Source organism: Megalops cyprinoides, chromosome 11, assembly GCF_013368585.1.
Source record: "Megalops cyprinoides isolate fMegCyp1 chromosome 11, fMegCyp1.pri, whole genome shotgun sequence".
Taxonomy (NCBI): domain Eukaryota; kingdom Metazoa; phylum Chordata; class Actinopteri; order Elopiformes; family Megalopidae; genus Megalops; species Megalops cyprinoides.
The window spans coordinates 17,519,371-17,591,459 of record NC_050593.1 but is presented as its reverse complement, the minus strand read 5'-3'; the positions used below and the strand labels follow the sequence as shown (position 1 = coordinate 17,591,459).

The 72,089-nt window shown below is 42.6% G+C and overlaps 2 protein-coding genes across 2 annotated transcripts in view; one reads left to right on the top strand and one right to left on the bottom strand.

Annotated features, from left to right (window-relative positions):
• parp4 (poly (ADP-ribose) polymerase family, member 4) overlaps positions 1-3,735 on the bottom strand; it is an 18,364-nt gene extending 14,629 nt beyond the window's left edge. The window contains exons 1-8 of the mRNA XM_036540842.1: positions 3,467-3,735; positions 2,833-2,962; positions 2,348-2,543; positions 1,819-1,954; positions 1,370-1,448; positions 1,071-1,178; positions 439-597; positions 1-48 (exon numbers count right to left, since the gene is read on the bottom strand). The exon at positions 1-48 is cut by the window's left edge and continues 90 nt beyond it. Coding sequence (XP_036396735.1) covers positions 1-48; positions 439-597; positions 1,071-1,178; positions 1,370-1,448; positions 1,819-1,954; positions 2,348-2,543; positions 2,833-2,958 — 852 coding nt within the window. The 5' untranslated portion in view covers positions 2,959-2,962; positions 3,467-3,735. The remainder of the gene's footprint in view (positions 49-438; positions 598-1,070; positions 1,179-1,369; positions 1,449-1,818; positions 1,955-2,347; positions 2,544-2,832; positions 2,963-3,466) is intronic.
• A 41,038-nt stretch (positions 3,736-44,773) lies between these two features.
• Positions 44,774-71,134, top strand: LOC118786114 (rho GTPase-activating protein 20-like). Its single transcript, XM_036541163.1, has 15 exons — positions 44,774-45,131; positions 48,743-48,828; positions 56,603-56,773; positions 57,522-57,671; positions 58,415-58,456; positions 58,828-58,912; positions 59,976-60,053; positions 60,378-60,444; positions 60,563-60,745; positions 61,782-61,960; positions 62,339-62,503; positions 63,160-63,275; positions 64,500-64,689; positions 67,296-67,410; positions 68,357-71,134. The coding sequence occupies exons 1-15, from the start codon at positions 45,033-45,035 to the stop codon at positions 70,081-70,083; spliced, it is 3,453 nt and encodes a 1,150-aa protein (XP_036397056.1). The 5' UTR covers positions 44,774-45,032; the 3' UTR covers positions 70,084-71,134.
• The last annotated feature ends 955 nt before the right edge of the window (positions 71,135-72,089 follow it).

The following is a 72,089-nucleotide window of genomic DNA, read 5'->3' as shown; positions in this document are numbered from 1 at the left end:
CACTTCCTGGGAGATGGCACTGCTGTTCAGCTTCTCCTCCAGCAGTAACTGTCAATCACACAGAACAGAAGCTGCCATCACTCACCGTGAACTACCCAACATATGCTCTGTGCAAAGAGCCCCCAACTGTCACTCATGGCTACCTGATCCATGCAACTTTCCACTGCACCACACTAACAGAGTTTCAGTCCTCTGTGCTAAGGTGACCCTGATCACCCGCATAGGAGACTGATCAATCTCCTATTAAAAAGGTTTACAAAGGGAGAAGAAATTGATGCAAGCTACATCTTAATTACTGCAAAATGCACTATAGCATGGACTGAGCACAATATTAGATCTTGTGTTAATCCCTGTGGACAGAAGCAAATGGCAGGTCAGCGTGTGCTCAGCATGCCAAATGGTAAGAGCTGTCCAGGTCGGGCACGTGTGAATTCTGACCTGACGCAGCTTACTGGAGCCCACGTCCGGGGGCTGTGAAGGCAGTGTGGTGCTCTCCTTCACGTTCATGACGTTGAGTTCCTTCCTCAGAGTCTCATACACCTCGAGGGCTTCCTCTGACGTGGAGCAGTACACAAGCTTGTCACGGGTCACTGAAACCTGGCGGAGGGCATACAGTATGACCACAATCATAATCATCATCATCATCATCATCATTCCAACCATTCCATAAACTTTTTTTGTTGAAATTTTCAACAAGGATTGTGATGGATGATGAAAACAATCGTATACACACAAACATGAAATTTCCTGTGCTAAAAGTTTATCAGCCTTTTCACTAAGTTCATAAGCATAACAATGTGATCTTGTAATGAGTGGGACTGAATGTCTTTCAGTTTGATGAGTTGCATGCAAATCAGCTCAATTAAAGACAGGGATATTTGGAATTTGTCTGATCTAAAATGAGACGAGTTAACTCACTGTCTCTGCTTGGAACATTTTTGTTAATGCTACAGAAGGATGCTAAAACTAGCTATTAGATCTCAATGTCTTTCACTTGTTGCACCAGACAGTTCGGTCCCACTAAAGAGAGTGCTTAGGTGTGAACTGTGACCTGCCACTATAGGCCTCACCCTACAGCCGTGACCCTTGCTCCAGTATCGCACCACACGGTACTGCTGCCCTGCTTGACTCTGGCAGCTCTGCAGCTCCAGTACTGTCCAGCCTTCTCCAGGTTTCATCTAGAATGCAAAGGTTTCACAGCCACTGTAGGGTCGAGTACAACATGCATCTGCATACACTCTCTCTCTCTATGGCTCTCTGTCTCCCTTGCATACACACACCCACCCACAAGACTCATACACATGCGGTATAACCCTGTGCTCACTAGACAGGTGGCGAAAGTCATTTAGGTGAACGGACAGGCTCTTACCCTCCGCAAAATTGAATATTTGGCAACTTTAAAATTAGAGGGGAACTTTGGCAGATCGTTGTCGTATTCACTGTAAACTCTGTAGGCAGAGATAAGAATGGACAAAAGAACAGAGGGATGAAAAATACCGAACAATAAAGGGAGGAGTTACATGACTACAATAAGAGTATCTGCTGCACCTAAGGCAGATATTAGTTTTGCAGCAGTGTCAAAATATGGTGAGAATCATATCAGAGTACAATACGACATAGTCTTGCTCTATAGAATGTACATTTACCATATAATGCACATACTTATATTTACTGATAAAATGGAAAATATTCGATATATACCCCAAAGTAAACAGTTTCGTAGATCATCAAAAGGTATAATTAGCAATATCTGTGTAAAATGGGATTGGTACAGTCATTGCTTCTGCTGTCTCCATGCCTGGTGACACATGTACCCACCTGTGGTGGCCCAGATAGCTTCCACTCTTTGTCTCCGTCTCTTTCTCCACCTTCTCTGTGCGAGGAGCAAGTGCCAGGGGTGTATACTTAACTCTAGGCTTCTCTTCCACAGGCAGCTGGGCAGTCACCTTAAACACTTAACACACCCACACAACCACACAACTCCATGTACACGTTTTCTTCTGCTTGTATCTCGTAACGACTAAAGGAATGGAGGAAACGTCACTGTATGCCTTTGCATGCTCAAAGTGCCACGGCACTGCTCCCACAGCTGTCTGAATAGGACCATTGTTAGACATATGCACTTCAAACTTATGTGAGTGAGACAATGCCGTGCAGCAACAGGAGTGAGTTCAGCAGGCCAACACCGAAAAATCTTCAGGAGCTGTGCCAAGGGGAAGCAAAGAAGTAAACTCTACAGCTGATCACATACCAGCCACGAACTTCAACCCCTCATAAGCAATTCTGACATTATTACAGTCTGCCCTAGTTTCCAGGTAGGAGGGACTGTGGTAGTGCTGCGGCCTACCTGTTTGTGAGAAGGGAGGGGGGTTGGTGGTGGGAGGAAGGGGAAGTGGGCTGCACTCCTCTGTAGATAGTAGAGTCCCTTTCTCCACACAGCGGAACACATACTCCACCCCCACCACCGGGATCTGGAACTTCTTGATACTGTGCTGGCGGTTGGAGCTCACATTGTCCAGGCTGTTTGTGACGACATGAGTGCACTGAGAGGCAGACAGGCGGACGGACGGACAGGCGGGGAGGGAGAAGAGCAGCAGAAGAGACAAACAGAGACAGACAGACACATGATGCTTGGAGTTGCCCAGTGCAAAAAGGCTACTTTCAGCTTGACAGATACTACATTAATTATGTTCATGAATCATGAAAAATGTATTTCATGTCAAGTATGTTTATTTCTGACTGATAAATTCAGCAAATTTGAAAAAGAATGTTAGTTATCTGCGTGGGACACTGAAATAGGACAGCACAGATATGAAACAGTGTAAAGCATACCTGGTTGTTGACCACAAAAGAAATTGTCCCTCCATTGTCTGTTATTGCCAGCTTTAACTTCTTCTTTTCTTTAAAAGGTAAATCCTTCACTTCCAGAACCACGAGGCAGTCGTCAAAGACAGCCATACTCCTGTTCAGTCACACACACACACACACACACACACACGTACGCACGTTAAGATACATCACAGTTACAGCCACCCTTTAAAACTTGTTGACAGTGTGGTGTCTGAAGAATGCGGCATTTTCACTTATGTAATTTAGCTAGCCGTCCATTATCTCACACTATTATAATGAGGTCACGCAGCCTACCTGCTTCGGGTTTTGGCAGCAAGCGTCACGTTAAATGTTTAATCATCCAAAACCAGGACATCAGGAAACCTAGATCTAGATGGCTACGTCGTATCTTTTTTTTAATCAGATATCAGGTAGCGACATATAATACAAAATTATTGTTAAGTGTTTCCCACTTGGCTAAATTGCTACAAGGTATACATGATGACGTCATCTTGGTAACGTCAGCTAGACTAAATAGCAAACGCATACAAAGCTTTTTGATCTAACGTTAAAGTGTCGCGCCGTGTTCTTTGCAAATCATTCACCACACATCGTATTCGGACTAACCCGTACTGACCTCACAGGTTTTTGCAGCTTCGCAGATTACAAAAGTGACTTCCTTGAGAAAGCAGGTACCGTCATTTACGTCCGTCAGTTTAAGGCAACCGTATGCGCATATATATCCGGTAATCTTAAATCTAAATGGACACACAAGTGATTTTATCTATGCTTCCTGACAGCCCGTCCAGTGTGTCTAAAAATGTATGGTTATGCACAGCGCCTGTTCTAAGAAACACTTGTTAAAGTAGCCGGATTGCTAACTTATGTAGACCTGCACAGCGTCACTCTTACCGTAAACAGTTACAGATGCAATACTGGAAAACGCAAATCCACAGATATTCGTAGATTTCTTCTTCGAATAAACTTCCTGGTTGTGTAGCGCAGAATAACGTCACGCTTGAACTGCAACATGACAAAGTAGAGCATTTTACCATCATCTAGTGGATATTATGTGTAACGCAGCATCTTACCTTGCCCGTGATTAAAAAATAAAATTTAGCCGGCGTGTTGTGCACCTCCAAAAGTATCTATGGTATGAAATAATGAAAAAAAAAACACTCAGATTAAATGAGCTAGATGGAGATGGTATCATATACGATACTGTCTCCACCTTGCTTTTCAAACGCATGGTAATATAGCAGGGTACACAAAAGGCATTAATTCATGGCACACTGCTTAGTATCATTCAATAAATATTGAATATTCAGCTTTGATTTATGTCAGCGTTGTTTTTTGACTACAAAACATCGAGGCAACGTTCATTTGTGGTTGGGTTTGTCAATGTCAGGATAGTTTGAAAACAATATCAAATCAATCAATCAATCCATCCATCACTCCATCCATCCACCCATCCATCAATCAATCGATTTAAAAACAAAACTAAAATAAATAAACCCTAGAATATTCAAAGCCATTTAGGAGGCAAAACAGCTGACATTTGGTTGATTTAATAAGTACTCAATGCAGTTGAAAACACAAAACTAGATCAGCAGCAGCTTTTACATTTTATCAGTGTAGTCAAAATGTTTGGATGGGTTTGGTTTGTCTATATTTTGCATCTGTTTTTAATGCCTTGTGTGATTTTGTATTGTACTGTGAATTTATTATACTCCTGAAAGTAAACACTGTTTTGCTTTATAAGATTCACTCCAGATTACCTTCAAACGTGTAACTGATAAAATGTAAAAACTGTGTGTAAAATGACTGTGTGAATCACTCCAGGTCCAACACCTCAGCCTACAACTGCTGGTAGAGCTATAAGTGGGTGCTGGAACAGGAGGCTTCCTGGCCTCCTGAAGAAGCTCATCTGCTGCTTCAAAGCCAGAGGCAGTGCAAGATAAAGAAGGGAAGAAGGGTGGGATTTGCCTTTTATTCTCATAGCACACACAATGGACATCAGTATGTGATACTGACCGTGTGGTGTTAGACTCATGTCATGAGGGCTGTGAGTCTAAATGAAAGGACAGACACCTTCAGCTGTATCTCAGTGGTGTAAAAAAAAATACTTTAATGACAAGGTCTTGTACTTATTCATACTTACAGTGTTCTCGTGTATTAGAGGTACAGTGAAGACTGTAAATTGCCCTGGACAGGGCTGTCGGCTGAGATAAATCATAAAATGTAAATAAGACCAGATGAAACACAATAACCAGTCCCTGGGGTTTATTTCCATGGGCCACGTCGTGTGATGGGTAGAATCTAAGCTGTGACATCTCACAGCCCAAGGTGGTCTGTTGAGCGTTCACCCTAGCGCGCAGAGACAATCCCCTTGATGAGGTGAAAGCACTGTACACTACTACGCTGTGATCGGAGAAGAGACACTGAGGGATTTTGCAAAGGGAACTGGCAACTGCACAAGTGAGGTGTGAGACAGTGCCAGGCTGGCTAGGCCTGTTAACAATGCCCAGGGCCCTTTATGTCCCACAGAGTTCACCTCAACCATATTACCGCAGGCCGGATGAAATAATCACATTCTGGACCCCGACTCCCCATAATACATTCACAGCCTGAGGCCACTAGAGACTCTGCTCATTGTAAACTCCATGGGCTATCGATAAAACATTACCAGGTGATAATGGATGTATTGGTTACATATATATGGTGTAATATGTGGTTAATGTGAGAGTCGGTTTAGCTTGACATCCAACATATCTACTGGTAACCTATATGTAAGTCATGGATAAGGACATCTGCTACATAAGTACATACTGAGAAAATGATAAAAGAAAAAAAAAACCTGCTTTACAAGATGTTAATTTTCATAGCAATGGGATATTAGTGCTGACAGTGTATTTATCGTAACCAAAAACCTCACCAATTCATGCTTCTTAAATGAATAAAATGAATAAATGTAAATGTAAATGTATCTTCAAATGCAACAATCACAAAACTGGCAAAAATAAAATAATGCCGGTAATATGATCTGTACCTGTTCACCCGTACAGGGTCAAAGTACCAATTTAGATTTTATTTTTATTAAAAATAAAAAAGGAATTTATTTTTTTGTTGATGTTGAAAAGAAAGAGAGAACATCTCACTAGCCTTTTAAAGCTGAGCGGAGGCAATTCATTCATATAAATCATATTCTGTCAGTCTTGAATCTCTGTCTGAGCCCAGTCATAAATAGCCACCAGGTGGCGCTAAAATGACAAGTAATCACAAATACGTGGTTCCTGTGGTTACCTGTGCTGTAGGCTTGCTATTTCCGCATTCATATCATGTAAATGGTTTATTTTGAAGTATTGTCACATACTTGTCTGCTGGCTGCATGCAGGGCTTTTGACCTTCTGTTGTGGTCAGACTGCCAAAACACAGCTCGTGATGGCTAATCATTGTGCCTCTTACAAGGGGGTTTTAGGGATACCATTGCACAGAACAAGCAATGAACACAAGTTTAGACAGCTGAACCACTGCCAAAAGGCACTGTGCAGAATTTTCATTATATCTTGGCAATTACCATTATTAATCATGGACAGCATTAATACAAATCATCTGCCACATAGGATCTTATTTTATCTTATTTGACTGAATACAGCAGCCAGTCCACTCAAATTCTTTAATTCGGTGATATTGTTTTAGCAACCTTTCTGTCTGGGAGAGAAATGAATGAATAGTAAACCACTGTGTTATTGAAGCATGTCGCACGTGTGAAGTGTGAAGTGTTCATACACAGAGATCTGCATATCCTTCAGATGCATGCGTTTTCGCACTTGTATAATCTGAGATGTGGTGAAAAAAAACAACCCACAGACAGTTTGTGTTGCACTGATCAAAATTTGATTTAATGCATGCCGTCAGTCCATAATCAGATAGCCCTGAGTCTCCCACGGTCCTGCTTCTGAGGGGAGATGGTGTTCGCGTATAGAGTGGAAGGGGGTTATTAGGGCTGTGTGAGCAGCTGTGGCTGTATTGTGCTTTAGCGGTTGCCTGAAGTCAGAGCGCAGTGCGGTAACGCCGCGGCGGAGCGATCGGGAGCGACGTGCTATCGCGCAGAGAGGTGAGTTGGGGCAGAGCTTACGGAGCGATAGGGGATGTCTGAGGTCAGAGTGAGGAAGGCTGCCCTTCAGCTTGACTCGGTATCCATACAAAAGCCAGACCAAAACAAAGGTGAGATTTTAACATGTCGGACAGGACGTTGCCCTGAGAGGTGTTTGAGGTATACGTATTTTAACAATGTATTTTCACCCTTCGATTTAAGTGTCAAATAAATTTGCCTAGTTGTATGGCGGTGTCCAGTAAATTCACTCCAATGAATGTATTTCCATATCCAAAAAAAAACATGTTTTCTAAAGTACGGTGTGAGGGAAAGAAAAAGTCAGCGAGGCTGTAATCATATAAACATGTTTAACATATTTTTATTTTGACATGTATGACGTTATGTTTTTTAAGGTTTTAAGTATGGAAATGATGGTAATACAGTGCAATAGACCCACACGCACATGCTGTCTTTACATGACTTGATATGACTCCTTGGTACACCACCTCAAGGTTAAAGCCAACCAACTGTTAATAAAAATCTTCACTTCTAGAACAGATTTCCAGAGTGTTCTCATGCATAGAATCATGCTAATGCCACACATGAATTTGACTTTGCCTGCTAGGGCCTGTTGCTTAAGAGTGTATTTTCATATTCTTCTGAAAGGAGTGTGTTTTTTGATACGAAAGTCTGTAAACACATTCAAAACATGCAACATATTTTCTTATCATCCCTTCTGTGTGTTGTATAAAAATGATATAGTGATCATCAGAGGAAAGCCACAGTATGTTATGTATGCAGATAAAATCTATAAAGGAGAAAATGAATTAAAAAATCCGGTAGTGGGTGTGGGCACATTATTTCAGAGCAATATATCCCATGGCACGCTGACCATTTGTACCTAAATATCCTCCCTGATAAAGACATGTGTGACATTGAGGTCATAGACAGTTTATTCACTGCTGGCAGAACAAAAGCAGGTCTGTGTTACGGGGGGGAAGGGGAGGAAGCAAGCATTTTTCGAGACACTGTTGTTAGTGGATGGGACATCTATACCTGAGGTGAGCTGCAAGGATGCATAGCTAGGAATCTGATTCTTTTTTCGTGTCATGTCTCGATTGTTCGGGTGTAGCGTTAAAGTGATCTCGCTTACATTTACTTTAGAGTTCCGGTGCTTCTGCCCTCTATACTGGTCAGGGGCACGTGGAGCTGGTTATGCAACACCTAGCCTCATGCTCACGCCAAGGTCTCCTGACCGCGTCGTCGGCTCCTTGTTAAATAATCGTATAGTGTGTGATGTTTTCAGGGACATGCTTGACAGCCCCAGAGTTTTTTTATACATTTGAACCTGTCAGATTGACTTGTCCTCTCTGTGCACCTGTGGTTATCTAACCACCTCCTTTCAAGTTTACAGGCTCTGAAGCCCCGGCTCTGAATGTGTACGGGTGAGAACATCTCATTAAACCTGCAGTAATGTGGACCGACTGACGTGAGGAGCGGCGACAGTAGGAGTGGCCTTGGTCAGACCAGGGTCATCCGCTGAATGGCTCTTGTGTTTTTTTTTTTTTATCTAAGCTGTGTTGCATTCATTGGACCGTCCACTTTCTATTTTCGCCTCCTCTGCTTTCGCTGTTTTTGATCTCCCTTATATGTGAGGGAAAAAAAAGAAACACCAAGCAGTGAGAGCCACTCAGCCTGCCGTTCAGTACGCGGTGCTGCATGTGTCTCTGATATTATGATGTAAGTGTCATGTCTCTCACTCCATTCATAATTCTTTATTACTCCAACACGACAGCCATGTGGGAAAGGCTGGAAATTAGTATGACCAGGCCATTAGTATGATAATAATATTTTGTGGATAAATGGATGATTTCTTTCCTGGTGTCCTTCTGTCTCGGCAGAAGGTCTTCGAGCCTGAGTTTTAAAGCTGGTGATCAGTGCCATACACCCAATTGCAATGACAGTGGGAACACAGTGAAAGCTACTGACTGGGATGAGAAACCAACTCTGGACTCTCTCCACAGTGGCTTACCGCCACAGTTAGGTGCTTCCAGCTGAAGAATACTTTCCTTCACCACTTTGAGTTCCCTACTTTCTTCTTCAGAACTCACCTCTGAAACTAAAACTCCACTGCAAGCCTCAGCTAGAAAGAGGCATCTATATGTTTTGACTCTTTGACCAGAATCAGGTTCCAGTGATCTGCAAGCCATAATGACATATTGTATGATTACATATCACTCCCAATAAATGTATACTACTGGCATGGGCTAACGCTTACTCTGTCATTCTCTCATATCACAACGTGATCCAAAGGCAGGAACAATTTGGATGTTTAGTGGGGAAACTTTTAGTGAATTAAGAAGGGTTTCCATGTTCATTTTGGATTCAGATTAAACCCCAGGGAAGGACACAAAGAAAGTAGACCAGGATAGACAGAGCCCACTTTATTGGCTGTATTCTATTCTGGCTGCCACAGCAACAGCACAGCACGGATACAGTTTATCCTCTTCAGCTGCAAAAATATTGTGATTGATTAATTTATCTAATGTTTATGATGTTAGTTTTGAATTTTAATTAATTAGATGTTTTCATTCATTCTGAAAGCTGTTTGCACCTTTTTATATATAGTGCTCCAGAAATTGACTGCAGAAGACCTAATCAGATATATCAGTGATATACATATGCATAGCTTATTAGATGGAGAGGGTCTGACTGCAGGCAGACAGAGAGAAGACAGGCAGGCACACTCTGTGTACTGAGACCAGTGGAGCGGAATGTGGGGTCCCAGGGGCAAACCCCCTTCTTCCCATAATGTGGGTCACCTCCCAGCCTCCAGTCATCTCACCGGGTCTCCTCCCAACAATGGCCCTAAAACCCGATGAGCAACATATTTAACAGACCACTAATTGATCCTGACCATCAGATTGTGGGATTTCAGACAATACACAGCTCCTTCCTTACTGTCACCGCCGCAGCTTTTCATGTTGTATGTAGTTTTATTTTATATCAGGACCATGGTCAGTATTATGATTGGCTTGGCCTTTGGTCATTCTCTCCCCCTTAGTTCACTCATCACATCTCTAAACCTGACAGCATCACTCACTGATGAACAGGACTAACTGAAGGAATGGGACATTTGATAATCCAGGAGACTCTTTAGGGGCTGTTATTAAGTGCTGCCTTTTGATCGTATGCACAACAAGAATAGCAAAATGAAGAGCAGCCATTGACCAATTCCAGTACTGTTGTCCTCTATGAAAACATTTTCATCAAACAAAGGAAAGGACAGCAACTGATCATAGATTTCAGTGTATTTTTTAAACACACCAAATGAATATTACATATAATTGGTGGCATGCAGTAGAACTTGTGGCAATAAGGCAGGTTTATCATAATTAATATTTTATTTTTACAAAGCATATGGGTATGCTCTTTAAGCACTCAGGGTGGCTGTTATTTAATTTAAAAATGACAGAAAATCAAATCAAATTAAGGTCAGTTGACAAAGACACCAGTATTTGCTTTAGGAAGCTGTCATTATTAATGAACAACATAGCATAAATATGTTATAGTTACATGAACCCAGTGAACTGCAATAATATTGTTAAACGGGTCTTCATTTTTATAGCCTCTGTGGGTATCATCTTGGTCTATGATGCGAGTCAGTATTCTTTATCTACTTGGCAAATTGCCATCACCACTGACACATATTACTGACATCCTTACATACTACCCATGTATAAAATCATTCATGTAGATTGGTATTATTTTAGTTTGGTATTTCACTTTTGTCCCATGATCAGCACACTCTTTTGTTGGAAGATGAAAATGCATTTGTCTTAACAGCATTTGTGAAGAGGAACAAGATACAAATGCAGGACTCTCTGCCTTCATCAGAGAGCGGAGTCGTTTTTACTGATGCTGTGTACATCAGTCAGCGGCACAGCCAAAGGGTTGCATTGAGAATCTGAGCTTTCTGACTTTCTGGTCATGTGTCCAGAGCCCCTAACCACTGTTTCTCACCAGCGGCCTTTATGAAGTGCCGGTTACAGTTGGAGGTATCAGCCAACTCTGAAGAGTGACACTTAAAACCAGCTGGGGTCTAATAGCCGAGGACATCACACATATTCACATCAGAGGGCATGAAGCTTCATTTGCAGAGGCCTAATTTCATTGTCATTAAGCATTCAAGAAGCTGTCTGTCATAGCTGGTGTGGCTATACTCTCTCAAAAAAGGGACTGCTCACTTTGAAACTGGTCTGTTTTTAATTGCCGGGGTGGAAGACCAAGGCCCTTTCTTGTTAAGAGAAAAGCCCCCCTATTAGTAGTGCACATGGAATGCTACCCACCCATTCACTGAAGGGATGGAAAACCACTGTGACCCACAGTCCCCAAAATTTATCCAGACCCCTGACATTATAAAGTACGGCACTAATGCTCTGGTCTAATTTAACTAAGAAGGGTTCCCATTGCTAGTCTCTATGATTGGAGCTGGTGTAAGTCATTTGAGTATGATACCTTTAATGGCTGCAATTAGTAATATTTGCAAAAGATAATTCAGTTTATTCCCTTCCAAACCTTCTGAAATCAGCACAAGAAGCCCAATTAGATGATTTGGTTACAGCTCTGTGTGGAAATTTACTTAAAATGTTGAATATTCTGTCCCAGTACACTTTCAGTCTGGAACAATCGCAGAATATATGCATGTGATGACACTTCGGTTGTTTGTTTCTTGCTCTACACAAACACATCATTTTCAGAGTAGCAATGTTACAGAAGTGCTAACCAATATTTTAAAAGTAGCTCATTTATAATAACTCTCCATGACAGAAGCATAGTACAAAATATTATATGGAAAAATTTTTTTCATTTTCATTTTTTCATTTTTTAAATGTGGATGTAGTAAGACCTACAGGGTGATTGTCAAATAGACTACATTTGCAGTACTTTTATTTGAAGTTTGCGAACAGCATGTACATTCTCAGGACTGAAGCTGTGAGGATAAAGAAAAATAAGAGGAATAAGGCAAAGTGTGTGGGAAGTGAGAGCTTATTCATGTTATTCTATGATTACTTGTGTTTATTCATGCTATTTATGTTCTTTCGATAGGCTCCATGACATAAATGCTTATGTCAAAGCAAAGTTCAAGAAAAAAGGCATTTTAAAGCTTGGAGCAAAAGTAATATCATTTGGCATGTTAGTAGATGACCTCATAAAGCTATCTTTTTGGTTTCAGTTTTAGGAACCATTGGCTATGAAAGGATAGCTTATCGTAATTTGCTAAAAAAAAAAAAAAAAAAAAACACCAAGAATGAACAAATGCTCCAACAGTTTCATTATTATGCAAATGTAGTGTACCGGGGGAGAAACACAAAACAAAGAGTAACACGCTGATATTTTGTTATGTTTCTGCCCTGTGTCTCTCCTCAGAAGTATCTGAGCCTTCCTGTTTACACTTTAAAACCTGTGAATGAATACGAGAGGCAGCTGCAGAGTTTATACCCCATCTTTTTTATTTGATATGAATGAGTTATGTTTCCTCAAAGCGGCAGCGTGCGCTAGCCAGAGTATACTCGAGTATAAACCGAGGGGGCTGGGAGCTTATAAATTTTACAGGTATATGTTATGATTCTCAATAGTCAGGTTTATTTGACTCATAATTCAGAGGTTCACATGGAGTACAGCTTTATGTGGAAAATGGCTGCGCCAGTGTCAAAACTAACAAATGAGTGGAAAATTAGCAACGTGTTAACAGCATCAGTGAATGCATGAAGAATTTGAATATGAATTCCTCATAGCCTTTAAGTCTGAGTTCAATCTGCACCAAAGTAACACCAGGTTGGCATGTACTACCACCATATATCTCTGTTCTTCACTACGAATGCCTCTCAATCCATTCACAACTGAAGACCCCCTGTGATCCATCTAGGCTGCACACTAACACACCTGCACACTATTATCTGTCCACTTGTTAAAAAGTTTTGGATCTTATTGTGTAAAATTGAATAATGTGTGTTGTTGGGGGTGGGATGGTCAACATGCTCACAACGCGGGCGTCATAAACCCAAAGGGTCAGAAAGAGCATCCTGCGGCCCGGGGATTCAGACGCCTGGTCACCCTACTGCAGATCCTCAGGCGTGGCCTCCCCTCCCTGTCCACATGACTGATCATCCCGAGTCACATTTCACATGGTCCCCTAAATGGTTCCGAGTGACTGCCGGTGCCCTGAATGTTCCTCTGTGTTAATTTACTGTGATTGGGGCCATGGCTCAGAGCGACAAAAGCATTCAGGCCCAATAACAGGACAGGACAGTTGTGAAATGGGCAGAAAGATGCTCGATCAAACTTGGGAAAATGGTTCACTCAAGAGAGACATAGTGATGTCATCTTCATTAAGGGCTCACAGCAGAGATATTGTATATTATATTCACTAACACTCTGCAGCAACATAGAATATTCTGTCCCTGACTTCCAAAGAGGGCAGGAACCTGTTTGGTTCTGATTTCAGTGAGTGTCTACAGTATGTGTTGGATCTTTGGGACAGCCAAAGGTTCAATGAAAGAGACACGCTAAAAAAATCAATGTATCATAGATGTCATCATTTAAGTATAAGCAGTAGTATTTCTAAATAGTTTTAGCTTTATATATTTTTTGTAGGGCAGGAAGGGAAGGAGTGTACTTCAGAAGAAAATCCAGTTGTATAAACAGGTTATGAATGTGTGAGGTGTAAAACTAAGCACAGCAAGTCACCCTGAATAAGAGTGTCAGCTGAGTAGATAATGTGAAATGTAACACAGTGTCTGTCAATGTGGGCAGCGGATTTGTGATGGAATATGAGCTGCCTGTTTCTGTGGGAGAAACTGCAGATATGACTTTGGGTTAAAATAAGGGTCAGCCAAAGTAGAGCTGGTGCTATACTGTGTGTTTGGAGGGCTGTCGTGCAGGTCAAACACCGAGAAGGGGGGCAGAGAAGCTTTCAAAGGTTTCCTGCTGTAACTCACTCAGTCCTCAGTCAGATTGTAAATATTTGAGCATTGTTTAATCTTTTCTATACTGTGGAGTGATGGCCCCATGGGAGTTTCCCCACTCCTATGGGCCCTCTGAATATAGGTCACTGGGCCTGGAATCTGAGCAGAGAAAGTCCTAAAGGATGGAGAAAACCCCAGAATATCTGACTATCAACTCGTGATCATCAACTCACCAATTTACAGTCTTCAAGGGTTCCATAGATTATTATCCATTGTTTTCAACTCGTGCATATTTCCTCTCTCCAGAGCAATAGAAATTGGCTCAAATATTCTAAATATCTGAAATATTCAGGAACCAAAGGATCATGTTTATATGACCTGCATACCTGAATAAGTCTGAACCTTGTATTTCTCTTCGGGCCTTTACATTCTATTCCATATATCTGTATTCATACATGTTAAAGCATGCAGACATCACTGACAAGGTGATACTGTGCACCATACAAGGTTATTTACACCCTATGATGTTAGCTATGGCATTCAGCTTGTAAAGAAATGTACTGTATAAGTAGATTATTAATAACTGTTAACAGCCACAACTTAATGGGTTGGCTGAGGTGCACACAATACACATTTCTATCAGAGGTAGATGTATGCTGAATGACTGACACTGGTGTATATACATCTTCTGTCAGAAATAGCCCCACTTCACTGGGTTGACATGTATCCATTATAGCGGTATATCGGTTGATGGGAGGAAGTGACTGGGGCTTGACTGGGAAATGTGTTAGATTGACATCACAATATTGTCATTTAGCAGATACTCTTATTCAGAGAGACTTACATAGGTTACAATTTTAACATGTTATCCATTTATACAGCTGGATATTTACTGGAGGCAATTGTGGGTTAAGTATCTTGCTTAACGATGCAGCAGCAGTACCCCTGGGGGGGGAACTGAACCTGCAAGCCTTTGGTTACGAGCCCTGGTAGCTCACAGCGCTGCACTCAGGCTAGCACCCTGGACCTGTACCATTCCATTCCACCAAGGCCCAGTCACAAACTACATTAGAAGGTGATTATCCCACTGATACGGCACACTACAGGTGAACACACCAGAAATCTAACCCACGAACAAACACAAACATGGCAACTTGTCTCCTCAGCAGGAAGAATTAATAATGAATGGATTTTGACTGCACACGTATGCAGAAAGCAAAACTGACCTTGATCTCTCACTACAGTAAACAGTCCCAGATCAGTTGCAGATCTTGATATAGACTTGTAGGCACCATTTATTTTCTTTACTCCTCAGGAAATGAAGACAGCATGTTCAAAAAAAAAAAAAACTTTCTGACCGGCCTGATCAGCCTGTGTTTGTTCCAGATCTTGATATGACCTGATTGGGATCATGTGCTGTTTAGCTAGAAGTTTATCAGTGGTAAATGCCAAAAGATGTCCCAAACCTAAAACAGAACCAAGAGCATACGCAGGTGACATATGCGCTAAAACTAGGCCGGATGTGCAGCAGGTTTTGGCCTGTTTTGCAGTTCTTAGGTGCAGCCTGCTTGAGAAAGTAGGATGGTGCATTTTTTGGTGACAGGTAGACTGCACTGTATTTGTATTTTTTTACTTACAGGTCCCAGGGTGATGTCATTTCGGCAGTCTATCCAGGACGCGTCCCATTTGTGTCCCACTGTAACTGATTTAAGGCGGATGCTTGAGCCCGGCAGCGGTGGGGCTCTCCAGACCTCACGGTCAAGGGTTGTGACACTGCTGTTGTACCCTTGAGCATCCTTTCACTAATAAAAATCCAGCAGGTTAAGTGAGTTAGAAAATGTATACATGTGAAATAGTAAGATTTCCCCCCCTGAAAATGTATGTTTGCTAAGCAGACAGATAATGTGTTACAGTGTACCCATGGACATACTGATGAAATGGATTTTGAGGATTTCGCGTGGTTGCAGGTCGTAGTTATCGCCCCTGTGAAGGGTCTGCATTTGGTCATTGTGTGAAAAAGCTGTTTGATTGCTACATATTGATTTGCCATTCCCAAGTTAATCATTTTCATTTGTGTGCAAATGCACAATTTTTGGAGAATGTCAGTCCAGTTCAGGCAGCAGTATAAGGCTTGTTTTATCACCTAGTGACTAACCTGTCCCCACGTTCAACACTGTTTTCATACACTGAGGCTATTCACCTCTAACCCAGCTATGTTTGCACAAATACCAAAACACAATACAGAGTCAACAAGCAGAAAAATCTATATTGATATCAATGGGCTAACAAAATACAGAATTTAGCCTGAATGTTGGAAAAAGCAATTGAATACCAATGTGTTTTATGTGCTATTTGCCATGCCATAGTTGATAACCTGTGAGGGCCTAGCAAATCTATAATTAATCATATGACTTTTGGCCCAACTGTCAGGATGGGAAAACCACAGCATACATCCAAGGTAGCTTGTTTCTGTCTTCCCACAGCTTTTGACGAGTCATTGACAGTAATTGTCCAGACCAGCGGACCCCTATCCTCCTTGAGGGGGAGACAGTAAAAAGACCAGCGAAGGTGAAAACAGTGTCATCCCTTTGCTGTGCCAGACTGTCTTGCTCACCCAGACAACAGTGAGTGTAGATTTCTTTATTTTTTCCTTTTCCGAAAGCTCAAACAATGCTGAAAAACAGTATATGACCAGGTCAAGTGAACACTCCAGTACCAAGGAAAATACCGCCATGATTGAATGCCATGAATCAGACCATCAATCGATGAAGATTAAGGTCATTAAAGCAACAGAGTGGACAGCCTATGACACCAAGCACTGACACCATCCCCACACCCCCTTTTTCTGCAGACAACCTCTGAAATAAATTTCTCCAAAGACCATGCCATCATGAAAGGGCTGAATCATGCCAGTACTGATAACACAATAAGGTTAATAACAGTGTGAGTTCACAAGGCTTCCTGTTTCAATAAAAGGAAAAAACCTGTTGCTTTTTTCCTGAACAGCATCATTTAAAGAGGACTCAGCTGAATTGTTATACACTTCATGTATCTTCAGGGGAAAAGATCTATATTTCTGTATTGTTGGACCAAATAAGCAATCTGCACACAGAAATGGCATTCTTATCAATACAGACTCCTTTCTAGAGCATCTGAGTACTAATGACAATGAGAAGTGATGACACCTCAGCCTAAATGTGTGTCACAATCCAGCCTTGTCTGTACGCTTGTGTCAATAACATAATATAGTGTGTGACAGACCAGTAACTTCTCCTATGTGCCTGACCACAGGCAGCAGACACACTCTCTGTCTCTCCCTCACACACACACACACACACACACACACACACACATATCATTTGTCAAATGATTGAAGAGGCTAAATATATAATACATAATAAATCCTGGTACAATGTCAGGTTCTATTTCCATTGTCAACTCTGTTAGAGATCCATCAGTTGCCATCATTTTTAAAAAGTCCCCCTTATCCAATTGAAGCTTACCTTCTATGCCCTTGAACCTCTCCCCTGAGATTGCTTGCATGGAATAGAATATTTATTATTAGAATGACAGCAGCTTGTGGCTAGATAGTTATACTGTGAGGAAGATTCAGCAATTCCAAAAGTAAAGAGATAAAGTCAAAAGAATTAGGAAAACAAAAGGAAATGTAGTTGAAACAGAACATGCCACAAAATAAAAGCAACCTGCAAAATTCACAATAATCTTCTGTCATCCAAATGAAAAACTTTGTTATACAAACCTAAATCATAAATGCTCTTGGTCTAATTATAATCCTATAAGAATTAGCACTGAAATTAACAATGAAATTCTAGAACACTTCCAATGTCACACTAATCAAGACCTGTTTTCTTCTTTCCAAAAGAGCTTTGTAATTGAAATAATTTGTGCACTTATAAACAGGGAGTATTACCTGCTCAGAAACATGGGACTGTTTAGCAAACACATGAGCCTGCAGGCTGTAAACAGATCGTCCAGGGCCTGCATTGTGAGTAGAGGGCTCCTAGCGCAATAACACCGGACCCCCTGTCTCCTCCGCCCAGCTGAAGAGATCTGCCCCTAATCCCCTATCGGCCTCTGTTGACAGACAGGCTGTGTTTTCATCTGCTTCCCCCATCCTTCCTCCTCTTTAACTGTGTTTCATCCCCCATTTTAAGAAAGCACACAGCTTTGTAGCAAAAAACACTGAATTCATTGCGTCTCATGCTTAAGCTGCTACGGCCCACGAGCCATGCACTGAGGTCTATGCCAAGTACTGAAAAGGACACAAAGTAATGCATACACTAAATGACCCAGTTCATATTTTTATGCTTTATCCCCTTTATGCAACCCTATTCTTGGGACTTTACATTGTACATTAGGCTTTTCTTGCCATGACAACCTCTGCGCTTGTGCAGGAGAACTGAGGTGAGATGAATGCAATATTCTAACAAACTCAGTCACACAGCATGCTACAGTGGAGTGGGCAGTCAGGATAAGCTGTACCCCGCTGACATCATCCAAGCAACTCGCTCACTGATGGACTGCTTTGTGCCTGAGAGTGGTGAGAAGGGGACCCTGGCTGATTCATGCACCCCCATCCCTGGTAGAAAAAAGTCAGTCTCTGCCACCTCTGTGGACTCCTGGTGATCGTCAGCTGATGATATGCCTGGGATAAGTCCCAAGCTGTAGAGGTCAGCTTGCACCAAAGGCGAGTGCCTTAACCTCTGACCTACCTGGTCCCACTTCCCACTTCTATATTTGATATACACACTGTTATACATATTGCTCTTGCAGCAAAGCAAACCCAAACACTCCTCCATCTCCTGTATTTGTGTCAAGTCACTTTTGTGTCTGTCCATTTGACAGGCATTTGCTTATCCAGGGGGACTTACATAGTTCACAAATCATCCATTTTTATACAGCTGGATAGTAACTCATACGGTTTGGGTTAAGCCTACCTTGCCCAAGAATACCTTGGGTTAACAGTCCCTTTCCTTACCACTGGACCACACTGCTGCTCCTCTTAGCACTTCTCCTCAGTGGAAGATTAACAACCAGATCAGTAGTTTCAAGAAAGCTCACGGTTTGGTGAGAAAGTTTATCTGCTTAGATTTTCATGAATATGAGCACCAGCAGTGAAAACAAAGGCAAAATTAATTGGTACAGGCAGGGTTGAACCCTTCCTGGGGCTGTGCTCACTGCTAACACGTAATGTTTACACAATGTTAATAAAACATCATGGGGACTTCATCAAAAGTACTCTGGCTTCAATTTTCGGATGACTACATTGGTTGGGCGGGTATGTCAGTGGAGCAGGTTCCACTACTTACGTAGCTACGAGTCCAAGGTTTAACCGGAGCTTGCATGTGTTAGAGCGGGACATTTGAATCGGCTCTGTTCAACAAAGCCTCAGGTGTAGTGTCCCATGTCTTTCACTCAGTGTCTCTTCCTATCCTTTCAGCCCTAAGACGCACCTATAGGGGTGCCTAAAAGCACCAGTGAGTAATGATGAGCCTTGATCTCTGACATGCACAAGTTTTATGCACATGTGGCCACTTGTTTGTAACGGAATCAGTATATAAAATAAGAAAAGAGCTTGTCTAGACAGCTTAAATTCAATATGAAGCTTGAAGTTAACCCTAAATTCTGATATAATTTGAAATGACCTTCTGATATTTCCACTGCACAATTTCCTTGCAGTGCCTGTCCTCATGCCGATAACGCTGAGTGAAGAAATGGTCTGACTGACATCTGAGAATTGCATGACAAGCAATGTTTGTATTGAGCAGGGGAAGAGACAGGCCATGTTTATTGTGTGAACTGAGTGCACTCCCTCCCCAAAGCCCCGGGGGAAGTGTCAGGGATCTACAGGGGTAGAGAGAACGTTCCCAAATGCAAAGACAGCGCTTGTGACAGAAAGTGTCACAAACAATCTGGAGTGAAGTGTCAGGAGGCACAGGGCATTGCTGAGCTCTGTCACCCTGTGGAGCGCGGTCTCAGATGATGCGTCCGTCCAGCTACCCACAGTTCTGATATCATTACTACAACAATAAACTTTATAGTGGTGCCATGCGAAATATAAACTGTTTGTAAGTTTGATTTTGTTCATGCTCAGGGTCATGTTGTCAGGTTTGTCCACACAGACCATGCCAGCAAACAATGGGTCTCAGCATCCATTAAGCACTGACCTCTTGTATCAGCGGAGTGACATTACAGCCCACATGGGCCTACTTCAGGCCAGCAGGCAACACCCCCTGAGTAAATACCCAGAAAACAGACTGGCTTGACCCCTGCACCTCACTCACATTCAGCACAACTCCATCCCACCCTCCATGTATCAGGGTTATGGTGATGAATGAACAGCCCTTGGGTAACATTCAGCAACATGGTGAGCTTGATGTCTCAAAGTAAAGAGGTTTGTCTGGCTGGAGGAGTTTTATTAAATGTACAGGAGAGGAGAAGTCTTGTTTGTTGTATTCATTGGAGGGATCACCCATCCCAATGTCATAGTGTCTTCATGGTATCTTAAGATACAGCTAGACCCACGTTTGGTTCGGTGTGAGACAGTTTTCCTGATCCTCAGCTGTCTTGTTCATGTAAATTGGGGAGTCACAGCTCAGTGAATTTCATGGTGTGAGCTGAGAGCCATGCACTGCTCTATGCCATATGGAATGATTTGTGTAGCCAGGGGTGCTCGATTTGAAATGGAATACTTGATGTGATACAGTATGGAACAATCTATGTGATATGAGACACTCTGTTTGACACAGAATACAATAACATAGGGTACTCTCTGTGAAATGCAGCAATCTATGTGATGTGGAGCCCTGTATGTGAATGCAGTATGTCTTACGAAACACTCCAGGTGGTATGGATGAGCCCTGCAGATGCTCAAGGGGAGAGTAGCAAACTTTCTAAAGGTTATTCGTCCTCTGAGTTGTGTAGCCTGTTGAAAAATTTTCTGTAGTGTTAGCAAAACTGCACATACAGTAACTGAGATCTTAAGTAGAGAAAAATAGGCCTATATATAAAGAGGACGACTAAACCCAAAAATAAATGGAACATTCAAACGTCCGTGTCCTAAATCACTTCCTGAATGACTTTAACAAGGAGCAATGATATCTCTACTTACATAATTCATACTTCCGAAGCAATGGTACATTTTGGTTGTGATGCTCTTTGTGTTGATGGAGATAGGTCAGGATTGGCATAGATGGTACTGACCTCCGCCCCTGAATAAAGGAGAGCCCAGGGATCCTAATGGCCCACAGAGTAAACAGCGCTGTCACCTTAACACGCTGACCCTACCTTATCTCCTCAGAATGCCCTAGCCCATCCGCACAAGAAGTAAATACAGCACTTCTGTGAAATAAACACGCCCTAAAATAATTTACACTGAGAGAGAGAGAGGGGGGTGGGGGTGGGGGGGGAGCATGAGACAGAGAGACAGAGAGAGAAGCACAGCATATGAAAACAGGACTGACACATTACTGCCCTCTCAGGCTCATTGATTAACAGGCCATAATGGATACATGTCACCTGCTGAGATTTTTATTTCATTAGAAAACTGGAATGTAGCTACTAATCGATCACCTGGGAATGAGCAAACAGTCACAGAAAATACTGTTACCAAATGAAAGCCATCGTTACCTTACTTGAGGCTGTGTGTTGCAGTTGGTTCTGCACATTGTAACCTTGAGTGGAATTTTCTGTCTGGCAATCCAGATTCAGTCTCCTACATAATAACACATATATAAACATATTAGTATTGATCTAAAGATCAACAATGTTCAATAAAGTAACATATAATGCAGTAATTAATGCTTTATTAAGCAATTATATGTGAACATTATTATATAGTGCTACCAGTTGCACGATATATCCTCTTGGCCTGCATCTTTTTTGTGTTTTGGACCATTGGCCCCTGTTATCAATTGTATTCCAGTACAAGGCTTTACAGTTATGCAGTCAACACTGTCCATAGCTCCAGAACCCACACTATGACACCCCCACCATAAAATCATCAAGCAGCTGGTACTTTTTAAGAGTGCAGTCCACAACTTAAGACTGGATCCAAACCTGTGTGATGAAATTAAGTGCTACATGAGATCACATATTAGAATAGACAGGCAATCGCAGCAATGCTTTTGTTTTTTTCCCTTGGAAAAATCCCAAGGAAAATTATTAAAAATGTGGTTTATAGATGAAGGTGCTAGTTATCTATAATGTGATAAAAGCCAGCTCTCTAACATAATCTCAAAATCTTTCAAAAAATCTTTAAAATATGTGATATGTCTTCAGACATATGAATGTGCTGAAACCTTTTTTGTTCTGAGGTTGTCTAGGTGAGTCTTGAACTCACAACACTCTACTTTCAGAGAATTCATCTAGAAGCCACCGTCTCACTGAACATCAGTTCAATGAAGAAGCAAGCAGAAGAGGCGACATGTCACCTAACCATGAAATGATAGCGTTGATCCATCCTGAGAAGAAAGCCTCAGGTACAAGCAGTTACTGCTCCCCTGTTAACATGAAGGACTTCCCCACAGAAACATGTTACACAGTGGTACATTATCAGTGCAATGCAACGCTTGATGGAACAGTCTGAGAATTACATTTAAATGTGATTTTGAATTTGCTGAGCAGGTTCTCCATATATTATCTATTTAAATAGCTGGATATTTTACTAAGTCAATTTAGTTTAAGCACTTTTATCAAGGGTACAACAGCAAAGTACCATCAGGGATTTGAACTAACTTCTTGTCACAAGCCCAATTCCATAAAAATTATTCCACACTCCCACTGAATGCTCTGTTGGTTCAGCTCCCAAAAACACCAGGCAAGGAGAAGGTTTAGGAATTTAGAATGCAATTAAAGTAAAGTGGTTTCTGTTCTAAACATATTACTTTCTCTCAGTCTTCTGTGTGTTTCTTTAATTGGTTCATTACCATTGATGATTGGGGTGTGTGTGTGTGTGGGGGGGGGGGGGGGGGGGGGTTATCCTACATAACGTTCCCCTGTTTGTTTGCTGTTGTTTGCTGGACAGCAGGCTATTTCTGATTTTAATGTGGCAGTTGAGGCACAGGAGGCACTTGTATGACATCACGGAGAGAGAGGTCACAGGGGGACACATTCCTGATTTTTTATGTATCATTTCTTGTCTTTTCGTCTTCCTCTCATGCTGTCGATGAAACAACACATGTGACGGTTTCCTTTCCTCGGGAGAGTTTTTTTTTTTTTTGCCGAGGTCAAACGCCGCCTCTACTATATCAGTCGGTGAACGAAACTTGTCTGGCGTGTGCCCCTTGCGATGCCATTTCCACATGCGAAAACAGGGGCAAAGGGTTGTGGGAGACGGGGGGACGGGCTGCGCCATGGGGGTAGGCCCGCATGTGTTTGTGTTCTAATGCGCCCACAGACTGCAGGCTGGTGGGAAAGGAACAGAGAGTATCAGATGTACATTATTTTCTGCTTTTCTTCTCTGGGTTTATGTCCCTGTGATCTCACGCAAGCATATCTATAAATGTGCGCCAATGAGAGCTGTAATCTGTCATGTGTGCGACTTCCCTCAGTGCTCATGTTCACATGAGGACACAGCAAGAGAAACTGAAAATCTCGGCAAACAGGACAGTGTCTGTTCTATGTCTGTTGTATCTTTTTATATCACCGTTTGTCTGTCAGCATGGGTCTGTCCACCAGGAACGTAAGTGCTGTCATACGCAGATACTGATGTGATGGATGTTTATATTTGCAGCTGAATTGGGAGACTGCTAAGGCGGAACACATCATAGCACACATCATTCCAAGCAGTCTCTTTTTCTCTCTCTCTAAACCGCCATCTCTTTTTTAGCCCTGACCACACTGTGTGGTACTGGAAGAGGCTGTGATTTTGGTTAAGCTGATTTATGCACTGAAAGTGCGTATGTATTTATTGTAAAAGAGCAAGCTCAAAATATAGCCCTGTAAAAAAAATAAACTGCAAAATTGTATATGGTTCATGTTTTTCTGAAAGGAATCTGCCAAAGCCATTTCCTTTGAAATGTATAATTGTTTTTACAAGAATTACAGAGTTTTGCAGCTAACGCATAAAATTCTTAGCATTTCCGCTATGTTGCAACTAGACTGACACAATGCTGTGACCGCATTGAGTATGAGCAAGGCTTCTCCTGTAGAACCACGAGAGAGCGGAGTTCAGGAGAGTGAGACCTGATTCTGTGTGCGAGACCTTATTCACCATGAACCACAGAGATTTCATTGCCCAATGAACCACCATGTTTAGGCCCCTCCATGTTTAGATGACAAGGCTGGGCTTGGCCAGGCTAACATGGGAAAGTCTCAGCTCATGGTGATTAATTGGCAGCAGTGTGGCATAGTGGTAAGGTATGGGGCTTCTAACTGAAAGGTGACAGTATAATCGCTGGGGATGAGGGTTATCAGTATATATCCCATATAGGGTGCTGCTGTTGGAGTTGCTTTACATTCACACCAGTCAAAACAATGGACCAAAGGGTGTAAAACTTAACATGCTACAGGTCACCCTTCAGAAGAGAATATGCACAACAAATGAACAATACTGAATCAGATATCCCACTGCACTGATGGGAGATTAGATGAACAGATTTTTTTTTCCTGTATTCCTCTGCTGCTCCATCTAATTAAATGACAAAAATCCTTGGATCTGTCACTGCATCAGATTTATATCATTACATTTGCTTAGCAGACACTCTTGCACAGAGCAACCAACATAGCGTACAATTTTTCACATATCATACATTCATACAGCTGGATATTGGCTACGGCATTTCTGGAGCACATTGCCCAAGGGTGCAACAGCTGGGGTCCATCTGGCAGCCTTTAGATGATCATTATGTCACACTGCTGCTCATACACCTTATTAATTAAAATTGCCATTAGTTATTATAACTCAGTTAACATAGATGTGGGCCCTCAATTTCAAGTGCAGGTTGGTTTTGCTGTTATTTTATAACCACGATATACAAGGTGTCAGCTGCAATTCCATTCATTGAGCTGCTCTGATTGTTAAGAGTTATTTTTGAATGATTGTATTAAAATATCTGTTTCTGTATAATCAGCCATATATTCTGGGGGAAGTTAACTGAGGTAGCTGCATCTTAACATTATAATGTTCCAACATTTTTACCATATTATCCCGTGTTTGTCCTGAGCTGGTAAGTGTAACCACACTTTTACTTCGGGTTGTTCGGGTGGGTAGGGCTACTTACAGTGTCTACCCTAGAAGCTTTATAGGAATAAAATGTTAACCTCTCACAAACACTAGGAAGTGGAAACAATGACAGCTACCCCTGGAATTCATGCAGAATGTTCTCTGTCTCAGCACTCACTGTGTAGAATCAGCTGTCAGTCCAGTCTTGGGACAGACATCACGTTACGTCATGACCTCATGGCCGCACGTGTAGAGCCCTCCTCAGCATTCCGCGATTCCTTTATTTTGGGGAGAGGGAAAATTCCCACAGGAACTATGCTGACCACGTACCTGAATGTACAGGACTCAAAGACCCGTGAAGATGTTTAGTCTTCGAAGAGACTGAAGTGTTGGAGCAAGTGCAGGGGAATACACATCTTCCTAGCTCCACTGCATCCTGGGAATGCCGTCATCACACTGTTTTTCCTGTTGCTCTTTCACTGTCTTCTTATATGGTCATGTGCTTCCTGCTTGATTTCCCAGATGGCTGTGGCCAGGGAAAATTTGAAGCAATATGTATATATTTTTTGTTATTTTCGTAAAGGAGACATTTACAAATGTATGGTTCTGGTTTTAGTCTTATAGTTTATGACTCTCTATTTCAGGGAGGAAGTCTGCCTGCCTGCTGCTTTGAGATGTGAAAGGACTAGACCCGTATTTACTGAAAAGTGAAAGGAAGATGAGGAATGTGTTTCCGAATGCGACAAAATTAAGAAATATTTGAGAAATACATAAGAAATATATAAGAAATACATGCATGCAGTTAAGGTGTTTGTAAGTGTGTGACTGGGTTGGTGGTGATGTTGTCACATTGGCAGGGAGATGGTGGCAGTGCTGGTAAGGGGGTAACATGGCAAACAAGGGGTGTCTCTGTCTGAAAACCAGGCTGAGTACAGAATGGCCAGATCCCTGATGGGACCAGACACCAGCGAGGGCTTTCATGGTTATGTCATCACTACTTTCCCTTCATTCTGCTGTTATTACCTGCTTCATTTAGGCAGCTTTGTGTTCTCAGGGGTTTGAGTGCAGTTAATGGATCCGGATCATTCTCCCATGACACTTGTTGGGTGTTTAATCATTAGCATTTTGTAATTAGATCGCAGCTTGGCTATAGGGTTATCAAAGGGAATATGAAACAGGCTATTTTCATTACAAACAAAAGCAGATTGATATGTACCTCACTGAAATACCATTCAGCCGGAGGTACTTTCACAAGGCCAGACAAGTTAATTACATGAGCATTGTTATAAATTAGGTCAATAAAACTCCACATCATATGCCACTGATAAAATGTATGTCATCAAAAACAAATTAATCTCCTGCACAAAAATAGGTCAACAACACAGGAATAGGCTGGGAGATATACACCATAGCACAATATAATGATGTCCCATGAGCCCACAGATCTGGTGGTGAGATTTTAGTGAACCGAAATTGAGGGATCAGAGACTAAGTTCTGCTGAGATGTGATAAAAGTGACTAGGTTTGATAATTGTTCAAAAGATTGGTTTGAATACATAAAATGCTAATGTGTGACATGCATGCAATTTATGTGAAATGTATAACCAGCTCCAAATAACCATTCTTTGAGGCACACCACTAAATAAGAATTCAGTCCTTCCAACATATTGCCATAGTGCTGTTGGTCAGCTATGTCAGTGCTCTTTCTCTTATTAGGGTTATTAGGACCCAGGGCTTTTACTTCGGGTCATGTCCTTGCATGAGTGTATCAATTTTGTATCATTAACCAAAAGGCTATCAGAAATGGATTAAATGAAAACCAGTGGCGTTGCTAGGTCTGATCATTCGGGGCTATAGCCACGAATATTTTAAGCCTAGCCCTGAATATTTTCGCCCTGAAAAAGGAGGTGTTCATAGCAAAGCAACAGATGATATAACAGAGCGGAACTTTACTTGCAGCATCCAAAGGTGTGATAATATTTATTTATTATAAAGGTAGATATAACCTCCCCAACCTACTGATGCCGATCTCCCTTCAAAAAAAAGACAAGTCCCAGGCAAACTTGACTTAGCCCCTGAGCTTTTCAATAGCTAGAAACATGCCTGATGAAAGCTATTTAACTTGAGTCAGTCTTGTTTTCCTAAATGTACAGTAGTGCGCGTCATTGGCCCTGCCCAGAAGGGGACCTCTGCCATCAAATACATGACTGAGCTAGCTTATCTGCCCTCAGACAGCTGGAGTGCATGCCCATCCCCTTACAATCACCATGAAAGGGGGCATTAAAAACATGGTGTAATCTGAGTCGATCATGACAGCCATGTACAGGAAAGGGGCGATTGGGAACTTGAGGAAATGGTCATTGATCATTTGCCACTGTAAATTTAGTTATATTCATTAGCGGTATGTGTTATACTTACCTTAAAATGACTGTACCTCTGGGAAGAATGGGAGCAGTGTAATTAAATGCATGAAATACATAGAACAAACAGCTTATTAATGTGACAATAATTGAAATATTTTGAATGTGCTTGCATATATTTTGAAAAAAATTGAAAATTTTACACTGGCTGTAACTGTTATGCATTTTGTCAACATATTATTTGTTCCTGTTGCACTGTTCCATGTTTAGAGTGTCACTGGTCAGAGTTCAATTTCCTTGTTTTGTCCTGTAGTATCTTATTTGGTCCTAAAGCCACTCTTATGAGGACACAAATAGTGACAAATGCAGACCCAAGTGCCCGAAGAAGTGGCTATTTTCGACATTTTCCCACCGAGTCTTTAAATAGGCACAGAAACAAGATTATTTCAATCAAGATAATTACCACCACCCAGAAATAAACAGACTGAATGACAAAGGATAGGAATCAGGGGTTGTTTTCTCCACATCCAAACAAAAGCACTTCTAGTCCCTGAAAATAACGACACTATGTATGATTTTATAATATCTCTGTTTTCCGAGAACGTTAGATCCATAGTGTCCATATGGGCAGGTGAATAACATTACTGGGGCTGTTGACACTGGGGGCAGTGTCATTCTGATTTAGCACACTGCTGAATGAGTATGAGATGGGTGAACACCCTGAGCGCTATTTACTGTGATGTGTCAGATGCACTCGCTCTCTCTCTGTCTGCATCAGACTGTGCAGAGCACTGTCTAGCATGCTGCGCTGAGCAGTGTCCTTAACACTGCCTTTAGCACTACACCGAATTGTACAAGATACCGCTCCTCTTATTACATCGTTGGTCTGAATACTTTACTGAACTCTGCCCACTATAGTTCCCAGGTGTTTTTGTCACTGCATGACATTAGATCAAAAATGGCAGTAACCCTCGTTCACTACTGTTTCTCATCTAACAGACCAGCACGCCTTATTGGGCCGAGAGCCAGAAAACCTACCAATCAGAGACGAGAGCTTCAGAATGTTTAGCGGAATTTAGAATGAAAAACAGGACGATCCCCAGAGAGGAATCTGGAACGCAGCCCTGATGGTTTCTCTCTTAGATCCTTTCACATTCTCTTGGGTTGCCATGTTTTTAGTGGGTCACACATGCGTTGAGAATACTAAGTAAGCAAAGAGGATGTGTTGTCTTCAGGACTACTATCTATATCTCCATCTCCACCACTCTTTCAGGCCTTGCTTGTACATGTGTGCAACCACCACATCTACCTGATCTGTTGACTCATGTGACCCTGTAGCTCCTTGACTCTGTAGTTCTGTAACATGCGTGACCCTGTAGCCCAGACCCTGTACTTCTGTGACCCTCTGAGATGCTGTGACCAATCTGACCTTGTGGCACATATGATCCTGATGCTATACAAACCTATAGATCTGCAGCCACACACCAGGTGACCCTGTAGCCCCATGACCTATGGTGACCCTGTGACCTTGTGACCCTGTAGCCCACGTGTCCATGTTCAGTGCAGATTGATCTAAGGAAGCTGTGATGGTGAAATTATTCACAATCACCTCTGTGCTGCAGTGTTAATATCAAGAAATAATGTTTCCCTTTCATATTAGTAATGAGATAATAGTGCCCTGTAGAGCACTGTTTGAAATGTGAATAAAGCAGGATTTTAAAGGATAAAGGATTTTTCTCTGTTGTGTATTTCATTGCTAACTGTCAACACATATTACATGACGATTGTACAGTGTTTAAACGAGATGCAAAACAGAACAATTGAATGGTTTAAATCCAAACCTTACCTATGAAAAACCAAAAGACTACCAATTTTAACACCAAACCAGCTGTCTCAGCTTCTTCTTCAGTTGCTTACTGGCTGACATACAGTAAGGCAATAAAGTTGTGTCCCTCTTGTTTGAATCCTATGAACTGTTAGGATGATTTAAAATGATTTTTTAAACGGAAGACCGGCAGTCTAAAAGAATTCTCTACATCTGTATAACATCTGTTAGACAGTGAAACAAAGGCAGGTCAGAGGAATCACATGTCTGGTGAAGACAGGCTACATGATATTATTCAGAGAGGGCACAACCTCCCAGCTGAGTCAACCCTGTGATCTTGCATTACCATTATTAGCCTGAAATTTCGAACGTCCCACGGTATTGGGTGTGTTCATACAATAACAGGGAGCTGTGTGCGCCTGCCTTCATCTGGGTCAAGTGGATAGAGTCAATTTTACCCACACACTGCCCAGTGAACACATTAAACTCTTGCAACAAGGCTGTGACATAATAACATTGTTATAATGTAAGAACAATGTTGTGAGAACTTTGTGTTTTAGCTGTGTAAAATCACAGCCTTAACCAAGCAAGATTTCTTCTCTCCTGCCCTCAGTCAGCCCCATTACTTACTGGGTTTGTCCAGCAGTGTTCTTTGGTGGCAATACATCACATGACCACAGCACACAGCATTCAGTCCTCTGAAGAGGCAGGTGGGGAAATTCATTAGTTGCACAGCCAGGGGATGATGCATCTATCAGGCATATGGCTGTGGAAACCTGCCGCTGCTTCGGTCACGTGAGGAAGGCTGACATGCTACAGACAGGGGAGTGTTTCCAGCCAGAGAGGGTCAAGTCATCTGCCACGAGAAGCACACTGCCTCATTGTTTCAGAAGCAGGGAGGGGTAGTTGAGATGGTTAAGCACACACTCCCAGTAATAACGCAGCTCATATGAACAAAGGTGACAACTTTGTTCTGAGTACAACACACCCTTTCATGGGCCTTTCAAGACTTTTTCCCCCCTGCAGGTCTTTCATAACCTGACCAATTGAGAGCCCAATTTTAGCTGAGCATCTTTTTCCACATCACTGTGATCATTAAAACACAGAGCCTAGAAACAGGCTTAGACTTGGAAGTGGCAAAAGTAGTCAGCAAGTCATTGAATGAGGTCATCTGAAACAGACTGACAAAGAAATACTTCCTTTGAAGCAGCAGAGAGAGAAATAAGGATTATACCCACAGACTTGATGGCTGATGCATCGTGAGACCACCAGTGACTGTCAGAAGTACAAAAAGTTAATCTGAATGTATTTTTTGTAAACTTGAAGACATAATTTATTGTAATTCCTGTGACCACATACCAACTGTTTCCCAATAAATGGGACCGGGTTTTTTTGTAGCATTAGAGATGGGCTCACACATGGGTAATTGTGCATGCTGTATCTGTTCTTAGTAATACCACAACACCACCATGTACCTTCCAAGCAAATGCAGAAGGCTCTTAACTTGTTGTAATAATCTAAGCATGTAATAACTATCAGTAAAAGTCAACCATGATTCCCTGTCACACACAGTCATGATTAGGCTAATTAGGGTACCACATCATACTAACAGTTTTCTATACCTGCTTTTAGTGGAGTGAAAACTGTTCCAATCTGTAACAACGCTGTTTGAATCTGGATTATCCTCTGTCTTTTGAAAAGCTAAGATAAATGACAGGTTTAAGGAGACAATTAAGAGAAAATTGTGTGATATTTGAATGTGCAGTATTTAATAAGGTCATGAGTGAGGCAAAATGAGATTATTGAAAGTATTTTTTTTTCCTCCACTGAGCTCATAACATTATCTTCAGGTTGGTTTGCCTCTGGGGGCAGCTGTTTGTTGAAGTTTAATCAAGCCTAAATTAATAGATGAATTTACTGATGATAGAAATTTAAATCTGTTGTTCCCTACTGTTACTTCAGCAAGTATCCATATTCAATCCTTTCATGAGTTTGTGACCTACTTATAAACTATCTATCTAATGAACTATCTAATGAAATTATTTGTATGAATGTAAAGTAGGCTGATATTGCTCTAGAAGCCAGGAATTGTGAGCAATGCATTTCACCAGTGAGAGGATCCCATGCATCATGTACACTCTGGGCTACTTGAAATAAACACATACATCCACTCACATACTGCACTGAGAGAAGGGCAATTGGATAAAGAGAAACAGATGAACTGCAAGGGAGAAGGGGGGGGGGCAAGAATCATCTGCAAATAAACACATACAGAGAATCACGAACACACATTTTGGAGAGATGTGTCTGTTTGAAAATATGTCTATTCATTTACACATAAACTAATGTCCCAAGTGCAGTTTGCATGTGGTGCCTTGAATGAGGTTAAAGACAGAACAAAATCCCCACTTATAGAAGGGACAATAATTCCATCTGAATGAGAACTGAGAGAATAAACAATGTCTCGAGTCGATGCACACAGTAATCACTGACCCATGCATGGAAGGCAAATAGGAGTCCTTAACCTAATTTTCTTAAAGACTGGTTCATGAACCCAAGAGAATATACATTCCATTATTAATTTTCTTAACAGAAAGAATTATTCAGAATGATTAACAAGGCTTGTAATGTTCAATATGTTTTAACCTATCTATAGATACAGTTGGATTTCATCTGGTGGTTAACTGACCCCTGGTTGCAATCAATATTTGACCTGAACTTTGACATTAAAATGTTACTTTTTCTATTCAAAATGTATTTTTTCATTACTGTTGGTGATTGCTGAAATTACAAAACTTTGTCTGTGAAGAAAACAGCCAACAAAGTTCACAACAAATGTTCATTGAATCAGAGGTGGAATAAATATAGTATTTTGCTTCAGGTACTGTACAACAGCCGTGGCCAATTAGCAGTTGGGGCCCACAGCCTACAGGTCCAGATTCCAATGCTCTGATGACTGCTCCACTATACAGCATGCTCCTAAACTCATTCCACAGGTGGACACAGCCCAATGATGTCACTGAAAGACCAGTGCTCCCTTAAAGTATGGGGTCAAAATATCTTTCTGGCAACTATTGCTGAATAGGACCAAAAAACTTATTTATTACTGCACATATGTTTCCTTGTCAGGCTGCAAAAACATTGTGTAGCTTCTCTTTCATACTAGACATTGGTTAGGTTACTGATTGGTTGAAGTTTTTGAGAGACATACCTATGTGAGGAAACATTTCTTATCAGAAACTGCTTGTCATGCTGATACAAGGCGAAAGCAGATAGTGAAGGGTTAAACATCCAAGGTTTGTGAATAGAATTTTTTTTCTTTTTCTTTTTTTTTTTTTTTTTTTTTGCTATATGGCTCTCTAATTTTGTTTGGTCTACAACAGCGTGGAGCCTCAAGTCCACTGCTTTCTCCTTGGCATCTTATCAAAGTGTGAAAATGCTGTGTTTTTTGTGGAAAACAGGGATGATGGAATAAAACAGGAAATGAATGTTGTCTGAATTTCTTGAAAAGCAATAATTAGTGAAAATGAAAGAGAGGCACACAAACATGAAGGATCCTGAAGCGGTGTGATTGTATGCCTGCACGTATGAGCGTGTGTGTGTGTGTGTTTTGGAATACATGAGAGGACTGTCCACCCATCGGAGGGGACAGAATATATCACAGGGAGATGACACCCCATACCACATTCCCTCTATGGGGTGCCAAGTGTGACATGAAACACATTTATTTTTGATGCAAAAAAAGGGAAAGTTGCAACTCAAATGTTTCAAATGAAACACAGACAACAATTATTGACCATGTGAGACAGAAAATCATGGCCTGACAGTCAGAGAAGTTAGGCAGCGGGTGCAACCAAACCTCAACAGAGCTATGGTGGCATCAACTGTGAGCAACTTCAGGAATGAGAACAGGTATGCGATATAACATTTCCTCAATATATTACAATAAATCTGTTTAACTGGCTTATCAACATCTTACTCTTGTCATTAACAAGCAACAATGTTATCTGTTTGGAGGAAATACAAATCCCTAACCACAAGACAATGACACTTTTCACAGTGGGAATACTGTAAGTATTGCCACCATTGACCAAGCCTCAAAGAGAAACCAATTGGAAATGAAGCAGTTGTAAATGATTCCTTTGGAAGATGAGGTACCAGAATGCACAGATAAGGCTTCTTCACAGCAATGTCTTTCCTTAAAATACTGCAGTGCTTACAATATGTTAGATATATAGTCATCTAATCATGAATTCATGATGTATTACATTTAGTAATGGAGACACTATGTATTTTTTTCAGAGAACGATGGATCTTAAAGCAAATATTTCACTGTATGTGTACATAAGTGGATGATGTGGTCTTCATTTTGGCCAAAAATAAAGAAAAGTGAGAGAAACAGTATCTGTCAACCAGCATAATTCACATTCCACCATTGGCCCTTACAATGCTGCATGCTTCTTAGCACTTTTGAATGTCATGTATGCTGGACTTTACCCACTTTGAAGAGAGGGAAGGGCCAGTAGATTCTTCCCATGCTGTAGTATAGGATAAGATGTGATGCTGATTAAAATATTCATCCTGAGTTTTTTTTCTTTCTTTCTCTGGTGTATGTTGCTGTATTTATGACTTTCTGGGTATTTTGGATTGACTTATGTTTATAACATCACTTTAGATCTCTTTCATGTAAAGTACATATACGTTTCTTTAGGAAATGTGTTCATAAATACCTTTTTATGATAAAGTGAAGTGATTCTGACTGCTTCTTTTGCATAAAGCCAGTCAGAGTCAACATAAATTTGATTATTGTATCAGTCATATCATAATCAATTTGACCAAAGAGAAAAATAGCCTGACACACATGCATGACCACGACATATTGATGGTTATAGTATGTATTGTACCTGTATGAAATTGTTCATTAAGAGTACAAAATTATTCCTACATAGCATTTGATTCTGTAGTGATGAACCTGTTTAATGTTATGACATTTTGGAGTCTCAGAGCATTTTGGAACTGAATTTTTGCAAAATGTGATGAAATTCTGAAGGTTTTTTTTTTTAGAAACCGAATAATGTTTCAAGAAATGTGTGTGTGAGCAACTGAGGAAAAGCCCTGAAATTCATGCCATGCTCACCAATTGCACCACCATTGTGGCCAACATGTCATTACATCATTCAGATTATTTGTCCTCATCACGTTAATTAGGTTTTAACTTCACTAAATCAAGGCCAGTCAGAGGATTGCTGTGGAGAACTCCCCTCCATAAGCACATACACACACATACACCCTAATCAAGACTGAAGGAGGATCTCTTTCCCTTCTTTTTGTCTGGCGATCAGGCCCCGCCCCCCTCTTGTCTGAGAGAGAAGTCTCTTCCACTTGACCCGACTGCCCTGAGCTGAATGCTGCAGACACACCAGCGGATATGTAACTGAGGGCTTCTCCTGGACCCTGCGCCAGTTGCAGCAGGAGCGAGGCTCAGCTCTCTGCCCTGTCTGGAACCTGTACCTGTGCAGAGTCCGAGTTGAGGCAGGTGCTGCAGACACATTAGGCAGCTGGAGAGCCACTCTGTTACCTCTTTCTGGAGCTCTTGGACATGGAGCCTGTGCTGGTGGGTGAGACCCTTCCTGGGAGGGCACAGATCTCCCGGTCTGGAAGCTGTGGAGAATTCTACCCGACTAATGTAAGTACCACCCTGCAGGCAAAGCTCTTCTGTTCTCATTTAAGAGTGTAGAAATGATCCAGAGGAAATGAGCGTTTGAAACGCGCTGGTTTGACTTTACCAATGAAGTAGCCTGTTGATTCATGTCTCACCAAAATCCTCCTACGTATTGTACTATTTTCATGGTCATTAGCTAATGGCATTCTGAATTCTCTTCAAACTGCCTTTCCCTGGACAGCACCTCTAAAGGCTGTCTAGTGTGTTGAAAGTTGATTCCTACTTTGGTGAAGAGGTGTGGAAGTCTATATCAAGTGTTAGACGAGCTTCAGTGGGAGCTGTATGCTGATGGCCAGTGTTAGATGAATTGTGATGAGTGTAGGATAATCCTAGGCTGTGAACTCTGTGAGGGTGTGAAATGAGGGTGTGCATATGAGAATATACATGTTGCCTATGGTGCTGAATCTGCACTGAGTTACATTAGCAATGATGTTGTTTACCTGGAGGGACTCCTTGTTTGCCTCTGTGGATTCTGCGAATGAGGAAAGATGCTATTGAATGTATGTGTGTTTGATCTTTTTGTATCTTTAGAGCTCCAATCTGTCTGATAATAGTTTCTACCTCTTGGAGGGGTGTAGTAAGGGGGCCACTTTGAGAAGCAATGCTGAGGGGGGCCCTGGGTCAGAGGAAAATGAACCTGTCTTTCAGTGGAAGACCCTGTAATTAGACCCATCTACAAAGCACAGGGGATATGATTACTGCTCATAAGTCTCTGTGAACTGTGTGTATGTGTGTGTGGGGGTGCACACATGCATATGGATATGGCTATACTGTTCACATGTGTGCACACATGCACCCACCCACACACACACACATACACACACACATACACCAGATAGCATGAAAACCATTTAACCAGGATCTCACTGGTAAAGGGGCAAGGCAGTGCAAATCTGTCACATGACAGCACCAGCAGAACACCAGCAGACCCTAGGTGTGGCTGAGCTGCCTGTCACCACACTGTGGTCACATGGCAAAGCGCTGCCCTGGGGGCAGCCCTGATCGAGTGAGAGGCACAGGAGCATAAGCAGAGAAAAGCAGGGGTGGACAGGAAGAGGGAGGGATGAAGACCCGGTCTTGGGTTGTTCACTCTCTCTCACAGCACCTTGCAGTGGAGGTCACCTGCTACTGAGGGGCTATTCCTCACAGGGGAAGCCTTCAAAGGGTAGCACCAAGCTAGGCCCAGCTCACTGCCTGGATAGCCCTTAGGTCCCTCATCCAAAAAGGGTCCATGTGCAACACATTTTTTTCTCATTTGACTGAGGCACAGGAAATATAGAACGGTAAAGTCTTATAACAATTTAATGAAAAGAATTATGATTCAAAAGCAGCAAGTAGCAAAAAGTGCAGTGAGAAATTGTTAGAATTTAACTTCTAGATTTCTGCTGATTGTTACATTAAACACACATCATTAAATATGGTGCAGCTTACAGCATACCTTGCCAGGGATTTATAAAGGGGATTTATAAACTCAAAAGCTCTCTTGATTGGGACCCTAAAAGATGAATCACATTTTATTGATTAATAAAACATCTAATCAAGTTTATTTTATGAACACTGAAAATACATCACAGAAGATTTTTTTCCACTCAATGTGGCAATTTACCAGAAATACAGGCAGTACATTTCTGACAATATTTAGACTTCTGGCCATCTGTCATTGTTGGCCTTCTGTAGGTCACGGACCCTTCAGCTGTCAGGTGTCTGTGGAACTGCAAAGCCTGAAAGCCCAATAAGGTATTAGCCTTTTGGGCAAACAATCGTCAGCACGTTCCTCAGGACAGAACGTTACTTTGTTAGGCGCGTAATTAAACCACAGAGGCTCGGTTTGGTCAGTCAGGAGAGAGTGTTATAATGGACGCTGGCAGAGAGAGGGTGTGGCTGGAGTGTCAGTGAGATCCAACCTGACAGCTCTTGGACAGGAGCCTGGAGCTCCCCCTGGTGCCCTTGGCGCGCTCAGCCCAAACACAGCCCGATCCCCTAATTAGAGCAAGGAGAAGCAGAATCCCCTGGGTGCAGGAGTCAGATGCTTAAGGTGAGGGGCAAAGTTTGGATTACAGGTCGGATTACATTTTCATGCAGCAGAGGCACGGTTAAAGTAATGTTGTGAGAATATTATTTTTGGCTCGGAAGACTCGCTAATGTAGGGGTGTAGGCGGAGCGATGTTTTGGTGAGATGGTGGCATGGACTAATCACAGTCAAGGGAACTAAAACTCATCAGTCAGTCTTCAAGCGTTAAGTTTTTCTTTACCATATTGAAACTAGTGTATGGGTTGTCTTAAATGATCACAATAAAGGAATTTAATCTTGTTTCATCATCATTTCATTATATAAAGTCATCACCATAAAAACATTTTTATGAGGTCCCTGAGGCATGCTTCAGGTTTCTCCTGCATTGTATAGTTACTGCATGGATGATGAGCCAAGAAAATGGCAGAAAGCATGTTTTTTATTGAACAAACTCACTTTCAGTTCCGTTATGAATGTATTGAGTACATTCATCTCCAGGAACAGGAGAATATAGTGTTTGGGGGGTTACTCACCAGTGATCCACAGTCCACGATAGATTGTGTGCTTCAGACTGGCATTGGCGTGGGGCTCTCCGCACCTTTTGTCACTTTCCTTTTGATATTTTGGGTGGCATGCATCAAAAAACAAAAATAAAAGCAAAACAAAAAGGATAGAGATAGCTATCAAGCTCCCTTACCAGTTTGCATTTCACAGGGATTTAAAAAGACTTCAATTTCCTATAAATGAGCAGCAAGTTACAAAATTAATTTTTACAAACAATACCTCAGGTGGGCCGCTTGGCACACATTCATTTCAAGGAAAACCTTACAAATGGTATTTATGGAATTGAATCATGAATCTAATTGCCAAAAAACCACAAATATGAGCTAAAAACCCCCAAAACAAAACAGCCCATCAGGAAACAGTCCGGAATGCTCTTCCAACATAAGGCCATATTGACCCCGGGCTAGATTCTTTACCAGTTTTAACCTCATCCTGAGGTGACTGCCATGAGCTGTACCCAGACGACATCACAGCGTAAAAAAAGAACTGAACTGTCGTGAGGATATTATGAGAGGTGAATGAGAGTCCATGAAACCAGTTCTTAATAGAACCCGGAACATAGTGCAGCTCGAATAGCCCTCATTTTAACGTAAGCCACCATCCCATTCGTCTCTTTTGCAGAGAACCCTCCGCACCCCTGCTATCAGAACCTATTTGCTCAGCTGACACACATATCCAGAGATAATACCCTTTTTCTACGCATTCATTGTGACGACTTGCCTCCAATCCACCACAAATGTGCAGCATCCAGCTGGATGTAACACACATATTACTGATGGAGGACTGCAGGAGAGACTGGGGTGACATACCCTGACCAAGGGTGCGACAGCACTATACCCCACCTGGAATTGACTCAGTTCCCCCTGACCTGGATGCCCTTTCCCCCTGCTCTACACTGATCTGTGACTCAAGAGTCCAGCGTTCTTCCCCCTGCTCCACACCGCTGCTCCCACGCCAGAGCTCCTCTCCCTGCCTCCCTCAGCCCGGCCAGCGGAGAGGAGTAAAGTAAACAGCGCTGACAGAGCACACACTCTTATCCGACACGGAGATAAATCACCAAACAGGATCTGCTGGACAGACAGATTAGCCCATTTGTTAGTGTCACTCTGTTCCTCCTGGAATTTTTTGGAAAGATTCTGGAAGCATTACTGCGATCTCAGATTGCATTTCACTGTTTAAAACCACAGTCTCATGTCCACTGTGGCTTTGTTCTGGTGGTATTGAAGAGATGGGAAGTTTGTTTGTTAGCTTTTACTCACACATTACACATCTATCGCCGGGATACAGTCTTTCCACCATGTAAAAGGACATACGCACAATCAACACAGATTATCTGTATGCACTCACATATGGGGTGCCGTTCTGTGATAAGTTCAAAATCTTAAGCCTGACTGCAGGAATGCACATATGCACATGTAGCACAGCCTATGTTCATGTTATTTATTATCCAAGAACCCTTGGCTACATAGTACCTACTGCATGCAAACCCCTCAAAAATGTAAGTAGATATGTATACTTTCATGTGGTAAATGCATAGTATATAAATATAAATATAATGCTTATGGACAGTAGATACACATGATTATATTCTTAGTTGAGATTTTCCCATAAACAAGTACTTGCATAAAACTCACACAGTTTGACTATATACAGTTACACAGGCACATGGACACTACAATGTGAAGTTTCTCCAGTTAGATTTGTCTTAAGGCAAATAGTTAGAGATGGTAAGTAGATGAGGGTTTGATAGGTTTGGCCAGACAGTCACCACAGCTGTGTATGAGAGGACTCTCCAGTCTATTTGCAGAGCTTCACACATGAAAGTTTTACACAATCCACTTTATTACAGCTGGACATTTATGGAACCAACTCTGGTGAAGTATCTTGCCAAGGGGTACAAGAACAGAATCTCACCTAACCCCCCACTCACCGCATCCCCCCCCCAACACACACACACACACACACACACACACACACACACACACACAGCTGATGCCACTGTCTGCTACTGCTCTACAGCTCTGAGTCTGTGTGCTCTGTCAGTGTCTGTGTTCCATCTGTTCCTCTGACCTATCTGACACCTTGCCCCTGTCTCTCCGGTGGGCAGGCTTGTAGGGATTCAGGCTGGGTTAGCAAAGATGGCTCTGCACCATTTGTGTAGGGGTCTGCTCAGTCCTGGTTCTGAAGTTCTTTAATACAGAGACTTTCCAAGTTCCCTTTAAACCCACTGACATTGTCAAAACACGGGAGGGAAGTTCACTTGGTTCAAAGACTGTGGTGATTCAGCTGAAACAGATGGTTATAGTAAATGTGTGGGAAGAGGGACTTGCTGATTCTGTGGTCCTCTAGGAGCAGGGATGAAGTGGCCGAAGTCTGTCTAATGAATGATGTCATCCACACAGGAGCCAACTGATATTAGCCAGACTCCTGAACGTCCTTAGCCGATTCTCCTCCCAAATGTTCTCTAACTTGTGGAGACAGACACAGACACCCTGACTGAGTGCTCTCTGACTGACCCCAGCTTTTTCTTTTCAACTTTTCTGTCACTTTCCTGAATATTGTGATACAAGTATAAGCCATGCATTTATAAATGTTTCTTAATGACTAATTAATCTATTTATTTATTCGACAAATATTCTTACTCAGTGCACCTTATAAATCTGCTCATTTATGTATTGCTACTATTTATTTATGAATTTACTTATTTAAGTCAAAGACATTCATAAGCAGCACAGACAAGGAAGAGGAGCATATTTTACAAGAAAACATACGCACGTTTATTCACCACAGGAGCATCTTTACTTTACTTACTTTACTTCAAACATGAAAAAAGATATAATCCAAATATCTCACTCACAACTGACTCGAACATCAGCTTTATGAGAGGAAAAGGAGCTGAAAACAGTGGAGGACATGAAAGAAGAGGACAAACCCAAAGGGAGAGCAGTAATGTCGAAAACACATTGTGACCGCAGATGGACTCCTACTGTGGACCGCAGATGGAGGTTCAGACACACTCCGTGCGCCAGGGCTGTGCTTTACCCAACTGTGTTAGCTGCCTCGTGTGACCTCACAGTTTCACTCTGCTTCTCCATGTGGAGACCGTAGACAGAAGAGCACAGGTGGGGGGCCTGCTAGGTCTGCATTGGCTAATGATACTCATGCTCAAGTCCATTCACTCTTAGGTTGAATAATGATTAAGGAGAGAGTGGTAAGATAACATGTCAACTCCCCTACCCCATCTGCTCCATCACATCAGAGCAATACGAGTGATTACACGAGGAAGTGCTGTTTTAGGGGGGAAAAAGAAAATCTTCATATTCTGATTCAGTCAATTTCTAAACCTCATCACAGAGCCATGGGATTGCATACACTCTCCCAAAGCATCACTTGTATTCACCTGATTTTTTCACTATAGTACTGTATTTCACATAATTAAACTGAATGTGATGCTGTCAATTTACCAGCCAAAGGACCTTCCCCTTGTGTTACTCTTGGCTTCTTGTTACTGTGACGACATTAAGTCCCGTGATGTCACAACCCCCGCTGCCCTAACTGAATGGCATTCAGTGCTGATTGGGGGGGGGGGTGTGTGGAGTGAGCGCGCACGTGCAGCGTCTCTGACATCATCAAAGCGACAGCACGTGGGTCAGTCCCACAAGGGGACCTCACTGGGACGCTCCTTGTGTAGCAGCACATATGAAAGCACTGCCTCAACCCATCCCTCAGATGATCACCTTGTCATTTTTAATTCCGGCGAACAGGCTTGGTTAGCTTTTTCCCCACTATGATTTTTTTTGGCCAGATATTAGTTTAAAGTATCACACAAAAGATGGCTCCTCCTGCAGCTTTGCATGTTGCAGTCTCTGCACTAGCACATTCTGTATAGAAAAGACAAATTTTCATTGGATCACTACAGTCACCACCTTCAGCAACAGCCTGATTTTTCAAAGAGATCTACAATCCAAGTACAATTCTAACTGCAACCTTGCTTACCAGGTATGAATCAAGCCATGATCTAAATTGGAAAAACGTATGTACAAATGCCAATCAATTGGAAACAATGGCTATTACACCTGCTCAATTAATTAAGAGCATGATACTTAAGAGACAAGAGAATAACAAGTGATGCTTCTCCCTACTGTCGGTTCATTCTTATGCTAGATATGTGTATGGTTGTCACAAGGCATATATAAGTCTATATGAATAATGCATGGTGACAAATGGCTGGTAAGTGCGGCTAAGTCCTAGTTCCGCTTAAATGGCAGTTGTCTGGTGTGATTGCTGGCTGCGCAGTTCTCTCATAGTTGGTAACACACTTCATTTAGCCAAAGTCATGTACAGCATGCATTATTTAAACAACTTCTTCCCTCTCCCTGGCAATGGTGCTACTCACATCCTTCAGCATAAAGAATTACGGGAGATAAGCACAAAAACTCTGTAAAATGTACGTGCATATAGGCATGTGGACAGGATAGGTGGGGGGTAGACCACAGCTCCTACACATGCATGTCTATTGTATTATAACACCTCCTGAACTGGTGACTCTTGAACTTTCAGTACCCTCTCTGCAATTGTGCAAGTGGGGAAATTTATGAAACACTACACTTCACACACCCTTAATAACTTTAACATGTGCATCTTAAATATCTTTAAAATAGTACAAGTCTGAATGAAAAGATTATACCATTCAGTGTGGGGAGTGTGCTTAGAGAGCTCTTAAGAAACAATAATGATGAGAACTGGCCATTCAGCCCATCTCAGCTGTGCAGAAAATCTACACTGAAGCTTTTAGTTTTGAAAGATTTTTAAAGATCCCAAAGTCTAGGACTCTGCTTTGTATCCAAGTTATTCCATGCTTTTATAATAGTCTGTGTAAAGAAATGCTTTCTACTGTCAGTGTCATATTTAGTTTGAATACATTTTCACCTGTGCCCTTTAGTTCTGTTCCCAGAATTTTGTTCCAGATAGCTTCCGCAGGCCATTTTATTAATCCCTTTTGAAATTCATGACTTAAATCAAATTCAACGTCAGCCTTCTTTTACTCAGACTAAAAACCCTTCCTTTGCAGAGCAAATGTCTCTGATTCTGAGGTTTCACAGCCCCTGTATCCGCATTTTGAGTGCAAATAAAGGCACAGTTAATCACTATGGATACAGATAAATGTGCACTGATGTCATCTGTACAAGATCTAGAATACTTTCACATCTAGCAATCAGTTATTTCCCTATAGGCTTTGATGTATCTCATGGGTGAGAGAAATTAATTTGATTTCACCTTTTAAAAGTGATGCTTTTGCTGCCATACGCATTGAATTATAATGAATCCATAATTCCTATCTCATATAAATTCTTGATTGAGACAACCAGCTCAATGAAGGAAGATTGAATACTATAAAATTAATTCCACATTACCTTTCTGGCTCACATTACCATTCGATTCACAGCATAGTCTCTGACTATGGGCCAATATAGACAAGCCAATGCCATCCACTTAGTGATGTTATCAGGCACACTGGTTGGCTTAATGGGCCAATATCGACAGGCTAAAGTTGGTTTAAATTTGGCTTGCCAAAAAGGTGGCATTCCAATAGCTGACTGACGCTTGATGTCTCTATGTTTGCCATTTTCATGAAGCTTCAGTTATAGACAGTGGATTTAAAATACACACACACGCCAATTCATTTTAGTAAATCAGTAGGTTTGGCATATCAAGCACAGACCAAATCTGTGTGACAATTTAGGCAAACATAATTGCAGTTTCCTCTAGTATTTCAAAGATTATTTGGACAGAAGCACATTTTTTACAATATTCATTTTCCTAACAATACAACAATTCAACAGCACAAACATGCAATCCACAGGGAAAGGAAGAAGTCTGAGACAGAGCGGAGATTATGAAAGCCACTTGGCAAGATGAACCATGATTTGTGGACACACCCACACACATTTTTGTACATTCAGACGTGCTATTTATGGGTATATAGGAAAACAGTAATTTCATACGTAACTAAACAGGCACACACAAAAGGAAAATATGGTGAAAACATGACTTCTGTACTCTGGTGACAGTTTTTGTGGGTCAAAAGGAAAGAGGTACCGCAATGTGTCCCCACTGATACATAATCTCACACTATATTTATGCAATATTATATTACTGTGATCTTATGTCAACATTGTGCCTAATGTGCTTGTTCTGAAAGTATCTGCGTGGGTCCCATTGCAGGCTTGTTTCTGTACAGGCTAACCAGATTACAAGATGTACGACAGCTGTCATTAAGATACTATTAGCATAATTATCCATCTTACTTACCTTCCGTATGACAGACTCATAGCGTCTTCTGTCATTTCCACTCGCTTTCCCAACACGTTTTATTTTGATGATACAACTCTAGGAATTACCGATCCAACATCGAAGACTAGCATCAACAATTTAATATTAATAGCAAAACGATGCGCTGTCATTAATGATGCCATGCGACGAATCCCGTATTTTTTTTTATCTATTTATTTATTTTTAAACCTAATACTGCAGGCATTTCATAAAGTGTTGTGCTATACATTGTAGTCTACATAGCACATACATAATCCATAGCTGTAGAAGCTATGTAAAAGTAAAAATCGGTTGTGATATTGATTAAACTCAATTTATCCGATTAATGAGAATACATTTTCAGCATCAATAGCTTTTTTTTCAAACAAAAATAAGAATTTGATCATGCTTCATACTTTTCTGGCTGAAAACGCACTTCACACAGAAAACGCACTTGAAGTAGATAATAGTTGCACAGTGGCGTTTTCATTTTTATCCACATTACTGGCCTATTTCAAAGTATTACCTCTACTTTGTTTTTTCATTGCTTACTGAAAAACCGAATCGGAGAACATTTGTGCAATGTGGACTTTTTCTAGGAGTGAAAAAGTGAATTTGCTTGAAAGAAATTCAGAGCGACATAGTTAACTCATAGTGGAAATAAAGGTAATATCCATTCCCCAAGTGTGGATACATAACGGTAATTTATGTTTGTTCTAGGCCATTTGGGGCATTTCTCCTTCTAACCTGCACATCGTATATTTCTAATGACGGTTTCCAAACAGTTCTCTAAAATTCTACCTGACGAGGGCGTCACTAAACTCATGCGCATTCTGCAAATCGCGGAGGCGAGCGCTCAGCAGCGGTAAGGAACGAAGCGACGCAGTCGGTCGTAATCCAGTGCGAGCAAAGAACAGGGTGCGGAAAGCAGCCAACATCTGATCTCTCTTATCTACACATTGTGACTGAGAATTACTTTTATGGACTGCGATAACAGTTGTGTGTGGGATAACGCCCGTGCAAAATGCCGCGAATAGATGAAAGACTCGGAGAATCCAAGATTGTAGCTGAATTTTTAAAATCCATCATTTGACAAGTTCGGATTGTTATGGGGGAAAGAGCGCATTGAGACTTACCTTGTCTGGGATATATCAGCCTTGATGGAAACCATGTCACCTCAGCAGGAAAGTACTGGCCAGAGTCGGTCTGCTTCTTTGACTGGAGAAACCAAGATCTGCACTCTACCTGAGAACAAAAAGGTATCTATTAAAGTTAATGTCCTGGGTGTATGTTGTATGTCACTGGAATCTAATATGCGCTTGCTTGATGGATAGCAACACACGTTGCACGTGAGTTCAAATCCTCCATGGAAATAATGATAATAAAACAGTCCGATTAGTATCTTAACACTGTGATGTTTGCATTTTATTTCAGTCGTTTTCGCTGTAAACATACAGCAAATGAATAAATTATTCATTATCTCGTAATGTTTTACACTAATATGCGCAGACACATCAGTCTCAAACAGACCCACAGTGCATGTATTCTTAAATCGGTAGCCAAAATAATGCACGATAAGGGGCCACTTAATGAACTGCAGTATTGTCGAGTGCGGTCTAAATTTGTCGGACTTTGAACAGTAAGGTACGGTTTCTTGAGATGGCCACATCCTCATAGCTTTCTGTATAATTGTCCTGTTTTCATTAAAATGCTTTTGTACTATGAGCAAAGATGATCATGCTTTCCCTAAGAACTGTGGTCGCCAAAAGAGAATTTTGTATATTTGGGGGGCGTTTCCGATGGAAATACCCTAGATTCCGTTACACGGAATCATATTCATTAACATTAAGGTAACAACGGGTAGTTCCAAGCGCTGCAATGCTAAAACTAGAAGTGATGCTTTGCTCAAACAGTGCTCCTTTATCTCTGGCTTAAATAGTTTTAAACATAATACCATGTGCAGAGCAACTTTTGAATTAACAAGAATTGCATTAACAAGAATTAACAAGAAGTCAGAGATCAAGGAAAGAGTGAATGTAGAGTTATTCCAGTGAGGCAGAGGATGGGGGTACTTGTGCTGCAGTCTGAAAGACACAATCATTCATGAGCAGAACACCCAGAGAGAGCAGGATGAGGTCCTCTGTGGCACTCTGTGTTCAGACTCCTGACTGCATCAGATCCCTCTCTGTGTGTACCCTGGAGCAGCTGCAGAGCCTCTCCCATCACAGTGCCGGTCTCACTTCAGAAAATGGGTTAGAATCGCAGTGTCAGTGTCAGCATTGAGAGGCAGAACATTTTGTGCATGGAGGAATTGGAGCAAATGCTGGACGCACGCTTTCAGAGGGACACAGTGTTGCGTTTGAGGATGCTTTCTGTCTGGCCGGAGAGAACGTTGTGTCATTTGGCCTGCGTCCTGTCCGAGTGGAGGACTGGAAAGCTGAATGAGAATTAGAATGAGACAAGGGGGCTGCTCTTACCTGTGAATGATCCGGGGGATGTGGCAGAGGCTAAAAGTGCCATGGGAGGAGAGCCATTCCTTTTGGTGCTGAGATTTACATGGAAAGAACAATCCTTTTTTGGAACATCACATACTTAACTATGCAGGTCCATGCAGGTGTAGGTAGCTCCATACTGGACCTTCAGTCTTTACACCTAGTTGTGACAATGATTTAGCAGAGGACCTGTTTGAGAGTCTATTTGAGGCTGATATCTAGCACATCAGGCAACATTATGAGAACCATAGAGTTTTTGTTTTGGTTGGGAGAGTGGTGGGTGGAGTTAGAACTCTGTTAGAGACACATCTTGCAGTTGAAAGCTGTGCCAGAGCTGTGGGCTCCATTTTTTTGCCAAGGTGTTGGGGCAAAATGGCACATAAAAGTGGAACAGAACTTGGAAAAAAATCCTTCATATGCTGCAACAGCAGTACTTCACTAGCTCAGTATTTAGACCCCCTGAAGTCTGACCCCAAGACGAACATCTGTCACTGCTTAAATCAGCACCCCCACCGATGCAAATCTGGATAGTTAAGGAGCAAAGCCCTGACAGAGCCAGGGAAATGGCATCCATTACAGCTGGATGTGCATGTGTAATAAGCAAACAGACAATTGTGCTACATATAGTCATGTATTCTTATACAATTAGAATACTCATAATACATCCCAAAAGCAGCGTTTTTGCATGACGCCCCTGTGCTATATGCTGAAACTGTTGGGTCTCTGCTGCTGTTAGATGTTGCAAGTGAACAGTGCTCTTCAAGTCTTGTGGTGTGAAGGTGCTATTGCAGCCTGTATAGATGAGGTCAGTGGAAAAGGCGGTGATGGAACTCACAGATTCCATGTCCTGGTTATCAGCCTGGAACAATATGCTGATTTAATGGGTTGACAGAATTGTGGCTATGGAAGTGACGCTACTGACACACTCAAGTATATATGCCCAGGTCTGATTTACAGTATGTGATGCTGTCTATGACTTTATGTTTATGATTCTCATCCTGCCTGGGATGTCATTACCAACAGAGCATGTAAGAATATGCTGTGTATATAATGTTCCTTCAAATTTAGCACACAGCAGTGTTCATATTTTGGGCATTAATCTCTCTGGATTGTCGTTGACAAACAGTTTTGTTGAGACTTTAAAAAAGAATGCTTGGGGTAACTGGCCATTTTAGCTGCTCAGATTTAGAAAATAATTATCTACTAATCAAGAGTCACTAGGCTGGGTAGCTGTTTTGAGTACATAACCAATTAGCAGTTTTCATTTCTGTGCCTTTAATGTGTGAAGTGACATTCAGGTATTTTCTCCTATGTTTCAGTGTCTTATACAGTTTGCGAATGTAGGCTCTGACTTAAGTTTAGAATTGTTTATGTCTTGGGCTCATGTTGTGGAACGCTGTGTGCTTCCTGGTGGATGTTTGAGGAGTCCTCCTCCCAGACTCTTCTTTGATGGTTGCCCAGGGAAGGCAGAGAGGGTAGAGACCAATTTTAAAGCACAGCCCTGAGGGTCTGCTCCCCAGGGGCGGGGCCGCTGTGGTTCTGAAGAGCAGAGGAATGAATGATAAGGCAAAGCAGGCTGTATCAGCCCTGAATCAAGATAGGTCTCTCCGAGCCGAATTTGTGTTATTTTCTCTTTCAGCTCTGCTGATAGCTCCCAGGGATAAGGAAGTATAAAAGTGCCCACACGAAGAATCACAATTGTAGTGGCTTTAATGGGGAAATCAAACAGATTTATAAGACTTTCATTCTTTCTGTCTGAAAGGAATGCCCTCTCCTCTTTTTGATTTTGTCTTTTAAAAGGCTTCATGACATAAGAATGAGCATATCCAGAACAGCTGTATTCACTCTCTCTCTCTGTCACACACTGTGTGTGTGTGTGTGTATGTATAACATGATTATGAACACATAAATATATACAATATACATGTTCTAATCACAAATTAAAGCATAACCTTATGATAAAAAATCCAAGAGCTTCCAATTCGTATGTGTTCCCACAGCTGGGCCCGCTCTAACACTGATAGATAATCCTACAGCTGTTGTAGTATTGACAAACTGACAAAGGTCCTAAAAAATAATGTGACAAGTAATCAGTTACAAAGACATTTTTCTGTCTCATATACCTATGTATAACACTGTATTTGTTATGGTTGTTTACATCTAGGAGTGTTGCAAGCATGTACTTTTTTAGTAGGCAAGTATTTCATTACACATTTTGTCTACACACATTATGCAGCTTTGCACCATTAAATGCTGTAAATGATTATTATATTTATATAAAATTTATGGAACAAATATTGAGCTATGCATTTAAAAATGATATATCTCTCTCTGTTTGTCTGTCTGTCTGTCTGTATCTCTCTGCTTCTGTTGCTCAGAAGATGAAGAGTCTGACACAGCGGCGGCAGTCTGCTCCCTCCCTGGTCATCAGTAAAGCACTAACAAAATCGAGGACTCTCTCAAGGTATGGTCTGCAATGAAACATCATTGTTTATCAGTGTTGGTCAGTTAAATGTCAATGTTTAAAGTGGGCAAATCAAACGTCACTGTGTTTTAATGCCACAATGGAGGTTTGGGTTCCTCTGGAAGCGTATTAATTACCTGTGTAAAAAGGAATATTACTACACAGTGTGCAATTCAACACTAGTAAAATCTTCATGGTCCCTTATCCAGAGGGAGCAACATGAGCTGACAGTGACAGTGAAGGAATTCTTGAAGGAGGAAGAGCTGGTTTTGTGCCCTTATCACTTCTGATCTTTGTCAATTGTAAAGAAGAGTCAAGGGTCACTGGACAAGGCGTTTTCAGAGGTCATCACCCTTTCATTGACAGTCATGTCAACCTTTGGGGGGGGGGGGGGGGGGTCAAGGATCACTTGGTCTGGTCTATTGGGGTTTGTTGACTCTCAATCATGTCAGTGAAATCTTAAGTGCTTTAGGTGAGCAAACAACCAGCCATTTACTGTGCAGTCATTTTCTTCTCTTCACTGTTGTTGGACCTCTCTCTGCCTGACTCCACCCCTCTCCATTCTTTCAGTTTTACTGCTCCTGGCAAATACGCGGTGCATCAGTAAATGGGGAGACAGAGATTGTCTTTGGCTGCATCAGCGTCGAGAGGCATAAAACAGCTTTTAAGCAATCATCACGACCCATTTCTTTTGCTACGGGCTTCAGTGTCACCCCAGAGTAGTTCTCACGTCATTTCCTGATGCCCACTCTGGGCTGGCATCGGTGGTTTTATTTCAGCTGTCACGTCCCTGTTTTCACCGTCAGCATACCTCGGATAACGTCTCCTGATGAAATGCATTGTCCAGGTTTATTGAGTCCAGGTGAAGACATGATTACATGATGTATTTGTATCCTCAATATTTACTGAGGGAAAATAAAGTTTCACGTACCTCTTTGGTCTTCCGGGAAAAAGCTTCCGGCCATGTTGGTTTCACTGGATTGTTGTTCATACCCCATGTCTGATGTATAAAATCAGGTGTCCATGCTTTGACTGTGGAGAGGCCGACTTAAGTGACATTTTAATTCAGCGGTGCTGCTACTTGGCTCAGTGGCAGATGGAAAGTTGGCACATTGAATTATTTGGTGTTCTTTTCCGCAGCAGGCTGGTGCTCCTGATTTACAATGAGTGACAGTACTCAGCAACATTCTGTCCCCAGGTCATCAATCACTCTATACACACAATGAGAGACAGTCACTGGTATAGAGCAAAGCAGGTAGGAAATTATTAGTGATGAGTTTCACCCTGGCTGGCTCCTGGTAGAAAAATCATCCTCAGAACCTTTTTTTAAAAAATCCATGCCAAAGTAAAGTGGGGCTGAACTACTACAGCTCTTATAGAACTGTGCCGTGTGGGCTCGTCTGGATTCAAAGTCAATATGTTATATAACGCTGAAAGATTATTTTTGTTGCTTCTGCCAGTGTTTTTTTGTTAGGGGGACCTTGTTAAACAGCTTTATTTGCTCTTCAGTTGGATTGCCTTCTAGAAAATTGAGATTCCTTTGTTGTTTGAGTGAAGGCAAGTGCGGTATTTCAGGTACAAATAAGTTGAAAGTACAAAAATGTGTAGTGTAGATGAGGCCTGTAAATGCTGTTAGGACACAGACAGCTTCTGAATGCAGACTGGAGTGCAGAAAGCATAAACAGATACTTCAGGTTGATAGGGGGAGCAGTATATGGTAAGGAGCAGGCCTCTTAGCTGAAAGGCTGCTGGTTCAGTTCCCCTCTGGGGCAAGGTATTTAGCTCAGAATTGCCTCAGTAACTATCCAGCTTTATAAATGGGTAACATGTAAAAAAAAAACTGTATCTTATGGAAGTCCCTCTGGATAAGAGCATCTGCTAAATGCCAATAATGTAATGCAATGGTAATTGCAGTTTGGTCAGACTTTGGATTGGCCTAGTGAAGGGTTAAAATGCAGGTTTAGAAACTACAGCATGCCCAGAAAGAGCAAAAACAAACAGTGTATTCCAGTGTTTACCCTACAAAACCTGTGAATGATAGAGGTAAATCTCACTAACCATCTTGAGGAATGACAGCCAACCATCCTTAAAGATGAGTGAAGAGAAAGCAGACTGCAGCACAGTTGTAAATGCAGGGAAAGTGGCACATTTTTCCAAAATCTGATGTCAAGAATAAAAGGGCAAAAGAAAGAACATGGAGAATACTGGCGTTTATTGCATCATTTACTGTTACCCAGTGGTGGTCCTAGAGACTCAGTGTGTATGCTGCTTTTCATTCCAACAGACCTAATGATTTATTTTGTTTTAGCTGATAGTTGAATATTGGATTTTACTTCTCTTGACAGCTAATCATCTGTGTTCAGAAATGTGTGTGGTACCAATAAGAAGAAGCAAGGGGATTGAAAGTATATGGTAAATCCAATATATATTTTTCCCCTTAAATAAATTTTAGGCAGCTTCAGAGTTGAATGCCTTATCCCCTCAGTGACGTTGAATACTAATGTGTATTACCAATTTTTTAAAGGGCACAACGTGGAGATATCCATTAAAGGAGTACCTTTACATGTCTGCCTGTTAGCGCCAATACAATCCATTTCATTAACAAAACGCTCGTGGCCAACAACAGTCAAGATACGTAGAATGCAGATCTGGATTCGGTGAACAGCTCAATCATATCTAATTGATTAAGAGCTCAAATGAAATGAAAACCAGCATTCATGTAATCGGCTCTTTTTCCTTGGCAGAGGATTTGGATTTGGGCCACTCTATGAAATGTACTGAGGCCCCGTACTCTCTGCAGCGTGCAGTTTGTAACAAAACGCCCTCTCCAAACAGTGTCACACCGTCTCCACTCGAAGCCGCGCGCTTGGTGGATAAAGTTTCAGCGGTGAGCTTTACATGGTGCATTTGGAGTACAGATGTGTACTCTGTGGCTGTGTTTTGCTGTACGTTTGATTGATGCAGATTTCAAATTGCAAACGGCAGCTATACATGCCCGAGAGCACTCGGTGCATATACAGCTGAAGCCCTTTCAGTCACATTTCACAGCATGTTTGAAATGTGAAAAATACAAGCTCAACAAATCTGTTTTTTGTTGGTGGTATTTGTACTTAAATTGTAAGTGTGTAACAGACTGTCAAATAATAAATACATGGGTTTCTATGGGTCATTTAAGTACAGTGTGTTAATTTACTCAGCCTTTCTCAATGTTATGTTTGGTTTGTGTATCTGCTTGCTCTGACTCTGTCAGTTTATCCCTTTTAATGAGCTGGTTATTAATTATCTGGGGAGCTGGAAGTGTAGATTATACAAATGTTTTCATTTAAAGCCTAGGGGAATATTTGTGCTTCATTACGGTACATTACATTACATTATTGGGATTTAGCAGACGCTCTTATCCAGAGTGACTTACGTAGGTTACTTTTTTTACTCCTAATATCTTTGCTACTTTGGTTCTCTTTACTACCGTTGATTGTGAAAGTGTGTAGTTTGAAAGGACATGGGTCACAGCTGACGTAAAATAGATTTTCCCAGTTCATAATAAACAAGCCTTCCTGAAATATTGGTATGGTAGTACAATAGGTAGATACACATGGGCAAATGTTATGCATCAGTATTAGTCTATAAAACCTTTCATCAGTGAAGTCCAAGAAAGTAATCCATTTTGGATCTTTGTATATTTTATTTCAATGCAGTGTAAAATGACTGGATTACTCCTGTTCAACCTGACTCAAAAAAAGGCATGGAATACTTCTACTACTACTACTACTACTAATAATAATAATAATAATAATAAAATAACTTCATTTATATACTGCCTTTCTTGTCACACAGTAATGTGTAGCTCCATCTTGGATTATCCACAGTAAACACAATAAGTACTGACAAAATTTGTTATGCAGCGATGGCTGCCAGAATGATGAGTTTCTGTGGCTGAGGGCTGGTTTGGAGGCCCACGATCAGCAGGGGTGCCGACCACCGAGTGTGTGAGTGTTACAGAGGTGCGGTGGGCAATCGGACAGCTGCCGCTCAAGCTATCATAATGTACCGAGGAGTTTATAGCTGTGCTTTTTACTGTGACCTGAATGGATGTTTATATCTGAACATGATTAAAGACTAGACTGTGACTAGACCGCACATCTGGCTTAATGTAATTTCATCTCTAAAAAGCCGTCGTCGTGAAGGGCTTAGCTGCCCTGATTTGGGGTGGGTGGGGGGTGTCACATTTGTGATGGCAGGCTCACGTGTCAGCACCTTGCAGGGACAGGCTGGTTCATGCAAGGATTTTAGGGTGCAGCAGTGAAGCACTGGGCAGCAGGAGAAGGGGAATGAAAATAGCCCTGCATAATGAAGTGAAAAGCTCCTTTGGCAAGCACTGTTCTCAAAACAGTTTGGTTTATAAACTCACTGCCAGATTTACTAAGGAAATAGACACAGTAATACAAGTTCAGTGTGGATGCAGCGTGACCAATCAACTGAGCCTAGTAACGTAATGTGTTTAATTACACAGTTCAGACTCTCTAAAGAAAAACCTCATTCTGACTGTTTGCAGCACACACGACACAACACAGGGCAGGATGTTACCTGGTCCAGGTGGTGAGGACACAGTGTGAAAACAAAATTTCCAGTTGGAAAACAATCATTTGAGTATTACATCGTATAAATATAGAATATTTTAATAGAACTGTACATGAAATAAATATGCCATTACATGAAGAACAACTGAAAAAAATAGAGAAAAGATGAGACAATACTCTGAGGTGCGCAAATGTCTTTTAATAAGGGAGAAAGAACACAGGTGGGGGGGGGGGGTCCACCTGAAGAAATGGCTTTGTTGACTAAACTAGCACGTACATACAAAACAGGTTGAAAACAGGTACCATACAGTACAATTTACAATGTAATTCTCTATGCTGCAGGCCGTCACTGTCATTACTTTTGCTGGATTGTACTGTTAATGGGATAGCAATTCCAAATTCGAAGAAGCTCCAAATACCACAAATTGAGGTAAAATATTTGGCATTATCCTAGTATTTAAATTTGTCAGTAATATCAGGTCAAACAGATTGCATTCATCAAGGAAATGCACTGGCTGGGACAGGTGTCCATTTCGTCAGTGTGCAGTTTATTCAGTGAGAGGTATATTAAACAAATGGCAGCTTGGCAGATTTTGAAAGATTTGTCATTTTTGGGGAATTAATCACATTCTGCATTGTAAACCAACACACAAATTTGATTATTTCAACAACTAATAACATCTATCTGTCTGTCCATAATATGAAGTCATTTATTGATTATGTATAAGGTTAAGCAAAAGTATACAACATTGCAATTTGAAATTGAAGATTAATTGAAACTTATTGAATTTTGTAGTGGTGCTCACTGTATACTGATATATAATAAACTGATAAACTGTGCTCAAAAAGAGTTAGACTTTATTAAAATTGTCACTCAAATATGAAGCTTGGGCTTCAAAAAAGTTCTAAATTCAACCTAAAACATAACTGAACTATTTTACAAATTCCCACTTATTTCTCTTTGCTGTGCAACATGCATGCAATAATTATTAAAAATTGAAGCTTTGAAACCTATAGAAGCTTTTTCCTCTTCAGCCTTAAGGACATGGTGTTGTCTTTTTGGGCATTTCACAATTTGATGTGATAAATAAAGTTTGAAAGACTACATTCCCTTCAGATGAAAAACAGAAGGCAATGTTATATTACATTTGTGGCAGAAACTGCCAGTTGTTACTTGGCTTCTTTTTGCTATTGTAATCCCAGTGACTTTTATGGTGTGCCTATTTTTGCGTGCTTTTTCCCCAGTTTATTTGCACTTTACAAAAGGTGTTTATTTTCTGTATAGGAGTAATGATTTGTACATGTGAATGGCTTGCCATTTTTATGTTGAAAGGGCTGTTTGTTAATAATAGTGAATAAATTGTGAATTCTGAGTAAGCAGACAGTCCCGATAAATGTTGTATAGCTGTTCGCATTCAGAATATCATTCAGTGGAAGGAATCAAGCTGTGAATATGGGAAGTTAGATGAACTTCATTTTCAGCATTCCTGAATTTTTGTGTTTTCCTTCAAATATTTGTGGGGAGACCAGAGAAAGGATGTCAACATTCATAACTTCTCTCACATTTGGGCAGCCATTAGGATTGTACCCCGTGGGAGTTTGACTGCTCTGTATGTTTATTGTCATTGAATCCTTTACAAAACACCCATAACATATTCCTGCAGGGTAAATCTCCTCAGCCATGATGAGTATTGTCTTTGATCATTTTTCGTACTTCATACTCTGCGTTTGCATTTCAAAAACTCCCATGAAAGGGATCCTTTTTGTGACACTATGCAGCATTAACACAATCCCGAAACCTCACAAATCAAACACTTTGATGCTGGTTATTTTCTGTTAGCTCCATCAGGGATTAATTACACAGAGAAATGGGAATGTCATTCGTTTGTGAATGTAGTGTGTTTTCCAGAAGTCTCAGCAGTTTTCTCATGGCTGACAGCCATCTTAAAGGGAAATCTCCCAGGGATTGCGCCTTTATCACTTGGAAGTGTGTGGGGACGGGTCCCAGTACAGGCCATAAACAGGAAAGGATGGAGCCCTCCAACTATTTCCTTTGTTCTTCAGAGAAATGCGCTCTTTCCCCGGTCCACCCATGGCAGAGATTGAGGTCATAATGAAATCAGACCCTCTCATTCCCAAAACCCAATACCCTTCATGTTCTGTCTTTCCCCTTGTAGGGGGGTTAGGCGTATATACCCTGACTTTTCCTCTGGTCACTGTTTTCTTTGCCTTCTTTTGTCAAGGAATTCATGCACAGTCTCAGCAAGATGATATCGCAAAGCCGGTTAACAGTTGGGAAAATGATCTGGATCGAAAGATGTTACGCTAAGTGTGGGGTTATCTGATGAGCTTTTTTTGTGTGGAGAAAGTGATGGGTTGAACTTGCCTACTGATTGAGCAATGATCCAGCTGCAGTACCTCTACCCTTAGCACTGAAAACATGTATCAGTGAGGGCAGCTCACTAGCCATGCTTCCTACATGAACAGCTCCACATTACAATATCATAAATAGCCACCACCTCCACACTAATAACCCATTATGTTACTGAAGATGTGCAAGATCATCCATCAGTCATGCACAGATCATTATTACAGTATCACTAATAAGGGAAGTGAAGTGACATGAAGTTTGGAGGCATGCTGTTGGAGCAGTAGAGCGCTGTCTCTTCTCGGCAATGGGCGTATGTCTCGTATGCCTCAGATGGCCGCATCAACAATGTGCATCACTGCACTGTAGGCACTGGGTATAATTAAAGACTTAAAGATTTGAAATGACTCCTCAATGAGAGCCCGAGTACCAGCTGAGCCTTACTAGGATATGCCGGTCTTAATAGGATAATACGTTGGAATCTCAAAGATATACATTCTATATATACACTGGGATTTAACCTGCTAAGTCTTCGAAAGTGAATAACCTTATTAAAGCAACACTGCAATTAGCTCCGTGGTGCCTTCCCCCTGCGTCTCTGAATGACCTTGTTAGATGCCAACCTAAAGGTACGATTAGTGCTGACTGAGCTCGAGACACCAGAGCACAAAAACACTATGCTTTCATGTTGCAAATGCTAAATAATTCCTGTTTTTTTATTCTGCCATCAGGTGGTTTTTGTCATGGCTCAATCGATGACTCTGCTTTCTGTTCTCTGTTCAGGACCTGGTCTCAGAGAGTGACCGGTTTAGTGGTGTTTGTTTTTTAGGGAGAACTGTCTGTCACCCATCAGTCCAGAGACTTGTCCCCTGGTCCAGTCCTTTTTGACCCCGTCTCGGACTTTTGTCACACACGGCCACGCCCAGTTGAAGACCGGCCTGCAAACACAGGAGCGCCACCTCTTCCTCTTCAATGACATCCTTCTCATCGCCAAAGCCAAGTGAGTGTTTCACAGACAGACAGAGAAAGAGAGAGAGAGAGAGAGAGAGAGGGAGAGAGAGAGAGGGGAGGCAGGTTAAGAATGCTTCATTAATTTATCAATACAGTATGAAGTCACACAGCTTACAAAGTCTGGGCCCTGCATCATTCAAAGCAAAGGGTGGGGATGGAATGGGACTGCAGTATACATCCACTCCTGTGGTGACTTCAGGCTCTGTGTACAGCTTCCAGAAACCACAGCCACACCCCTTCCTCCCTCAAGACTCTTCTCCCTGCTCTGCCCTGGCTGCACTGTAATTAACGAGCGCATGGCCAATCAGGTTAAACCGAGCCCTGGCTGGGACGTAATCCCTACCATTATGTGAATTAAATGGGCAGAAGGCGCCTGGTTCATTTCTAATTTATGATGTATCGGCGCTGTGATGCCCCAGCAAAGTTCTGAGAGCTTTATGCGTTCACTGGATCTCCCTAACCTTTGTTATCTATATTCATTGCCTGAATTCTGTGTGAAGGGTGTCGGTGCGTGCACCACATGTCAAGCATTGTGAATTCCAATGTGTGAAGCATTGTGAATTCCAATGTGTGAAGCATTGTGCATTCCAATGTGTGTAGTATTGTGCATTCCACTTGTAGAAGCATTGTGTTTTCCAATTTTAGAAGCATTGTGCATTCCAGTGTGAGAAGCATTATGACATTTGTTTTTGTGGAAGTGTGCTTAGAGATTGTGACAGCCCCCATGTGGTTTGCAGGTCCTCGACACACTTCAAGCTGAAAGCTCAGGTGCGGGTGTGTGAGATGTGGACTGCCAACTGCATGGAGGATGTGTGTGAGGGCAGCACGAACCCGGAGAGGAGCTTTGTCATGGGCTGGCCCACCTTTAACTGTGTGGCTACCTTCAGGTACACCACAAACAAGGATGCTTCTTCATCACCCCCACATAGACAGAAAGAAACAATAGTGGTCAAGCAGGGAGACTGAGTTTATAGGGAGAGGCATGCTTTGCTGTGAGTACATAATGACTGTCTGCACCACTAACTGGCCTGTGTATCATTAGTCAGAATCAGGGGAATACATGTGTTTTGGCAATAACGACTACATTACATTATTCTTAATATACTTACTATAATTTGCCTGTTGTACCTAATCAGAGATAGTCTAATGTCTAAGGTCAATTCTAAAATTACATTCCTGAAAGGAATGAATTGAATTATTAAATCTAATTTTCAGCATTATAATGTTTCTGGTGTCATGTATATCTGCAGGGTGAAGTGTTGAGACAGCTACAAGAGTGATGATGCATGTGGATTATAAAAAAAATTCTCTGTTTTCAATAATTTAAGATGAAGGAGTTTAGGTGAGGATTAAGCAGGAATTTTGCTATTTCACAGGGACTTGTAAGAATGTAAAAGCATACTGTATACATAAAGAGAAGGAAAAACAATACAAGGGGACAGACCTTACTGAATCAGTAGATCTTCATTTTATTTGTAAGGAGATGAGTGCAATTGCGAACAAGATGTTTAGTTTTGCGATTTGTCATGTTTGCGCTCTTTTTTGATTACGATGGCTTTTTAAGTATAAGGAAACTGTATACATGTGTATGTCTATGTCAGCACAGTTTCAAATGCTTTTTTCCCCACAGTTCTGTGGAGCAGAAGGAGAGATGGCTCTCTTTTATCAAAAGGTAATCAACTTAAGGTGTCAGACAGACGTGTCAAAGGTCACTCTGAGTTAATTAGAGAGGTTCACCTCAGAGACATTCACCTCAGCACCAGGGCCTCTATCCTTTTGAAATGCATTTATGTATCACATTTTTTTTATATTTGCACATTTTTCATTAGCTGTAATGGTTGCTGTGTTCATAATGAGCAAGTTGCAAAAACTTGCAAAAGCTCATGACTGTAAAGATAAAGTGCCAGAGTGCCAGAGTGGTTAGATTAAATATTCATTGTGTTTCATAGTCTTATAATCTTTAAATTATATATTGAGCCTTATTTTTGTGAATTACCAGCTATCATAAGTCTTGTTTACAGTTTTTTCCCTTCTCTTTTCCAGTCGAATAAAAGAGGAGAAAGAAAAGGATGATCCCAAAACCATTCTTCTGAAAATATTTGCAAAAGACATTGCGGATTGTGCATATGTGGGTATTCATAGTGTAAAATCCATTTGTATCTGTGTGTGTATATGTGTGTGTGTGTGTGTGTGTGTGTAGGGGAGGTTATGTGTGCTACTTCTCTCTCGATAGAGAAGCCATGACCGGACCTTCCCATGATTAGCCAGGGGACATTTACGAGGTCAGGATGTCCCTGCAGTTTAATCTACCACTTGACACAGTTGTCCTTGAGTGCTGTCCTGTGTCACAGGACAGTGGCAGCTGGGGTGTGATGCTCCACTCGATATTCAGTCATCCCCATGTAATCTGCCCCCTTTCCCATCAACAGCCCCACCCTCCTAAAACTCAGCCCTGCACGAGAGTTAAGACCATTCAAAATCCATGTGAAAGAAGCTTTCAGATCTCAAATGCTGCAGTAATTCATTCCGCCTCCAATTCATCAGCTGTCCAGATAAACCCAAACAGCAAATGTTACCTTTATTTGAAAGGCATTAATTCTGTCTGTCTGTTATTGAAAAACAATGTACAGTGGCATGCCTTTTTAAATATTGAACCATCCTTTTTATATTAAGATTGCAATTACTGACACTGACGTGCCACAGTGCAACACAGTGAAGCAAATGGAAATATCCTGCCTCTCCCCTCAATTTGACTTCTTCTGTACAGCTCTGTCTGGAAGATAACTCTTTACAAGGAGAAAATGAAGGACTGAAAATTGGTGACTTGTAATAAAATTGTTAAATTGCATTAATATATGATCTACCTAAATGTTATAGTATTGATTTGAAATACATTTATCAGGATGTGATCCAAGAAATGTGTTTCCATTGACCCAATGATAATTTTGAGGGTTGCTACCAATAACGTTTCCCGTGCAGAAAAATAATCCCTTACATTTGACAATCCCTGGCCCCTTTGTTTTACTTTATACTAGGTGTACGATTTATGTTCAGGTGTGACAGAGAGACAGACATGCGTCCAACTAGTGCAACAGCTGTAAACATTGTACTGGCTCTTTTACAAAGTTGTTGCCACTGGCTCCTGATGTCTGGGGTTTAAAATATGCCCTGTGTATATGTTTCTCTCCCAGGCTAAGACGCTTACAGTCAGCCACTCAGACTGTGCTAGCGAGGTCACCCGCATGGCTCTGCAGCAGTTTGGCATCTTGGTGAGCGTTCCCCCACTGTGTGTCTCGTTTCAGGTCCTGATCCAGCCCCCCAGCCGAAACATAAAGCATAAAAACAAATGGCCTTGTGAAAAGCTGTACTAATATAGTGAAATCAGTTACTATCTGAACAATACAGTGGAGAAAAATTTATTCATGATTCCAGTTAAGGTCTTGTAATAAGTGTGACTTGACTTGGTGAGAATGCATTTTCTGTTCAGAGGCAGTGAGTCCACCCTGTATTCTGTGAAAAGAGTGTTCTTTGCAATGGCTACGTAAAGGACCCAAAGCAACTCAGTATTTCTCACAGTGTTTTTTTCTCTACAGGGCAGTGAGAAAGACTACCAGCTGTGGGTGAGCTCCAGAAAGGACGAGCCTCCCTACCCTCTCATCGGTGAGTGCAGGCAACAGCTCAAGAAGTTTTTTCTTCTTTCACCTCTGCTCCCTTAAAACATTGAGGGTACATATTTGCACAAGTGACCCCCTAACCCCTGATCCCTGACCCCTCGCAGGGCATGAGTTCCCCTTCAGCATCAGGATGAGCTACTTCCGAGAGCGCGTCTCTCAGGCTACGGGAGTGAAGGATCCAATTACTCCTCCCGACCTACAAGGGGCGCTGGAGCAGCTGCCAGTGGACACGCAGTGCCAATTCATCCTCAAGCCCAGTCGTATGACTACGGGACAGACTTTAACGGGTAATGCTTCACTTTCACAAGTATAAGAGCAAGGACAACTAATGACTTACACAGGATCTCTGGAGAAAGATGCTGGCAGAGGGTATGAGAGAGAAGGAGAGCATAAGCGAGAAGAAGCATAAGAGAGAAAAAGAAAAGGGGAGGGGGGGAGAGGAAAACAATGAGTAAGAGAGGGTGGAGAAAAGTGACTCAGAAAAAGACAGAATGAGAGAAAGAACCTTTTGGTTATTTTTTCATAACCACAGCTTCTCTGATATAACCACAAGCCTTGCTTTGAAGTCCTCTGAGTGCATGTTACATAATTAAATACAACTTTATTTATTTTTAGATATAGTGTAAAATATATTTTTCTCTCTATTTTATAACCATTAGTAATGCAATAATTTGTAGTTTATGTAAGGTAAGTGTGAAGTAGAACTCACAGAGCACCAGTCTGTTAGCTAGTGTCTACCTGGCTCTTTTTCTTCCTTAATACAGTATCCACATTATTCCTAGTAGTCTTTACTTTGTTGTGCTGGTGAGCTATGAGTGTAATTAAGTCTGACCTGTATCTTAAAACATAGTTAAAGTAGTTAAAATCTGAAGAATACTGCTTTTAAAATGACACAGTGGAATGTAATTGTGTAAAGTTAGGTTAAAGGCTTTTAACAAGGTCATACCGGGGGCAGTGGCGTGTTTCACAGCACACGTTGTGTGGTGCTGTCTTGTTTGTCCACAGTGGAACACTTAATTTGCTGGGTGTGTGTTTTTGCATTCCCCCCTCAAGCTCAACACAAACAGACACGGCGTTTAAAAAACAGAGCCGCCAGTTCGCCCCCGCTCTCCCACAGAACACCGTCCACAGCCCAAACATTCGCGCGCGGCGCTGTGGCGGCCACCCCCCCCAGAGCGAAGCAGGCGAGGCCGTGTCTGGACAGTGTGTCTGGACACGTGTCTCCCTCCCAGAGCGAAGCAGGCCAGGCCGTGTCTGGACAGTGTGTCTGGACACGTGTCTCCCTCCCGGTCAGCACTCTCTTTCTCTCCCTGCGTCCCCTAGAGCCCGGTCAGAAGCCCCTCAGGAGGAAAAGGTCCTTCATAAACTGGGCCTTCTGGCGCGGCTCCAGCTCCCAGCTGGACGGCCTCCCAGTGTCGCCCACCTTGCCGGCCCCGGGGTGTCTCTTTGGCCTGCCGCTGAGCGCCGTGTGCGAAGGCGGTACCCTCCCCAAGCCTGTGATGGTGAGTGCGGTGCCAACTTCATTCACACTATCTTGAAAGTGAATGAATTGCCTAGAGGACAGATAGGACTCCAGGCAGGGTTAATGGTTTAATGCACTTGTGTCTCTACCAGCTAGCTTGCACCGTTTCTGGCTAACTATTGAAACTTGGTCATGCAGCACTCATATTGTGACTCTGTGTATGGCTTTCGCTTGTGTGCTCTGCCTCACTTGTAGGTTGCTTTGGATAATAGAATCTGCCAAATGAACCAATGAAAATGTGAATGAAGAAGAAACACTGCTGTGTACTTTCATGGGTTTGCATTTGGGAGGAGTTGCTGAAAGTGACCATAAAAGCCTCTCTCTCTCTCTCTCTCTCTCTTTCTCTCTCTCTCTGTAGGACATGCTGGCGTTCCTGTTCCAGGAAGGCCCGTTCACCAGAGGGATATTCCGGCGCTCTGCCAGCGCCAAGGCCTGCCGGGAAATGAGGGACAGGCTGAATTCCGGGACTGACAGCCTCCCGCTGACCTGCGAGTCCATCTTTGTCATCGCCGCCGTCTTCAAGGTAAGTGCGAGTCACACGACTACACTTAAATGCTTAGGGCGCGTACAGCCATGAGCCGAATTCACGCTGTCGAATTTCATCAATGGCCTACCAGCTGGTGGCTTACCGCTCCCGAGCAACATCCTTTCCCTCTGTGGGGCGTCGCACGGAGTGTGGACTCATTCACCTGGACTGGGACACAGCCTCCTCCCTCCCTCCAGAGGAGAGGCGGGCTCCAGTATGCGTCACTGCAGAGTCTTGTTCGCATGCCAGCCTCCCTGCTGAGGGTGCTAATCGTCCTGTATTTGTGATGATAAGTCATCTAATCGCGTTATCTGCATATCGTGATGCTAATAGCAGGGGTATCTGGGGACGCGCAGAACATTCACTCGCTATATAGCTGCCCCAATCAGGTGGTGCTTGGTGCATAGAGTACATCCCTTATTAGACTGAATGGGCTACATCCTGTCCAAGCATTTTGGACAGGTCTAATGGAATTAGAATGCAGATTCTTTAAGAGAGTAATTCTATGATAAACGCTGATTCTGGAACACCGAGCAGCTGTTCCCTGTGCTCACATTTGTTTCCATCAGTGTGCACTGCACTGGATGGAGCAGTGCAGTGCATGCCAAGTAGAATGACTTGTAACCCTGTATCGAAATCTTTGCCTCACACAGGACTTCCTGCGGAACATTCCAGGCAGCCTGCTGTCCCAGGACCTCTATGAGCACTGGGTGGGAGTGATGGACCAGGCCGGAGAGGGAGAGGAGGACCGGGTGCAGGCCATCCAGAGGTGATGCCCGTACACCCATCCAAAAGAGCACGCTGGTTTCGCAATGTGTTGATATAAAAATAATATTGTAGCAGTTTTATCATGCATTGAAAAAATGTTGCAAGACTGTTATATGTGAACTGTAAAGGAGCTCCAGAGCCAGACTGTCCATGCCAGATGTGCACACAGCAAGCAAAATGGTGGGATTGATGGGAAATGTAGTCTAAAACCTAAGGTTACTGAAAATGTTTAAAATCCACTTGTGAAGTTTTAACCTTTACAAAAACAAAGACTTGTGAAAACGTGGTTAATGCTCAGCTCCTGAATGGTAAAAAGGCACTCTACCTTTGGTCTGAGTGACTAGCTCAGCACATGTGCATGGGTTCATGTTCACACAAAATCCCAACAGGGACATTTGTATACTGGGACGTACTGTAGCTAGCTTGTGTAGCTAGCTAGCCAGGTCTGTCCTTGCTCAAAGTCTTCCTTCTAGTAAATCAACTTTGCAGAGAGAATGTAGTGATAACGAACGAGGTGCACGCTAGTTCATTCAGTCAGTCACAAGCTTCTCTGTTTATCTCGCGCTGCAGCGTTGAACTGGCATTGGAACAATTCAGCCCTGGGTGTCTGATTAGGGGCTAGAGGACCAACAAAGGGGGGAAGCAAGAGGGGAGCAACCTTTGTACTACGAGCTGTGGAGGATGTGGCACAGACGCAGTGCGGCTTCAAAGCTTGTTTTGGAAATCAAACCGTTCCCGTTCCAGCTTATCCAGTTCCAATGAGGTGTCACTATGGCTTCTGCGGTCAATAGGAAAAACACTCAGACCACAGGGGCCCCTAAAACCCACACCGCACCCCCAGCCATGTTTATTTCCAGGATTCTTTTCTCACGGGCTCAGTTGCCGATCCGAAAAAAAAAAAAACAAGTTGCCGCGCCGTGCTAGCTGGCTGTAAGGAGATGGCAGGAAGGTGAGATAAGTGGAAAGAAAGAGGGAGAGAGAGGAAGATAAAGTCAAAGAGGGAGGAAAGGTCATCTTGATTTAGTAATATGAAAATTGTTTTTCTGCCAGAAAATGTAACAAAACAGAACAATAGACAATTGAAATGTGTTTGGCCTAAAAAAGTTAGCTTGGTTAAAAAAAAAAAAATCGGTCACCTGATCTCCGCTATGAGAGGAGATCAAAAGCGAGCGATCTTGTGGTTTGCCAGAGGAGGTAACGGGACATTTGTCTCTCGCTCTCACAGGCTGGTACAGCGTCTGCCGAGGGAGAACCAGCTGCTCTTGACTCACATGCTGGCTGTACTGCACTGTATTCAGCGTCACTCCCATCACAACCAGATGAACAGCTTCAACCTGTCCGTCTGCATCGCCCCCAGCATGCTCTGGGCCCCGGCCCCCTGCAACCCTGACGCGGAGAGCGAAGGCACCAAGAAGGTGAGGCCGCAGGTTTCAGCTGGCAAAGACTGTAAAACCCTGCTGTTTTGTGTCAGGTTAGTCCCCTCAACAGTACACAGAGGTATGGGAAAGCTTTGTGTTCTGTTAGTATTTGGCAGATGGTTGTGTGGCCCTGCGGGGTTGCTTTAGGAATGTACATCACCTTTCCTGTCTATGTGGAGTTAACATGTTACGTTACATTACATTATTGTCATTTAGCAGATGCGCTTATCCAGAGCAACTTGTATATTTGTACATCTGGATGTTTACTGAGACAATTCTAGGTTAAGTACCTTACCCAAGGGTACAACAGTGTTGCCCCACTGGGGAATTGAACCAGCAACCTTTTGGTTACTGGTCCTACTCCTTACCACTGTTCTACACTGTCACCCCCTACACTGCTCACCCTGTTTTCACATGGGTTTTCTCTGGATGGTCTGGTTTCCTCTTGCAGTCCAGAGACACACTGGAGACATTAATTGCCGTCCTCTGTGTGTGTGTTTGTGTGTGCCCTGCTATACTGTGGTCCCACCCTGTGCCCTGGGCCTTTTGGACTGGGCCCCGGCTTACTGTGAGTTTACACAGAAAAATGAGGGTACTTACTATGGGTGGATGGATTATCTTTCCATCTGTTTTCCTTTTTAACCAATAAAAAGTGACAGAAGTGTAAAAATGTCACACTGCAACCACTGTTGATGAATTTCACAGTCACAGCGAAAATACCATAGATGATTACAGTACGTCCAGTTTTTGACTTTCCTCTGACAGGCCTCCTTTAGATTCCTGAGTGCAGCTCTCTGCTCAGAAACAGGAGCCTTCAGAATGTTGCTGTCTCCGTTTGTTTGTGCGTATGGTGGCTCTCCAGCAGCTCAGGTCAGGAAGAAAAAAAACGCCATGTGTACATTCCTCAGGACAGAGCCAATCAAAGCAATGTGTCGTGAAGTGCAGGACTCACAAGGGCCCTTGGATCACACAGGAGCCTTGGTTATCCTCAGTTTGTTTCCGCAAATATAATTTAGATCTTTTTTAGGCCCGACACTGCAATAAGCCTCTGACTTACTGCGTAAATATAGTGCTACTTGTCAGCAGTCTTTAACAGTGGCCAAACTGCGGCTTGACCCCATCTTTTGGACATTGAGGTAGCTGAGAGATGGAAAAACTTCTCAGGGATGCAGTGGATGGTGCACTGGTGGACGGATATTGGAAGGAATAAAAATGCGCTAGAGCTTTATTGATCCCAGCTGATCCACATACTGTCCCTGGAGCCTGAGGGTGAGAGACGGGTTTGAGAGAGGACTCGCCATGCCCTCCGGACTGGCTCTCTGATAGGCAGGGAAGGCTGGACCTGCTGGAGGGAATCTGTCGGAGATAAAGGAGCTGGCTTCACAATACAGAATATCTAACAGCATTAATCAGTCCCATGTGGAGACTGTTTGGGAACGGCCTATTTACACACAAGTTAAAAAGAACAAAATTTTCTTGTATATCAAAATAAAGTGTGTTTATTTTGATAAGCAGAGGAAAGAGAGAATGGGGATTTATGAAGAATGAATAGAGAGAGAGAAAAAGAGTGAGAGAGAGGGAGGGAGGGAGGGGGGGGGGAGAGAGAGAGAGAGAGAGAGAGAGAGAGCAAGTGGACAGTGAGCCTGTCTCTCTGAAGCCAGCAGGCTTCCTCCTGCCCTGGCTGAGATCAGTGAGACAGGGAAAGGTCCATTCCCAGGGCCATGAAACAGTCTTTTTGGATACAAAGCACACTGAAATAACAGTGCTTAATGCAGGAGGAGACACCAGGTCAGAAAGCAGAGAAAATAGAAATCTGTTTAAATTCACCCCCTTGGATTCACTGGTACTATCAGTCTCCAGACAGGATCTGAATGGACAACCGGAAGTAAAACACAATTTTTCTACATTACAGTCATTTTATAACAACTTAATAACATCAATAAAATGTTCTAGAAACATTAGGAGAACATTGGGTTAACTGACAGCTCTTTTCCAGCACTAATACATTGAACAGAAGATCCTGTACAGGTTGGATATAAAAGAGTCACAAAACAGTTTATCTATTTGGTACTTATAATTCTAAAGGGGGAAGAGTAAAACACTAAGCCATTAACAAATTCCGCTGCCAGACTTCTTGTTCTCGTTTTTATAATGGAAACGTTAGTACGAAGATACTTTCCCTGAGAATAACCTTGACATTCATTGAGTCTGACAACGTGTTTGAATGTAGAGGCATCTTGTTGTTAATCCTCCCTTCCCATTCCCTGACCAGATGTGTGTCTCTGAGGAGGCTGTCTGGCGAGCTTTTTCATGCAAGAATCTTAAAAAATACACAGAAATCAGCCCAAGCACCTGTGGATGTTGTCTGCATGTATCAAAAGGTGGCTGTGAAATCAACAGAGTTCTGAAAAAGAGATGACGTATCTCTCTTATAAACAGCTGTTTTCCCATGCATTTGGACAAAGCCGTAATACTGGCAGGAAAGTGGGTGACATAGTTCATAACGTGTGTGGCCTCTAAGTGCTATGAAAGAGGGAAGAGGTAAACATGTGCTGTAGATTATGGGTTGTAAACACACTGAGCAGTCTCTGCTTTGTCTCCAGGTGTCCGAAGTGGTGCGGTTCATGATAGAAAACTGCTGCAGGGTGCTGGGGGACAGCATCACTTCCTTGTTCGGTGGATTCCCTCAAAACGGCAGCGGCATTGACCACAGATCTGGTAAACATGCCCTTTTTTACCTGGCAGAAATAAACATAGGGAATGCGTGTGATTGGACATACCAATAATCTGTCAGCATTCTACATGGAGCATTCAACCAAGCCTGTTTCTGGGTTTTAATTTTCAAATATGGTTCTCTGTAGACACTGTAGGAAACTTAACACACATACACACAGTCATGCATGCATGCACAAACTTAACACACACACACACACATATATGCCATTTAGCACATCCAAATCTATGATCTGCAGCTTAGTTTTGTAGATGTATCATCTAGACCTTGAAGTGCGCTGTTGTGGGTAATGTGTGGTTCTGATACTCCTGTCTGTTGATGAGCTTGTGCAGTGAATGTGTCTGCCAGTCACTTCTTGTCGGTGTGATTCTGTTGTGAATCGCTCCGTCAGTATTTTCTGTTGGAATGTTTCTGTAGTGAATGGTGACAGGAAAGAGTGAGCTACGGCAGCGGCAACAGGAACAGTGATCTCATTCACCGCAGTCCTGTGCAAATGTCCACAGGGTCGTGTGTGTGTAAGAGAGGGGAAATGTTCCGTGGCTGAAACAACAGCAGCTTTTCGACACGCGGCCAATTCCTTGCCCCGAGGAGTTGTGTGGAGACAGCTGCGTGTTTCGGCCCCAGTCGTGGGTTATGCACAGCTAACCTACTTTGAGTCTGCTGGAGGGCAAAAGGCAGACACTGCGTTCTCCACACTGTCAGACCTCTGTAAAATCACTGCACTCTTTCAAACAATAAACACACTATCAAATGCTGCCTGTTGTAATTACAGATGTAGTTGATGTTCTGGCGTGGGGATATTTCAAGACACTGATGCCGTCCCAGGTGTCACTACCCTGGTTAATGGCACAATAGCCTTGTGTGTTAGCATGTTAGCATGCACAGACTTGCATCAGACTGCAGGCCATGACTCTAGGTCTCCCCACACAGATGCGTCTGCCGTCCAGTTGAACGACTCCTCCTACGACAGCCTGGAGAACGAGCTGAACGACGATGAGTCTCCCTGCCAAGACCTGCGTGGGCAGAAGGACAAGCAGGAGAACCTGAGCCGCGACTCGGTCATCACTCTCAGCGACTGTGACCTGGACCAGCCCGAGCCCGACCCCGCGCCCGTCCAGCTGCAGCTCCCCCCGCTGGCCCGGCCCAGGAGGGTCACCCTGGCCGTGCACCAGGCCCACCCCCACGCCCATCGGGACGCTTCTCAGCGCAAATCCCTCTGCCCCCTAGGCGCCCGCCGGCTGCGCCGCTGCTCCGAGCCGGCCATCGGGCACCTCCAGCTGTGCCCGGCGGCGCCCCCCGGGCAGCACGGCGCCGTGGCCCGCAAGACCAGCTACGACGCCGTGACGGATCACGTTGAGGACGAGGTGTTCGTGGAGCGCCTGCAGCTGGACAGGCGGGCGGACGTGGGGAGTGGGGGCGGCGGGGAGGACAGGCGGGACTCGCGGGATGCCCCACGGCGGAGGCACAAGCAGCCCCCGCCCTTGCAGCTGGACGCTAGCTGCTCCAGCCTGTCCTCTCCCACCACCTCCCCCTCCGGCTCATCCATGAGCTCGCTGGACAGCGCCTTCTCCCAGTTCTCCACGGACTATAACACCCTCGCCCCCTCCGATGGCCGCGGCGGCACCCTGAGGGCCCAGGGGAGCTCCTCCTCTCGCTCCCCGGCCCAAACCTCTCCCGTCTCCCCGGCCTCCGTTTCTCCTTGCTCCCTTGCCCCTTCCCCCTCCCTCAACACCACTTTCCCCAGAGAGGCCAGTGACTGGAGCCACCACAGGGCTGCCGACGGTCTGCACCCCAACACCTGGCTGAAGAAGGACCACCGGCTGTCGCTACGGCAGCAGGACAAGGGCGACTGGGAGGACAGGGGCGGCAGCCCTGAGAGGGCCCTTGTCTCCAACGGGTCGGCGGAAACATTGCCGAACGGCGAGAGGAAAGCCAGTGAGCTGGGGGACCTCTCTAAAAGGAGATCCAGCAGCCCTCCTTCGTACCCTCAGGCCCTGCTGCTGCAGTGCTCCAAATCCCTCTTCTACAAGGGCAAAGACAAGGTGTTGACAGTGAAGGAGCTGAGGCAACTGCATGACCAGGCTGCTGCGAGGAGCTCGGGAAGTGACGTCACTCCCATGATCGCGTCAGCCGCAAGAAGTAACCTGCCGCAGGGAGTGTTCTACGGGCACAGCAGCTCCTGCCTGACTCTGCAGAGGCAGAAGTCTCACTCCCTCATCACGGCTGGGGAAGGGTCCGACAGGAAACCCGCCGCTGGACGCCGTGTGTCCGAGCCCCTAGTGGACAGCTGCAGTGTGGGCAGAAGCTCCACCTCAGACCTGGAGAAGCTCCACAGGCAGGCGCTGGACCACCGGGGCAAGGTGCCAGCCGGCAGGACCCAGCAGGACTCCGGCCATAAGGGGTCCGATGTGGAGCCGCTACACGGCAGTACAAATCAGAACCCAGAACCCAGGTTCTGCCTGTCTCCCTCTGCCACCCAGACCGTGAAGGACTACTTCTCTCTCACACACACAGACCCGGACACCTGCCTGAGAAGGAGCCAGGAGGTGGCCATTGCCATCGTCCAGGGAAAGAGGGATTGGCAAAGCCGCAGGTGCAGCGACCCCAGGATCGACGACTTTGACCAAATGTTTCTCGCCGAAGAGTCTTACGTGTGAATGTGATTATTTCTGACATTTCCGTTGTACATGGGCTGGTTTGTAGATTCTGCTGCTTGGCTCCTTTACTACCTGTTCCCTACAGATTATAAATTATAATGAGGTTTGTTCATACAGTACTTTGTCTCCCACACTGTCATCCGTAATGCACTCCTAATAGGAAGACAAATCACACACTTGATAAGTCCCAAATCTTCCACTGGCAACTGATTTCATACCTATGAGTATGTTCACACGGTCTACCACTGGCTTCAACTGCCATACTACAACCTGCAATTGCCTCTTTTGTTATGTTTGTTCATTCATGCTTTTACTACTGGAGTGAGGGCACTCTCCGTCCAAACAAGCAGCATCAACCAGTTCAAGGTTCAAAGTTCAAAGTTCAGCACAGGGCGGACTCACATAGACATGAATACCGTTTTGTGGAATTAGCAGAAGCGCTGTGGTTTCAGAGCACTGCTTAATGCCACGTTCATGTTTTGTTGATGTGGTGTTGCAGGCACATCATGTTTATGTGCGCTTACATCACAGAGCATTGTGCAAGAAGGACTGTTAATGCAGCCAACAAGATTGCACAGCAGTGCCCATTGCACAGCACACAAAGTGGGTCACCGTGTACACGCCGCAAACAGAGCAGATCACGTTAACAGGTGTTTTAGCTACATTCTGCCGTGCTAGGGTAGCCAGGTCAGCTTGTCAAGAGTGACAGTAAGGTGCGTGTGAGGACAGAGTGGTATGTGTCGGTAAATGATGTGAAGAAGGATACTGTAATCCATTTGAAATGCATGTGTGTATGAGGCTTACGAGTATTCTGTGTGGCAAGCGTGTGAAATGAGGTATTACAGGGCTGCAGCGCAAGGAGATATACGCCAATGATACGTAAGAGCAGTGTGGGTAGATAGGCCTCCTCCGTGGGAGCCATTCTCATCTTCGGAGGTAGGCCTTCTTGTTCACGACTTCTGTGCAGTGTTTTTTTGTTTGTATATATAAATAAAGGTATATAAAAAAACACATAAACTACTTTACATCTATGTGGATTAGTTATATGCTGTCATGGACAATATGCTCTGTGTTTTGTTTTCCATCATTGACATTGGATAATTAAAAATAGGGAAACACAAATAGAGGAAATACTGCTTTATAGGCTTATACTGTTGCCTGTTTTGTGTTAGACTCCCTGTGAAAACAAAGTCTTAAAGAGCTATGTGCTTAAAGCAATATCCTTTTGAGTGTGTCAAAGGCTTCATTTACTGTATAGCACCTATATGTCAATCCCAATTATTTTAAAAAATGGAGTAAGTGCATTGTGCAGTCTTAAATTAAAAACCATTTAATTGCAGCCAGTAACTGTAGTCAGTGAAAGAGGGAGTTGTTTCATGACCTGTGTGTGTCCATGTGCCTGTGTGCATTTACAGGATTGTGTGGGTGTGTGTATGTTTGTGTGTACATGAACTCATAGAGACTATTTAATCCTACCATTTTATAAGTAGGAATGTGGAAATATGTCACAACACTTTCTTTTCCCACCAAATCTCTGTTTCTGTTTGAGAACACATAGTGGTCTATGACATACATGCTGAAGTGTGTGTGTGTTTAAAAGTGTGTAGGTATAGGTGTAGTCACTGGTGCAAGAAATATATTTATGTTATGGTGATATATTTAACGTTGTAAAGCTGTTCAATATCAAATTGCTACCAATAATGCATACATGTATGACATAAAAACCCATTTATATATACATATATATATAATATATTTCCATAATTTCCTAATCCCTTTTTGTTTTATGTGTATAGTTGTGTATGTACATTAATATGATTCATTGTATGATTCAATATGATGTATTTGTAGAAGCTGTAAGAAACTGAATGTGTATTTTTGTACATGCCCATCCTGCTGCTGCTGTCTATAAAAGTATATCTGCTACAATAGAGCACCTTTTCCACATTGTGTATATCCGATGTGTAATGCACAAGACAATTAATTATAATAACTATAATAAAGAA

What these genes read in the sequence shown, in the direction of transcription:
- LOC118786114 (XM_036541163.1), top strand. Translation starts at nt 45,033, where the DNA reads ATGGAAACCATGTCACCTCAGCAGGAAAGTACTGGCCAGAGTCGGTCT. An exon ending in CGGGTGCAGGCCATCCAGAG is followed by an intron (nt 63,276 to 64,499) that starts GTGATGCCCGTA and finishes TCGCTCTCACAG; the next exon opens with GCTGGTACAGCGTCTGCCGA. An exon ending in AGAGCGAAGGCACCAAGAAG is followed by an intron (nt 64,690 to 67,295) that starts GTGAGGCCGCAG and finishes CTTTGTCTCCAG; the next exon opens with GTGTCCGAAGTGGTGCGGTT.